This window comes from Borostomias antarcticus (assembly GCF_949987555.1).
Source record: "Borostomias antarcticus genome assembly, chromosome: 6".
NCBI lineage: Eukaryota > Metazoa > Chordata > Actinopteri > Stomiiformes > Stomiidae > Borostomias > Borostomias antarcticus.
The window spans coordinates 19,879,368-19,942,796 of record NC_140239.1 but is presented as its reverse complement, the minus strand read 5'-3'; the positions used below and the strand labels follow the sequence as shown (position 1 = coordinate 19,942,796).

The following is a 63,429-nucleotide window of genomic DNA, read 5'->3' as shown; positions in this document are numbered from 1 at the left end:
GAGAGAGAGAGAGAGAGAGGGAAGGGGGGGGGGAGAGAGACAGAGAGAGAGAGAAAGAACTCAGTGTACTCACTCCACGTTTTAGCGGCTGTCATTAATAATGTACCGGATGCAACCAAGCTTTATATCTGCAGGAAAGTGTATGTGTGTGTGTGTGTGTGTGTGTGTGTGTGTGTGTGTGTGTGTGTGTGTGTGTGTGTGTGTGTGTGTGTGTGGAGGAGAGTTGCTGGTCATTAGGTAATAAGATAAGGACGGGGAAGGGAGGGCAGAGACAGATGCACAGAGACAGAGACAGGGAACATGGATGCTAGACTATAGAACAGACTGGTAGTCTCTTTATAGAACAGACCGGTAGACTATAGAACAGACTGGTAGTCTCTTTATAGAACAGACTGGTAGTCTCTTTATAGAACAGACTGGTAGACTATAGAACAGACTGGTAGTCTCTTTATAGAACAGACTGGTAGACTATAGAACAGACTGGTAGTCTCTTTATAGAACAGACTGGTAGACTATAGAACAGACTGGTAGTCTCTTTATAGAACAGACTGGTAGACTATAGAACAGACTGGTAGTCTCTTTATAGAACAGACTGGAATTCTCTTTATAGAACAGACTGGTAGACTATAGACCAGACTGGTAGTCTCTTTATAGAACAGACTGGTAGACTATAGAACAGACTGGTAGTCTCTTTATAGAACAGACTGATAGACTATAGAACAGACTGGTAGTCTCTTTATAGAACAGACTGGTAGACTATAGAACAGACTGGTAGTCTCTTTATAGAACAGACTGGTAGACTATAGAACAGACTGGTAGTCTCTTTATAGAACAGATTGGTAGTCTCTTTATAGAACAGACTGGTAGTCTCTTTATAGAACAGACTGGTAGACTATAGAACAGACTGGTAGTCTCTTTATAGAACAGACTGGTAGACTATAGAACAGACTGGTAGTCTCTTTATAGAACAGACTGGTAGACTATAGAACAGACTGGTAGACTATAGAACAGACTGGTAGTCTCTTTATAGAACAGACTGGTAGACTATAGAACAGACTGGTGGTCTATTTATAGAACAGACTGGTGGTCTCTATAGAACAGACTGGTAGTCTCTATAGAACAGACTGGTAGTCTCTTTATAGAACAGATTGGTAGACTATAGAACAGACTGGTGGTCTATTTATAGAACAGACTGGTGGTCTCTATAGAACAGACTGGTAGTCTCTTTATAGAACAGACTGGTGGTCTCTTTATAGAACAGACTGGTAGTCTCTTTATAGAACAGATTGGTCGTCTCTTTATAGAACAGACTGGTGGTCTCTTTATAGAACAGACTGGTAGTCTCTTTATAGAACAGACTGGTGGTCTCTATAGAACAGACTGGTGGTCTCTTTATAGAACAGACTGGTGGTCTCTTTATAGAACAGACTGGTAGTCTCTTTATAGAACAGATTGGTAGTCTCTTTATAGAACAGACTGGTAGTCTCTTTATAGAACAGATTGGTGGTCTCTTTATAGAACAGACTGGTAGTCTCTTTATAGAACAGACTGGTGGTCTCTTTATAGAACAGACTGGTAGTCTCTTTATAGAACAGACTGGTAGTCTCTTTATAGAACAGACTGGTAGTCTCTTTATAGAATAGACTGGTAGTATCTTTATAGAACAGACTGGTAGTCTCTTTATAGAATAGACTGGTAGACTATAGAACAGACTGGTGGTCTCTTTACAGAACAGACGGGTAGACCATAGGACAGACTGGTAATCTCTTTATAGAATAGAATGGTAGTCTCTTTATAGAACAGACTAGTAGTGTATTTAAAACAAACTGCTAGTCTCTTTAGAACAGACTCCTCTGTACTGACTGTGGAGCCACTGAGATCCTCCATGAAGGATGCAGTCTCCTTGGTCTTCATATTGCTTTACCCTGCAGGACACCTGTATTGATCTGCCTTGGTAGTTAAAGAACCAAGTGAGCGTGTGCGTGTGTGTGTGATGTCTCTCAACATCTAGCACCCTCAAGGGAATGATGATAAAGATTGACACTAAATAATATCAATCAAAAAAGTCTCATGTTGAGTCCACGTGTGCAGTTCTGACAGCAGGGTTGGAGGGTTATCTAACATCCTGTACAGAGGGGACTTCTGTTGGGACAGTTGGTGAAACATTCTGCCAATCTTCAATCTCTCTCTGTCTCTCTATCCCTCTCTCCCCATCTCTCTCTGACTCTCTCCCTCTCCCTCCCTCTGTCCCTCTCTCTCTCTCTCTCTCTCTCTCTCTCTCCCTCTCACCTCTCTCTCTTTCTCTCATCCTCTCTCTCCCTCTCTCTGCTGTCACACTGCTGATCCTCTCACGTCACAGCTGTGATTTATCACTATGCAGTGTGATACACCCCCCCTCTCTCTCTCTCTCACACACACACACACACACACACACACACACAATAGCCCCCCCCCCCCCACACACACACTCTTGAAAAGAGAAGGGATTGTATAGTCGAGAGAGTCTGTCAGTTTATATTTACCAATTTTTCCATAAGTGTGAGTAATTCAGTTTCTCTCTCTCTTCCTTCCTCCTTCCCTCTCTCTCCCTTCCTTTCTCTCTCCCCCTCCCCCACTCTCCCTCTCTCTCCCTCCCTCCCTCTCTAGGAAGAGCATTGTCAGGATCTGAGGCTAGAACTGGTGTGAACGAGACCCACAGAGAAGCAGGATGACCCTGGCAGGTAAAGAACACAGATGAACATAGATGACTGGAAACACTCCTGACTGTGACTCCTGACTGTGACTCTGTTGGCTGTAATGGCTCAATCCCACTCCACACACACACACACGTGCGCACGCACACACGCACACCAATACCCCTCCACCATGATGTGTCTGTGTTGTTCCTACGCAGCGTACAAGGAGAAGGTGAAAGAGCTCCCCCTGGTGTCTCTCTTCTGCTCTTGCCTCAATCCACAGACCACAGACAAGCCCACATACAAAGCCGAAGGTAAAGCTCTCTCTCTCTCACGCATACACACACACACACACACACACACACACACACACACACACACCGTCTCTCTTCTCCATAAATGAATGGCATCCCTGCTGTGTTGTCTGTAGCGCCGCAGTAATGTGATTGGTCCGTGCTGTGCGTTCAGTGGCAGTGTCACCGTGTGCTCCTCAGACGCCGTAGACCTGGGCTGGTGCGCCATCAAGGACGTGGAGGTGAAGGAGCTCAACAAGCGGGCGTCGGGCCAGGCGTTCGAGGTCATCCTCAAGCCCCCGTCCTTCGACGGCGTTCCCGAGCTCAACGCCGCCCAGCGCCGGGACCCCTCCCTGGAGGACATCCAGAAGAAACTGGAGGCCGCTGAGGAGAGGAGGAAGGTGAGGAGGAGGAGAAGGAGGAGGAGGAGAAGGAGGAGGAGGAGGAGGAGGAGGAGGAGACACAGTTACGCAAGGTTTCAGATGTATGTTTTCAAGCATGTACTCACACTCAGACTTCGACATGCAGGCATACTCAGACAGACACACACACACACACACACACACACACACACACACACACACACACACACACACACACACACACACACACACACTATCCTGTAGCCTACATACTTGGCAGATCACATGGGGAACCATTAAAGGGACCCCAAGGAGTTTATTTTTGGTTACGAAACAGTCTCATTTTAATGTGGGTGAATCTACATTACCCACACTTGTTTATGTGTCCATTTTCGACAAATGTCGTTTCTTCTATGTAGTTTATTATTTTGTGGTCGGGTCGTTCAGAACTTCGTCGGAATGACTAAACGATTTACTGCAGTAGCCTACGCTACTGAATAGAAGTAACGTTACTAGTAACGCCTATGTAATTACCTCGTCGTTGGCCATCAGTCCGTCTTCAAAACACCCGCTGCGTTCCGAATCGCATACTACCCTACTATATAGTATGCCAAAACAGGATGTAGTATGTCCCAATACATAGTATGCCACATGCAGTATGGCAAAAATACCAGGATGTCCTACTACATCCGGTCGTATTTTGCAGTATGCAAGCCAGCAGGCTTTTCTGGCTATTCTGACCCACAATCCTGTGCGCAACGGAAATGTGAGTCACATGTGCGAGTCGTGACAGCTGTAGACGAATGTTGCGTTATGGACAGCGACGATGTGGGCAAATTTCAAGGCGCAATGTTATGACAAGGTAGTATGGCCCAATTGGATGCCTACTGCTTGCAAAGTATGTAGGCCTACTTTCTAAGGGCAGCTGGAGTAGGAAGGCCTACTGGTAGTAAGAAGTAGAAGTATTCGATTCGGAACGCAGCCCCGGTTCAGGTAGCTAAGGTTTACGACGGCGGCTGATGGGAAATGTGGTCTTTTTGGGCGGAAAACACTTCCGCTTCCCGAAACTCTTCGTAGGGCCTTTAATGTTTTCACATCGCCCCCTAGTGTCAGGAGGCGGAGCTGCTGAAGCACCTGGCAGAGAAGAGAGAGCACGAGCGCGAGGTGATCCAGAAGGCCTTCGAGGAGAACAACAACTTCATCAAGAACGCCAAGGAGAAGCTGGAGCAGAAGATGGAGGCCAACAAGGAGAACAGGGAGGCCCTGCTGGCAGCCATGTTGGAACGGCTGCAGGAGAAGGTTCCTTCTGTCTTTATCATTCTCCTTCATTTTCCCATTTCTATTACCTCTCCGGCGTGGGGTGGTGCCCTATTGTCTAGTTTGATAAAATTATAAAACCCCATTCTATCTGTTATCCCAGTTCAGTGTTCTTCAATCTCATTTGATTGCATTTAATATCAAAATCCTAATATAATCTCAAAATCCTAATTTAATATCAAAATAAAATTGCATTCACAAAGATGCATTATATAGTGTTTTACTCTTCCAACTATGTTCTGGAAGTATGTCTATAGTCTTAGCTCTCTAGTGAGGGGTTTAGCATGAATACAATATGAGTGTTTTTGTTTCCCACTGTTCCTGTCTGGGTGTGATTAATGATAACAAAAACAACAACGTTTACATTCGTGCATATGTTGTCTTTTCGCAGGACAAACATGCAGAGGAAGTGAGGAAGAACAAAGAACTGAAAGAGGAGGCCTGTCGGTAGACGAGAAGAAAGACAGAGAGAGAGAGAGAGAGAGCGGGACTGGTTTTTGTGAGTCGTGAAAAAAGAAGATCAAGGCAAAGTGAGAGGAAAAAAAACTTTTAAAAAGGCCTCAAACAGAGGCCTCAAAACAGAGGTCTCAAACAGAAGCACCTGATTGGATGCACCGAATGATGTAACGATTCAAAACAAACAAATCAAACAAACTCTAACCAACTCTTTTTTTGGGGAGGGGGGGTCAAAATATCAAAATAAACTAAAAAGTGATGATTTACAACAAAGAAGAGAAGCTGGGGTTTGTTTGGGTGGCAGCAGAGTGGTAGGGTCATAGGTCAGGGTGTGGCCAGGATGATGCCCTGCTGTGCTACTGTAGTAATTAGACAAAGAATACAGTCCAACGCCCTAAGCACCTCACACACCTCTCAGATACTACACAGACACACACACACACACGCTGACAGTTGCAGACATACACAGTTACAGACATACACACACAGTTACATGTACATACACACACACACACACACCGAATTGCACTTGCTTCACATATTGTACATACCAGGCTTTTCCAGCTTTCTTTCATGTTAGAAGTTAGTAGGAATGCGCTTATGCACGATCACTTATGCTCTGCACTATTTTGAGGGTCAACCAGGAATTTCAATAAACGATCCATAAAAGTCAAATGGAAGACGGTCTGTCTTTTTCTCTACCGTACAGAATGGAATCACTTAAAAATGACAACCGTCATCGAAATATTTCAGATTAAGTCTTTATTAACGTTAGATTATCACTCTTCTAAAAGATCAACACCACATTTCAGTCACATATAGAATCAGAGCACAACATACACAAAACCATCACTTTTAAGCACAAATGAAAAGCACACAGATACAGTAAATACAGTTACAACATTACGGAGCATCTTCGGGGGGGTTACAACAAGACTCAGATTTTGAATTTGAACCAAGAGCAGAGGACGAGAACGCAATTCTGATTTGCTGACATGATGAGCTTTGGCTGTCAATCGAAAGCACCGAGGGTGTGCGTGTGTGTGTGCTCAGTTTCGCTATGTCTCTGTCAAAAGGAATCCTCTGTGTTTTTTTGATGAAAGAGAATGATAAGGTGAGCTACTGTAGAGAAAAGAAGAGAGAGAGAGACAGAGAGAGAGAGAGAGAGAGAGATGAGGCAGACTGTGGGGACCAGGGTCCGTGTTGAGTCACACTGACTGAAATGTGATGTTGTTGTAAATGTTTGCACTGTATTTGGGGGAATGAGGAATTTCTACTTGCTATCTGTGTGTGTTCTGTTCTAAAAGGCTGCATTGTTTCTCTTTGGCATGGTCAGTAAACGCTTCTCTTGAATCAAACTTTCTTCTGGCTCTCACTCTCTGTCCTGTTCAATGTCAGACCTTCAGTCCACTCCATCAAGAGCATGTTTAAATCTGAACTTAACTCTTAAAATCTGATAAAATGTATCAAGATACAATTATCACTGAAACTATGTTTGATTTGATAAACTCACTGTAAATACTGTCCAGCATCAACCAAAGTTAGCAACTGTGTCCGGTATGCATTATTTGAATGTTTATGCAAACAAAAAGTGCATAGTGCTGCGAATTGTATTTGTGGTTTTCAATATAAAACTTGGTGAATAACTTCAGTGTGTGCATCAGTACTTTTAGCACATTTTAACAATACCACAATAATACTGATAACTGTGATAATTTTGGTCACTATAATCGTGATGTGAAATTTTCATACCGTTCCATCTCTAGTCGAAAAAGGTCCTGCACTTCATTCTGCACGTCCTGATTCAGCCAGCCCTCCTGAGATGGTGGGGTGTATCACACAGGTACAGCCCACTGTGATGATCTCACTCTCCAGCCTGAAGAAATACCTGCCCTTCTTCTTCTTCGTTTTCTTCTTCTTCCCCTCCTTCTTCTTCCCCTCCGTCTTCTTTTCCCCCCTTTTCCCCTCCTCCTTTTTCCCCCTCTTCCCGCCCTTGGCGACGGCGTGGTCCGGGTCCATCTGGACCCTGCGCAGCACCAAGACCTGGTAGCGGATGGGTTTGGACCGGAACGTGACGTCCTCCCTTCCGAAGACCGTCTCACAGTGGGAACGGGTACACTGGGCGTGGGACAGCCGCTGGGGGACGCGATCCGGGTCATAGGTGTTTCTGGGGACAGACAGACAGACAGAGAGACAGACAGATAGAGACAGAGGTTGACCATTTTATTATTCACAGAATAAACAGAAAGGACATTCTAAATCCACAGGGTTGAGACTGTGCACCTAACACACACACACACACACACACACACGAACACTTAACATTACTGCGCCAAGCACTGTTATCCAAATCTACACATCATCTAGCCTCACTTGTATGTCCAGGGAGAGAGGGACAGGTTGGAGAGATCAGGACCAAGGTTCTGGGGGGTCTCCCTTACAGGGCCAGGGTCCATGATGAGTCTCCCGACGTAGCGACTCTTCTTCTGCTGGGATCCAGTCATCACAGCGTGCAGCACCAGACCCAGCACCAGCAACACTCTGAAAACCTGGCCAAACGTGTTACTCTAGCATGATTCCAAATCAAATATCACTATTATTGCTTAGCAATGCCTCTTTTATTTTTAGATCAACCATAAATTCAACAGTTATAGGGACTCTTACGTCAATGGCCTAAACCTTGTGCTTTGTAAAAAATAAAAAAATAAAAAGGAAAAATTATATATATATAATCTAACTTTAATATTAATAAAGTTGTATATCCCTAAGACTTCAATAAACAGTGCAGTGTAAAGAAATTCAAATGAGAACTATAGGAAAACTCACCATGACAAAACGTATTTCTCCTCAGCGTGGGACTTGGTAGCGACGGTCAGCGTTGGGTGCAGCTGTGTTCTTCTATGAGGTGTTTATATACAGTCAGAGGTACAGTATCTGGTGTGTTAGGCTGAGAGCATTTCCTGATCTAACGATAAGAATTTTGATCAATAGGTTGATTGGGGATTGAGGTTCTAACAGGTGTTTAATCCTAAACCTGATGTACCTTTTAATGCAACCATCAACTCTAATCTCACAGATTAATCTGGTCGATGTTTGAAGATTTCTTATCTTTTTCATGTCTTTAAGTAATAGGTTACCCCACACTGTCTACCCTGTTATTTTCCATGCACTGCATCTTCTCTTAGGTCTCCTCCACGTCTGCCTGACCTCATTTTGAATTACCATAAACCTAGTGACAGAAGAGGCCATATAGTGTATTCAAGTCATTTCTATCTCTCTCTCACACACACACACACATAAGATCATCATTTGGGTCAACGGCACCTAACCAACACTGACAGTATGTAGCCTTACGTAACCAACCATTTCCTCAGGTAATACAAGTTATGCTCTGCAAAAATATTAATTTAGTTTGATTTGTTTTAGGAGGGAAAAAACAATACAACTAATAAATCAGGATAAGAACAGATTTAAAAGGCACACATCTCAAAATTAATCTAAATTTATTTATATTTCTTTATTTAATCTTTAGTTATAAATCTATACAAGCACAATGACAATAGTCATGACACTACATAATAGAACACAGTCACTGACTCTGAGAGAGAGAGATGTGACAGTCAGCCCACTCTCTCCAGCCGGGGGGAATCTAGGCCAGAGTAACACTTCTGGAAACATCATCATCTTCATCATCATCATCATCATCATGACTCAGCAGCATCAGACTGGAAACTGAAACCATGGACGCCACGATGATCGCCACGATGATAGACTTTTAATTTACAGTTAACCATGAGCAGGAGACTCCAGAAGACCACACTCTGGGAACAGGCATTCACCCTGGCCTGGCCGCTTGGGAGAGGGTTCAGTGCTAACTGTGGAGAGTGAGAGTGAGCCTACATTTACGTAGCGTCTAGTGGAGACCTCCGATCAGGTGACGGTGCATCTCTGTCTCTGCTTTGAGTCGGTCTTGAAGAACCAACATCCCTCAATGAGAAACCTCTGGATGTTTTTCACTACGAGCCCACTTCTCAAGAAACGCTGACAAACCAATCTCACGATGATAGTATGAAACCCACTCATCGTAGCACAGCTAGCACTTCAACACCATCAGGTGACATGTTCCCAGAGTCAGGTGAGCCTGTCCATGTTGAATGAGGAGTGAAACTGCGAGGTGGCAGAGATGCATGGCGAGATAAGGAGATAGGAGGAGGGGGAGAGATCAAAGGCCTACTGTAAACCCTGAGACAGCGCTAGATAATACCGTAAACCCCCGTGAGATGGCGTTAGATAAGATATTTCAGCTGGGAGCGTTGACTGAAGCATAAATGCAGTCTGAAGTCAGAAGTGTCTGATATCATTTTCGTCTCATACACATCATCGTACGAAGCCTAAATTGGCCACCATGTAACTTCCCCACAGTAGTAATTGTAAGTTAGTAAGCTAAGTATAGCAAGTGTTTGCAGTAAGTAGAGAACACTGCAGATCGGATGTTCCGTAATGTTACATGTTCTGCTGTTTCAGTTGCACTGAATTGTGTTCCACTACCGTACAGTACAAACCGCAAGGGAGACTTACGGACTGTGTGGGAGTGAGTAAGTCTGTGACACAGGAAGTGAGAGTCAGACTCGGGCCAGCTACAGATGCTGCTCTGATGCTGCTGCTGATGCTGTTCAACATTGTGGAATTTAATTTTCTGCTGCTCTGCACAATTCCACTTGACAAATTACAATGAAAGCTTATTTGTAAATGGTAAATGGACTGCACTTATATAGCGCTTTTCCACCTTAGTGGCTCTCAAAGCGCTTTACAATGGCCTCTCATTCACCCATTCACACACACATTCACACACCAATGGCAGTAGCTGCCATGCAAGGTGCTAACCTGCTCATTGGGAGCAATTTGGGGTTAGGTGTCTTGCTCAAGGACACTTCGACATGTGGACAGTCGGAGCTGGGATTTGAATCACTGACCAATCGATCACTGAACGACCCGCTCTACCAACTGAGCTACAGCCGCCCCCATTTGTAGACAATGTCGTCGACTACCATCGCCCAGTTGTCGCCCTGCGTGTGTGCTAGAGCAACGGGGACCTCCACTAACCCCAACACCACCAGGAAGGACGAATTCAACTCCTTCAGCCCGGGAGTGAACGCGGATAGACAGTCACTCTCTCAATCGACAGGAGACGTTGCTAGGGTCAACAGCACTGCCAGACACAGAGGTCACAGCAGCGTTCCTGTAGAACTACTGTAGTCGCTGTTCCTAGAAGAAACGGCAATTTTACTGTAGAGCTACAGGAATAACCGCTCCTAGAAGAGACAGTAAAGTTACTGTAGCACCACTGTGCTAGTAGGCATCATTGCTCCGGGAGCCACGGCGACCCCTGCAATACAGAAAGAGCCTGACTGCATTATATTCCACAGGGCTCGGCAGACCCCAGCCGTGTCAAACCCAGCTGCTCATCAATGGCAACAGTGATGCACCACTAGTATATTTTGGACATTTGCTGCCTCAAAGTATAGCTACTCTAATGTCACTGTACATGCTGACGACATGCCTCCATGAGATGGAGGTCTGCGCACTCCGACTGCATTCTAGTTTATTGTTTTAGATAACTACTACTAGGCTACAAATTGATTCATTTTTGTGCTATAAAACTCATCAAGGCAGCATTGTGAATGAAATCTACCCTTCTTCAAAGATACATGGAGTATTTTGTAGCAGCCATCTCTAAAGCCAACTTCTACTTCTCCAGTTCTAGCTTTTTTTTGTTTGTTTTCAGCTTAATTGTCTCTGCCTCCACTATCAGGATCTCAGGAAAATATGATCGAGGTCCTCTCTTCTTATTTTGGAAAGTGTGGTGTCTAACCTCTTCCTCTGGGAGTGTGGCGTTGGCTGTGTGATAGGCTCCTCCTCTTCCTCCTCCTTCAACCCAGAATCTCTCCTGCCTGGCACACTTCTCCTTCTCCACCAGAACCTATGGACCACACTGAACATTCCAGAACTCACACAACAGTCTAGAACTTACAGAACATTCCAGAACTTACAGAACATTCCAGAACTTGCACAACAGTTCAGAACTTACAGTAGAATAGACTTCTGGAATGTCAATCAATCAATGCTTTATTTGTATAGCGCATTTCATACCCAGAGGCAACACAATGCGCTTTACAGAGAACAAGGGAGGTGGGCATACGACCCACCCCTACATATTCCAGAGGGAAGCAAGCAAACAGTATCACCCGGGGGCCAGATAAGTGAGCTGTAAAAATTCTTCCCTGACCCCTCTCAACAAGGCTGTCGAGCAAGCTCCTGGAGTATGTTTGTCTACTGGCTAAGAACATTTATAAAGCAATAAATTACATTAAATTACATTTTCAGAGTAAGAGAGGCTAAAAACATCATAGGAGGTATGGCAAACACTGGTGTATGTCTGTGTGTGCATGAATGTGCCTGGGCCCAGATAGAGGCAGGGGTTGGGGTAGGAATGGGAAACAACCCGGGTTAGGGTGAGGGGAGGGGGATCTGAGCTCAGGACTGGTGTGCGTCTGTGTGTGTGAGTGTGCCTGGGTCCAGGTAGAGGCAGGGGTCGGGGGTAGGAAAAGGATACGGACCCGGGTTAGGGTGAGGGGAAGGGGGACGGGAATGTGCTGTATCAGTTGACTGAGTTGCCAGACCTTTTTGAAGTAGGCGAACTGGACGAGCTCCATGGCCACAACCTTGCTCATGCGGGCCTTGGCAGATATGTGATAATTAAATGCAAAAAGTTGCTTTTTATATAAAAGATGGGGTGCTGCAACTGTAGACACCTTGGAAAAAAAGGCTTTCATCTTTTGAAAACTATCTTCAGTTCAGAGAGTAACAAAATATTATCTGTAGATACAGTAATGTAAGTGAAAAATGAATGGTTCCCGGCAGGGCGGTATACCAGGGTACAGCCCCGAATAGTATACCGACCTGGACCAGGGTTACTTTCTCGCCTGAAACAGTTCCTTGACGGCTTGCTCGTGTTAGTTGCTTTCTCCAAGTGTTCATTTGGTCTAGGTGAGTGATAACATAACGTTACATAACTAACGTTACATAACCATAACTATCTCTTGTGGTGCCAAGAGAGCTGCCGGCCAACAACACACGCTACCGAACAAGTGACAATGCAGCATCTTGAGTATTGGGGCTGCTGGCCTTCGGCACCAGTCCAAAAAAGCCAATATGCATCATTAATAGACAAGTGTCGAACGACACTCGACACGATTTGGCACACCTTTTTAATTTCTATTTGGTGTGCCAAAAACCTGAATTGTGTAAGGTCTTCATCTACAAAGAACACCGTGGATTGGATGTTCCGGCATGTTATGTTTTCCTGTTTCCGTTGCATTGCCAAGTGACCACCTGTTACGGACTGTAATGTATGTGACACAGGAAGTGAGAGTCAGACGCAGGCCAGCTAAAGATGCTCTGTTGCTGTTCAACATTGTGGAATTTATTTTTCTGTTGCTCTGCACAATCAGTTGACAGAATACAATGAAAACATATTTTTTTAACAAAACATATTTACATACAAAAGGTCTTCTAAATCATAAAATAAATGTTTTAAAACATAAAAACAGAATAAAACAAAAGAATGAATTGCTGCACGAGGGCTAGATGAGGATGATCTTGATTTTAAAAGCAACACGGAGAAAGAGAAGAAACTGAAAGGAATTGTTGATGAATAAAACAAAATCACCTTTAGAGCCATCCTCAGTCCATCAACTGATTAATTCTAAATGAGACTTGAAGTAACTGAAGTAAAAACTTAAGACAATCAAGTAACAACCTCTCCTTCTCACACCAGCCTTCCATTCAGACTCATCTTCCTCAGATGAGGAAGATGATGTCGTCGGCCACCATCACCTGGTTGTCGTCCTGCATGCGTGCGAGCGCAGCGCGGACCTCCATGGCGGTGAAGGGCGTCTGGCGGGCCTCATTCACACCTTCCGTCAGGCGATTCATACCCACCGACTGAGCGTGTGCGGAGCGGAACACTTCCAGGAGGGACGACTTGAACTCTTTCAGCCTGGAGGGGGGTGGGGGGGGGGGGACAGTCAGTCACTCTCTCATTAGACAGGAGACGGAGGGACGGAGGACCTCACAGCAGTGTGACTGCAGCACCTGCTCCTAGAAGAGACAGAAGAGACTCCCTAGAAGAGACAGAAGAGACTCCCTAGAAGAGACAGACACCCACCTCTCAGCAGACACCTCTGTCTGTCCGTCCTGACTGGGGGGCACCGCGTCGTCCATAGGCTCCTCCCCCTGCTGCTGGCTGGGTTTGGGGGTGCCCGCCTGAACTGAGGGTGGGAGGGGAACAGAGAGGGGGGGGGTGTAGAGTTAGAGCACTGACAGATAGGCCTGGTACTGGACACTAATGAGGTACTTTCAGAACTGCAGTCTGTGCTGCACCTGTGGTGGGTGACCAGATACTCTCAAGAAATATAGCATAGACATAATCAGCTGTCTGTGTATGTGTGTGTGTGTGTGTGTGTGTCTTACTCTCGGGGACATCTGTCTCTCCAGCGAAGTCATATGGGTCATAGGCCTCACTGCTCTGGGAGCCACGGCGACCCCTGCTGGCCAGAACACAGAACAGCAGCGCACCATCAGACAACAGCACAGTACCCACGGTGACGTGACATTACATTACAGTCATTTAGCAGACGCTTTTATCCAAAGCAACTAACAATAATTGCATTTAACGTAGGAAGAGCCAATGTACTACTACTTGCCAGAACTCACAAGTGCATCTTCTTTCTAAAACAAGTGATTAAGAGCATAATCTAGTGCTGAAGGCAAAGTGCAAGAATCACAATCTAAAGTACAGTGCAATATAATATAATACAATAAGTGCTATGTTGGGAGGATTGTTGTAGTACTGCTTGAAGAGATGAGTTTTGAGCCTGCGACAAAAGATGGGCAGCGACTCTGCTGTCCTGACATCAGTGGGCAGCTCATTCCACCACTGCGGGGCCAGCACAGAGAAGAGCCGTGACCGTGTCGATCGACCGCAGGAGCCTCGGAGTGACGGGGCAACCAGTCGCCCTGAGGTAGCAGAGCGTAGCGGTCGGGAGGGGGTGTAGGGTTTGACCATGGCCTGGAGGTAGGAGGGGGCTGTTCCTTTCATTGCCCTGTAGGTATGCGCCAGAGTTTTAAACTGGATGCGAGCCGATACAGGGAGCCAGTGTAGGGAACGGCCTACGTGACCACAGCAGTCAGAATGGGGACCAGGTTCTTGGTTACTGTCCAGGGAAAGGTGCTTTACCATGTAAAAACTTATGAACATTGCTCGCCATGAATATATTCTCTCGTATGCCAAGTAAAGTTTTGCATCACCCGTTCCTAAAATGGCTGACATGTACAGTAACGTGTGTTTCTCTGGCGTGTGGGCGAGTGTCTGACCTCTTCCTCTGGGAGCGTGGCGTGCGCTGTGTGGTAGGCTCCTCCTCTTCCTCCTCCGACCCAGAATCTCTCTCCTGCCTGGAACGCTTCTTCTCTTTCTCCAGAACCTACGGACCACGCAGAACATTCCAGAACTCACACAACAGTCTAGAACTTACAGAACATTCCAGAACTCGCACTACAACAGTCTAGAACAGCTGTCTCAAATCTTTTTTGCACCACGGACGGTTTTATATTGACAATATTTTCGTGGACCGGCCGTCCAGGGCGGTGGGGGGGGGGGTCATGAGCAGGGCTTAATTTGTGCCGGATCCTGATGGAACAAGATCTAGGACCTCGGAGATTTGGACAGGACCTATTTGATTGGATCCGCCATCTCATTTGTAATGATCAAAATAAATGATTTGTTGATTTGTAATATCTAATGGTATCTGTTCAGTCATTCTTTTATTTCCCACTGAAGTTACTCGTAAATCGCTTGCTTGACTATTCTGAATGCATGACAGACTCACTCAGGTCACGCACGCCCCAAAAAACAGTCAAATATATTTCCTTTCTTCTAACCAGTTGCGGCCCTAAGCGCAGGCAAAACTCATTTCGGCGGTACAGGGTGGCGACAGCACGGGCAGCAAACGCATTGCCAGCATGGATGTATTAAAAGAAAAAGATTGCTAGGAATGAGAAGAGGAATATGATGCAGAGAGCTTGGAATTGGGGAGAGAGGATGGTGGAGATGAGGACGAGTGGGCTACGGAGTTGGTGAGGAGAATTTTAGATGGGGGAATTTAGATGTATGCTGGGCAGTGATTTTATGCTTTTTGGTGTCATTTTGGCATAATGATTCCGTTACTGTAAGCCCCACAGCAAAGCAAGTGGGCATGTGTGCTGTGAAATGATGAGTGGCTATTATGAAAACTAAGTCCCAACCCATAGATTTGCAGTGTTTGCGCGCGCGCGCATTTGATCTTTTCCGTGGGGACGCACCGCAAATGCAGTGGTTGGGGACCGCTGGTCTAGAACTTACAGAACATTCCAGAACTTGCACAACAGTTCAGAACTTGCAGCACATTCTAGAAGTCTTATTTGACTGTATCAGCTGATAAAATACCTTTTTGAAGTAGGCGAACTGGACGAGCTCCACGGCCACCTCAGAGTCCTCCAGCTCCACAACCTTGCTCATGCGGGACTTGGCGTGCGCGGTGGACAGACGGATCAACGTCTCCAGCGAACGGGCTGTCACCGGGGACGTCTGGGGGAGGGATGTGCACAGAGTGAGTCACAACACGGTCCAAGTGTGTGTGGAGAAATGTAAATGAAACTTCAATGCAAAGTTCAAGTTTATTCTAAATGTGCCAAGTGTGTGTGTGTGTGTGTGTGTGTGTGTGTGTTCTGTACCCACCCTGGCGATATCGGAGCCCATCTGTTCCTGACTCCTCAATCTGGAGTACTCTTCTGCGATATGATTGGCTGCCTCCTGGGTCAGCACTGGGTTCACCATCTTGGCGACGTGGATGTACTTCCTCATGAACTCCTTACTGATGACTTTGTCCCTGGAACAAACAACACTTTAGCTAAGCACCGTCGGTGTCAGACAAGTGTGTGTGTGAGTGTGTGTGTATGAGTGAGTATGAGTTTGTGTGTGTGAGTGTGTGTGTGTGTATGAGTGTGAGTATGAGTTTTTGTGTGTGTGTGTGTGTGTGTGTGCGTGTGCGTGAGAGTGTGTGTGTGCGAGTGTGTGTGTGCGAGTGTGTGTGAGAGTGTGTGTGTGTGAGTGTGTGTGTGTGTGTACCTGCGTCTCTTGCCATGCAGCAGGTGGTTGTGTTTCTCGTAGACCTGCAGCTCCTCCTGCTCCTCCTGGACAGCGTCCGGGTCCTCGGTGGCCAAGATGTCTACCGCCCCGCCCATCGGCATGGCTGCAACACACACACACACGCAGTCAGTACAACATGTCTACCGCCCCACCCAGCGCCATTGCTGCCTACACATAGTAGGGCTGGCCCCAACGGTTCATCGGTTGTATTGACAATCGAATCTCCAATTCAGACATTCGAAGCTCAAAAATTTTAAAACCTGAAACTGTCAGTCCAAGACCTGACTACCGCCCCAGCAAATCGTTACAGAAAAGTGTGACAATTCTGTCTCCGCCCCTGCCCTGTTTGCTGCCAACCTTTAATGGCCTTGGATCTAAAATGTAACCTGTTAGCTAGCTAGACACAGTAGATGGTCACCTAGTGATCAGGTTGTCTCTTGCCTCTGACAGCTTGGCTGGATATATTATAACGATAGTGGCCTTTTTGAGATATCCTTTCACTACCCGAGCACGGGAGATGCCTCCAGAGGTTGCAGAGACAAGTGAAAGGATTTTTGTTTGTCCCATAAATTAAACTAAGTTTGGGCTTTTCTATCCTTGTTGTGATAGTGTCTGTGTACGAGCTTGGGATAGACAGCCAGCCAGAAAAAGTTGTGTGTGAGGTGAAGCATTTCCATAGCAGAGGAACATCTGCTATGGAAATGCACAACTTCGTTCAGGCGCACCTACTAACAATTGCAAAAAGCCGCCCCTGGCTGCTAAGACGCGTTCTGTCTGAACAGGGCCTAGGATAGCAATAGCCTCCTACGAGTTCTCCACGCCTTGTTCTCCTGCTGTGTGTGTGTGTGTGTGTGTGTGTGTGTGTGTGTGTGTGTGTGTGTGTGTGTGTGTGTGAGTGAGTACACCTACCAGCTCCGTCCTGCTGGCGCGGGTCTCTGTAGCGGTGCATACGCAGCACGTGGTCAGAGATCACGCGGTCCTGCTCTGCGTCCGTCTGGTCCAGCATGATGAAGAGCAGGTCGAACCGGGACAGCAGAGAGTCCTGCAGACCGATGTTGTCCATGGGGGTCTTATACTGGTCATACTGGGGGGGGCAGAGAGGCAGGAGGGAGGGGGGTTAGTCCATGGGGGTCTTATACTGGTCATACTGGGGGGGGCAGAGAGGCAGGAGGGAGGGGGGTTAGTCCATGGGGGTCTTATACTGGTCATACTGGGGGGGGCAGAGAGGCAGGAGGGAGGGGGGTTAGTCCATGGGGGTCTTATACTGGTCATACTGGGGGGGGCAGAGAGGCAGGAGGGAGGGGGGTTAGTCCATGGGGGTCTTATACTGGTCATACTGGGGGGGGCAGAGAGGCAGGAGGGAGGGGGGTTAGTCCATGGGGGTCTTATACTGGTCATACTGGGGGGGGCAGAGAGGCAGGAGGGAGGGGGGTTAGTCCATGGGGGTCTTATACTGGTCATACTGGGGGGGGCAGAGAGGCAGGAGGGAGGGGGGTTAGTCCATGGGGGTCTTATACTGGTCATACTGGGGGGGGCAGAGAGGCAGGAGGGAGGGGGGTTAGTCCATGGGGGTCTTATACTGGTCATACTGGGGGGGGCAGAGAGGCAGGAGGGAGGGGGGTTAGTCCATGGGGGTCTTATACTGGTCATACTGGGGGGGGCAGAGAGGCAGGAGGGAGGGGGGTTAGTCCATGGGGGTCTTATACTGGTCATACTGGGGGGGGCAGGGAGGCAGGAGGGAGGGGGGTTAGTCCATGGGGGTCTTATACTGGTCATACTGGGGGGGGCAGAGAGGCAGGAGGGAGGGGGGTTAGTCCATGGGGGTCTTATACTGGTCATACTGGGGGGGGCAGAGAGGCAGGAGGGAGGGGGGTTAGTCCATGGGGGTCTTATACTGGTCATACTGGGGGGGGGCAGAGAGGCAGGAGGGAGGGGGGTTAGTCCATGGGGGTCTTATACTGGTCATACTGGGGGGGGCAGAGAGGCAGGAGGGAGGGGGGTTAGTCCATGGGGGTCTTATACTGGTCATACTGGGGGGGGCAGAGAGGCAGGAGGGAGGGGGGTTAGTCCATGGGGGTCTTATACTGGTCATACTGGGGGGGGCAGAGAGGCAGGAGGGAGGGGGGTTAGTCCATGGGGGTCTTATACTGGTCATACTGGGGGGGGCAGAGAGGCAGGAGGGAGGGGGGTTAGTCCATGGGGGTCTTATACTGGTCATACTGGGGGGGGCAGAGAGGCAGGAGGGAGGGGGGTTAGTCCATGGGGGTCTTATACTGGTCATACTGGGGGGGCATAGAGAGGCAGGAGGGAGGGGGGTTAGTCCATGGGGGTCTTATACTGGTCATACTGGGGGGGCATAGAGGGGCAGGAGGGAGGGGGGTTAGTCCATGGGGGTCTTATACTGGTCATACTGGGGGGGGCAGGGAGGCAGGAGGGAGGGGGGTTAGTCCATGGGGGTCTTATACTGGTCATACTGGGGGGGCATAGAGGCAGGAGGGAGGGGGGTTAGTCCATGGGGGTCTTATACTGGTCATACTGGGGGGGGCAGAGAGGCAGGAGGGAGGGGGGTTAGTCCATGGGGGTCTTATACTGGTCATACTGGGGGGGCATAGATGGGCAGGAGGGAGGGGGGTTAGTCCATGGGGGTCTTATACTGGTCATACTGGGAGGGCATAGAGGGGCAGGAGGGAGGGGGGTTAGTCCATGGGGGTCTTATACTGGTCATACTGGGGGGGGCAGAGAGGCAGGAGGGAGGGGGGTTAGTCCATGGGGGTCTTATACTGGTCATACTGGGGGGGGGCAGAGAGGCAGGAGGGAGGGGGGTTAGTCCATGGGGGTCTTATACTGGTCATACTGGGGGGGCATAGAGGGGCAGGAGGGAGGGGGGTTAGTCCATGGGGGTCTTATACTGGTCATACTGGGGGGGGCAGAGAGGCAGGAGGGAGGGGGGTTAGTCCATGGGGGTCTTATACTGGTCATACTGGGGGGGGCAGAGAGGCAGGAGGGAGGGGGGTTAGTCCATGGGGGTCTTATACTGGTCATACTGGGGGGGCATAGATGGGCAGGAGGGAGGGGGGTTAGTCCATGGGGGTCTTATACTGGTCATACTGGGGGGGCATAGAGGGGCAGGAGGGAGGGGGGTTAGTCCATGGGGGTCTTATACTGGTCATACTGGGGGGGGCAGAGAGGCAGGAGGGAGGGGGGTTAGTCCATGGGGGTCTTATACTGGTCATACTGGGGGGGGCAGAGAGGCAGGAGGGAGGGGGGTTAGTCCATGGGGGTCTTATACTGGTCATACTGGGGGGGCATAGATGGGCAGGAGGGAGGGGGGTTAGTCCATGGGGGTCTTATACTGGTCATACTGGGAGGGCATAGAGGGGCAGGAGGGAGGGGGGTTAGTCCATGGGGGTCTTATACTGGTCATACTGGGGGGGCATAGAGGGGCAGGAGGGAGGGGGGTTAGTCCATGGGGGTCTTATACTGGTCATACTGGGGGGGGCAGGGAGGCAGGAGGGAGGGGGGTTAGTCCATGGGGGTCTTATACTGGTCATACTGGGGGGGCCTAGAGGGGCAGGAGGGAGGGGGGTTAGTCCATGGGGGTCTTATACTGGTCATACTGGGGGGGCATAGAGGGGCAGGAGGGAGGGGGGTTAGTCCATGGGGGTCTTATACTGGTCATACTGGGGGTGTCGCTGAGGGGTGTTGCACACCACCGAACTGTCTAATGTCGCAGACTCAAGTCGCGCAAGTGTGATTGCCGTGGATATGCTTGTTTCACTTCCTTGTTTCCTTCCGGTTAGCAGACATTCTGAAATATTTAAAGTGCATTCCTTCGTCCATTTCTCTCATTCATTGCACTCGGTTCATCCTCTGGACAAGATAAATCCAGGGAGAGTCTGCTTGTGCAACAAATTTCTGTTCCTCCTCTCTCTCAGGAAAAAAATATATTCAACAGCTCCTCCTCCTCTATAAGAGAAGCTTCACTAAACCATACACGCGAAGACGACGAGTGATACTTATTTTTTGTCGAGCGACACTTTCCAATAAGAATAAATTAGGCTTGCGGGTTTGATTTGATGACTATTGGAATATTCTGAACAATACTGAGTATGGTTACATCAATAGTGTGTGTCTGTGTGTGTGTGTGTGTGTGTGTGTGTGTGTGTGTGTGTGTGTGTGTGTGTGTGTGTGTGTGTGTGTGTGTGTGTGTGTGTGTGTGTGCGTGTGTGTGTGTGTGTGTGTGAGTGAGACAGAGATGGACCTTACACCCTCCTGTGGATAGGCATACGCTTATGTTCAGGGTCCAAAACTAACTTTTGACTTACCAGCCAACTGGCTGGCAAATGAAAAAAATTACCAGCTAGACAGATTTTTTGCCAGCCACTGGCTAGTTATTAAGAGTTCATTTTGGACCCTGCTTATGTCCATGTGTGAGTGTGTGTTGTCTCTCACCCTGCCATAGACGGGGTTGGCAGCTGCCAGGACGCTGCAGCGAGCGTTGAGCCTGGCGTGGATGCCCGCCTTGGCGATGGTGACCCTACCCTGCTCCATGACCTCGTGGATGGCCGTGCGGTCCATGTCCGACATTTTGTCAAACTCGTCGATGCAGACCACGCCCCTGTCGGCCAGGACCATGGCCCCCGCCTCCAGACGCCGCTCACCTGAGGGAGAAAACACCTGGTTTAGAGGACCTTTAGAGTGGGTGAGTGAGTGCATGCGCTTGTGTGTGTGTGTGTGTGAGCGTGTGTACGGAGTGACCTAGCGGTCTCCTGGTCAGTGGTGACGTGTGTGTGTGTGTGTGTGTGTGTGTGTGTGTGTGTGTGTGTGTGTGTGTGTGTGTGTGTGTGTGTGTGTGTGTGTGCGTGTGTGTGTGCGTGTGTGAGCGTGTGCGTGTGCGCATGTGTACAGAGTGACCTACCGGTCTCCTGGTCAGTGGTGACGTGTGTGTGTGTGTGTATGAGTGTGTGTGTGTGTGTGTGTGTGCGTGCGTGCGCACAGAGTGACCTACCGGTCTCCTGGTCGGTGGTGACGGCGGCGGTGAGCCCGACCCCGGAGGAGCCCCTGCCCGTGGTGGCGATGGCCCTGGGGGCCGTGTGCAGCACGTAGCGCAGCAGCTGGGACTTAGCCACCGACGGGTCGCCTGGGGTGGGGGTCAAAGGTCAGGAGGATACAGCTCAAGAACATTCCAGAAACCATTCATACAAGCAGCTCAAAATCTTGATTTTTGGGGTCCTGCGTCATAGTTTGGTATGCTCTTATATAGAGCAAGGGATTCTTGTTTGTCGTGCTCTCTGAATAGTCCCAGTCTAATAGCAATCATCTAGTGCCAGTCTAACAGAAATCACTGCCATCCTAAAGAGAATCTTCTAAGGCATGGGTTCCCAAACTCCATCAATTTGGGCCTCCCCTCTGTAAACAGTGACACACCTGCACCGCCCCAACCCCCCAAATGTGTCCATTATGCAAGGCAGCGTTAGCAAGCCCATAACGATACACAGCTAAGTTAGCTCGGTGGCACCTGTTGCTAGTTAACGTTATGACGTTTTCGCACAATACATCCATGCCTGTGGGGGGAGGCTCTCTCTGCACTATCCACACATTCAGTAGGCTATACATCTATCCCATTAATTATTTTGATGTTTCATTCATAAAAACCATAGACATTTAAAAAATAAAAAAACATGTTTTTACTTAATTTTTTATAGCTTTTTTCTAACCATCCCTCCGCGCCTCCCCTGAATTTCTTTGGGGCCCCCCAGGGGAGGCCCGCCTCACAGTTTGGGAATGCCTGTTCTAAGGGAAGTAGAGAACAAGTGAGAGATCCCCCAGAATGCCGGTTTTCGGCGCCGTACCTATGAGCAGGACGTTGATGTCTCCACGGATGCGAGAGCCGTTCTCCAGAATCTTCTCCACACCTCCCAGCAGCATGCAGAGGATGGCCTTCTTGATGTACTCATGACCATGGATACTGGGGGCCAGGGAGCGAGCCAGCTGGTCAAACACATCCTGGAGAGAGACACACACACACACACACGAGTTATAAATTGCATCCTGTGTTTACTTACTCCAAAAGCTTATATTCTGTATGATGATGTGTTGTGCTGCAGAGAAGAGGAGGTAACATCAGACTATTGAGATGAACCCATGGTGAAGTCCACCAGGGGGTAACATCACCAGACCTACGCTGACCCCTCACCATGGTTCGTGACTGGCTGAAGAGTTTGATCTTGTTTATGTCATCAGCAGAGAAGGCAGGAGCCACCTCCTTGCTCATCTGCTTGACCTGGCAGGCAATCATGATGGTCCTGAAGACATGAGGGAAGAGAGGGTTGGGATCAACAAGACAACTTAATCAGAAATACAGCAGCTTACATCAAACTACCAAAAGGTGAAAGGGTGGCACAGCTGAATTATAAATAATAATAGGCCCTGTGCACCAGCTCCACTACTTCCTGAAAGTCACTTGGCATCTTTATTTCCTGTCCTATATGATTGGATTAAGTGATTAATCAGGTGTGCGGCAGACCCAGCGCACACCTGATTAATCACTTAATCCAATCATATAGGACAGGAAATAAAGATGCCAAGTGACTTTCAGGAAGTAGTGGAGCTGGTGCACAGAGCCTATTGGCAGTAAGCCAAAAGTGAGATGTATACGACCGCTATAAATAAGTCTGTTTTGCGAGTGCCCACCTGAAGGTACCGGAAGTAAAGCCGTTCTTCTTGCCAGGCAGGCAGCGGTAGGTTCCCACCACCTGGACCCTGTCGCCAGGCTTCACCACGTCCACCAGGTCGTTGTCCAGGATGATGTCCACGGAGCGGGGCAACTGGCCGGCGGGGGCCTTCTCTGGCATCTCCTGCACTGTGAGGGTCTGGTGGTCCTTGTAGACGGACAGGCCGAACTCCGTCTCCAGCGGGTTGTTCTCCTCGTCCTGGGTGGGCGGAGAGAAGGGGCGGAGTTTGGAGGGTTAAGTTTAGGGTCGGCGAGACGAGTGTACTCGCCACAAACTACTTTTTATGTTGGATTAGGGTGCACGGATGGGGGAGGTACCTTGGTGGGGTAGATGGCGCTGGAGGGGAACGCGTCCAGCGAGGTCATGTCGGTGTATTTACGCTCCATGGTCTTCTTAGTGGCAGGACAGTAGTGGACGCTGCGCACCACCTTGGGACGCACCAGAGAGCCTGGGCACAGAGGAGAGGACAGAGCTTCACACACAGGCCGGCTAACCCCTATTAACAGGGGTTACACTGTTCTTCGGCCTGCAAAACAGCACACTTACTTGTGCTGTTGTGACTTACTAACAGATATGGTGCATCCACAGGCTTAGCTTCTCGATATCAAGTGTTCACAATCATATCAAGTAATTATATAACAACAACATTTTTACATCTTGTCTATTGTACTGCCCCTTTGTAAATTTCTGTGCCTACTGTGACTTCTTGTTGTGTTTTGTACCATTGTGTGTATTTGCTGCAACATAAGAATTTCCCTTCGGGAATAAATAAAGTTGACTATCTATCTATCTCTCTATCTAGAATACTCGCAGCTAGACAAGTCTCACCACGTACATTGGTGAAAGAACATATGAACTGAATTAACAGACAGATGAGACAGGGGAACAGTGTAGGACATGGTGCACACAGACAGGTGAGACAGGGGAACAGTGTAGGACATGGTGCACACAGACAGGTGAGACAGGGAAACAGTGTAGGACATGGTGCACACAGACAGGTGAGACAGGGGAACAGTGTCCGACACACTCACACTTGGTGACGATGCCCTCCACACACACCATGCTGCCCAGCAGACGGGAGGTGAGGGTGCGCGGCGAGACGTGCTTGTTGCCGAAGCTGCCCTCCAGGCCCACGAAGAAGTCCTCGTACTGTTTGGCGTAGGTGGCGTCCACAGACGCCACCAGGTCCTTCAGAGCTCGCTGGAAGGCCAACAGCTCTTCAAACGCATTGTTCATCAGCCTGGTACAGGAGACAAGATGCAGGTAGTAGTTAGTACTGTGGACTTAAGTCAAAATACTGATTATTTAACTGTGCATGTGGTTGGGCATTGACTTAAGCTTTGTTGTGTCCCACAAAAAGTCTTACTGTGTTTTCTTGCAGTAAGCTATGTCCTATAAAACACCTTTCTTCAACACCTGAATTAATGGAATTTTAGGTTTATCACAAATCAAAGCTGGACAAGAGAGACGCCGTGGTTATACCTACCAATGACTATGATGCGGGGATATGGTGTTCATACGGTCCAATAGTTAGTTGGTCTTTACTTTGTACAACTATGCATGTGTGTCCAACGACACCGTTACAAACCTGGCAGCGCGGGCTTCATTACGGCGTCTCAGGTCGTTGATGTTGACAATGAGACGGGACTTGTTCTCGCTGATCATGTCCCGCACCTTGCTCTGGTACACTCCCTGGTCTTGCTGTGTATGGAAGAGGTATATGGTCAGTCTGGATAGCTAGTTACCTATCCAACAGCCTCTGCATGTGGCTAGCTTCTTAAGTTAGATCGGTAGCTAGCCTAGCTAGTACTAGCTAAATTATCCATAGACATATTTCTATGCACATATTTCATATTTCAATTTCTATCCATTAACATAGCTTTTATTGTTGACTCAGACACTGTGACAAATACAGTTTAAGAGACCAAATGTATGTTAGATGAGACTTTGATTAGCAAAAACTAGCTATGTTGGGTATCTGAAATCAGTGCCTGCGTAAAGTAGGCCCTACAGTAACGTTACATGTCAAGAGTTCTGCCAACTTCTTTTGTCCCAGCACAGACGCATGGGTATGGAGTCAAAATGAGGCCAGAAAGCATTGTAAACGTAAGTGAAGTATTGTAAACGTAAGTGAGGTATTGTAAACAAAAAAATATGAATTGTAAATGTAAGCGAAGTATTGTAAACGTAAGTGAAGTATTGTAAACAAAAAATATATAAATAATCACTTAATTATTAAAAAATAAAATAAAAATTGCATTTACGATACTTTTTTGCGTTTACAAAACCTTTTCTGCGTTTACAACACTTTTCTGCCTTTACAATACTTTTTCTGCGTTTACAAAACATTTCTTGCGCTGCAAAACATTCTGGCCTCTCTTTGACGTGGGGGCGGGGTTAGATGAGTGGCGTGTCCAGAGAGGAAGAGGCGGGGTTTCGGGATGCCCACCGCCATATATAAATCAAAACCATAGAAGAAGTCCAAAAAACGTTGAGCAGCGCTCATATGGCGGTGGGCATCCCGAAACTCCGCCTCTTCCTCTCTGGACACGCCACTCATCTAACCCCGCCCCCACGTCAAAGAGAGGCCAGAATGTTTTGCAGCGCAAGAAATGTTTTGTAAACGCAGAAAAAGTATTGTAAAGGCAGAAAAGTTTTGTAAATGCAGAAAAGGTTTTGTAAACACAAAAAAGTATTGTAAATGCAATTTTTATTTTATTTTTTAATAATTAAGTAATAATTTATATATTTTTTGTTTACAATACTTCACTTACGTTTACAATACTTCACTTACGTTTACAATACTTCACTTACGTTTACAATTCATATGTTTTTGTTTACAATACTTCACTTACGTTTACAATGCTTTCTGGCCTCATTTTGACTCCATACATGGGCTTCCTCTCTCTCAACACAAGATTACATTTTCAACTTACGTCGTCGTCTAAAAAGTCCAGATAATCTCTCTGGGCCTCCCTCATCGCCAGATCATCCACGACGTCGGTCGCCATTATGTTAAAATAACTTTACGGACTAAAACGTTTGCAATACTTCTACAGATATTGTCGTCCGTTGACCCAGACTGCAACTACCAAGTTTTCGCGCCACTGAGTGAATCGGGGAATCAGAACGAACATCTGATTGGCCCACATGATACACAGTACTTTGCATATTCGGCGGGTAAACTTAGAGAACGCGCGTTTTGTATTACTGAATGGATCACTGTCCCTTGACCGCGTGGGCGAGGGTTTTCCCTTGCCGTGTAAAACCTAAATCGCTGATCGGTTAGCTTACTAACTAAATGATATATCAGCGTCTGTTTCATATTAACGCTAATATATGATTTATCATAGCGAATTACCATAACGCCACAATCATTGGCACACTCCTCACTTGAAGCGAATGTTGATCAGGCGCACGCCGGCATACAAAACACGTTACCCCAACAACTCGCGCGAAAATGTTACAGGGAAGGGGAGAAGGGGAGAAGGGGCGGGTAGAAAAAGACACGATGGAAACGTGCTATTTCAGGGTGGTACTCTAGATAGCGCTCATGGATGTATGATAGCGCTATAAACAATATTTATCAACACAAGTTTCCGGACAACATAACTCAAACGTTCTCTTGTAATACATCCATGAACTCAAAACAATTAGGCTTAGGCTACCTGCAGATTGAGTCAGTATGTTGTGAGTTTACACTGACATAATTTATCAACAGTTGGCTAAATCGATATAAATTAAATACAGGCGCCACTTCAGCGATTATTCACAGTCTATTCTAACACACTGATTACATATCTAGGCCTGTATGGTTTTTATGTGCAAAGGTGAGTACCAGTGTCACTGCTCGGATGATGCCGTAACTGTACCGATTGCTTTCATTGCCGTTTTCTGCAGTTTGTGGCGTTCTCAATTGAGCTGCACGGCTCCGCCCAGTCATCATATAGTCACAGTTCTACATTTTCCACCCCGGAGAAATCCCTCGACTTATTGGACCGGAGACACTACTGCACATCTAACCGTCCGTTATCATGAGCAAATATGCTGGCAGCGACGATGCTTTCTGCGGTTTGTAGTAGCAACAGGTGTGTTGTCGAAACCCACAGACAGGCAGGTGAGATGTTCTCAAACATTCTTACGGGCAATTTTAATTACAGTAAGATAAGTTGAAATTATGTTTCTTATGCAGTATGTAGAAATTGTAGGCTAAATAGTCTGTATATTTGACGATATTTGTTTTAAGGAGATACTAGCCTAATAACTAGCAATTCTAACTAGGTCGGATTTCAAGGGGTGGAATTGTTTTTGCCTCTACGATTCATTGTCACTATGCAGAATTAAACACTAATTTAGGGCCACGTATTTTAAAGGGAAAGTGCGCACCACACATTCAAGCCTATAAAATCACATCAAACACATGACGCCGTTATAGTTCAGGTTAATTGTTGCCATACACCGTTCGGAGAGACCTATCCTTAGGGTGAGTGTTGTCTTGCTGTCGGTCTCCATAGGGTGGCTTGTTTACCTGTAACGCCCTAGGCGCTTGTTGGCATTCCACAGCGGCGTGTCAAAGTCTGGGACCTGCCGTCCCTCTGGGAAAGTCAGGTTAACAGGTATGACTGCGTTGCTTTCTAGTGTAAGACAACACTGTAGTTTTCAGAGTGGAAGGACACCTGCAGTGAAATATACAAAATATGTCTATGATGTTGGTCTACTGGAATTTGTCAGGTTTGTTTTTGTAGAAAATCTATAACATTTCTCTCCTCTCATTCTCACAGCGGCCCAAGTGCCACAGTGTCCTGACGGTTGCCTGACCTGAACATTAGTCCAATCCTTCTTCTCCTCATAATTCCAATTTCTCCTCTGTCAGTTCGTCTCCTCTCTCCGTCCATCACTCCACCTCTCTAGCCCCCCGCCATGTCTGGTGTGACCCTGGGGCGTCCCGGCACCCTGACCCTGAGTGTGAAGCAGCTCACCTGCCCCCCGCTGCTCTCCGACCTCCTCTCCTCCCTCCCCTCCCCCAGCCCCACCGTGCCTGCCTCTGGCGTCCCCCGCCTGTTCCGGGAGCCGCACATCCTGTCCGGCTACCGGCCCGTGGGCCAGGACTGGCGCTGCTACATCCTCAGCCTCTTCCAGTGGCACAACGAGTCCGTCAACGTGTGGAGCCACCTGCTGGCGGGCCCCCTGCTGCTGCTGCGCTTCTGGGCCCACCTGGGGCCCCGGGGCCCGGCTCTGGACCTGACCTCGCTGCCGCTCCACCTCTACCTGCTGTCCTCGCTCGCCTACCTGTGCTGCAGCACGGCAGCCCACCTGCTGCAGTCCCACTCGGAGCTGGCGCACTACTCGCTGTTCTTCCTGGACTACACGGGCGTGGCAGTGTACCAGTACGGCTGCGCGCTGGGCCACTACTTCTACTGCTCCCAGCCGGACTGGAGGGAGAGCGCCGTCGGGGCGTGGTTCCTCCCCAGCGCCGCCCTGCTGGGCTGGCTGTCCTGCGCCGCGTGCTGCTTCGCCAAGTCGCACTATCGCAGGCCGTACCCGCTGCACCGCAAGCTGTGCCAGCTGGTGCCCACCGGACTGGCGTACCTCCTGGACATCAGCCCGGTGGCCCATCGCCTGGTCACCCAGCCCTGGGGAGAGGACCCGGCGTTGCGACTCCATGCCCTCCAGGTGGCGTTCTTCCTCCTGGCCGCCTTCTTCTTCTCCTGCCATGTTCCGGAGCGCTTATTCCCGGGCCACTGTGACATCATGGGCCAGGGTCACCAGATCTTCCACGTGTTCCTGTCTCTGTGCACCCTCTGCCAGCTGGAGGCTATAGTGGCGGACTATGCCGGGCGGAAGGATACGCTGCTTGAGGTGTATGGGGAGAGGCAGCTGTGGTTGGCCTGTGTATCCTTCCTCACCCTGATGCTCTGTAGTGGCCTGACGGCTCTTCTCATGAGGAGACATGTGCAAAGAAGACTGGAGAAAGGACAGGAGTGATGAGGAGGAGAGGAGTGGAGGGAGAGGACTAGGTTTGACTGGTTGGAGGGACTACTGTAGGTAGTTTGAAGAATGACCAAGAAACATTTTCCTATTATTTGTTAGGTATGTATCACAACTCACATTTTTTCATGGTAAATTTAATCAGTGGGTGGTTTGAGCAATTAATTGATTGATTGATTGGACCCACCCCTATTATTTGTGTACTTATTTATGGAAATTATCATTCAAAATTTCAATACAGAAAGCATATTATATATATATATGATAATATAATCATATTATACATATTATTATATATTATATAGGCAAAGACATATGTTCTTAAATACTATAGATTATGTAAATATATTGTCTTATATATAATTATAATGGTGCTAATTCAGTTCAGTCAATATTCCGTGTTTAATATTCAGACATTCATATTCAGACTTAAATGATTTACTTTAATTAATTGACCTCCTCTGTCTGCTGGCTTACTTCCAATTAAGGCTCAAAGTTTGAGACTATTAAAGTTCCAGTGACATATTAAAGTCGCACTGAAACGGACGTTTGAGATCATCTAACTTCCGTAGTTTGGCGTATTTTCGACGCAAACAAGCTATGAGGGTGGACATATGTTTAGAGGAATTTGATTGGAACATTGACAAGTGGACGGGTTTTAAGAACTTCAGACAGATTCGATAGAAGGATAGCGTTGATTGACGGGTGGATGTCGTGAGCTTATTGGCCTAAAATCTAAGGTACCTGTTATCATCATTGCACGTGACCTATCGTTTTCCAGGAAGTAAGAAATTACATACTTTGATATAAGATTACAACAAAAGTGTAATTGTAATTTTTTTGGCATACTTTGTTGAATGGGTGAACACTATGACCAATTATGTGAACCAAAATGGGACAGGATGCTTTTTTCATTTCAGTGCGACTTTAAATCTGGATCAAAGTTTGCCCAGCCTTACCAAGCTGAGGCAGTAGTTGATGGCAAACAATAGAGTTAGTTCTATTAAACAGTGAACACTGTGATTTGGTCATAGAGGGAGGCAGACTGAGCAGAGAACACACTGATTTGGCCGTAGAGGGAGGCAGACAGGACCCGCCAGCTAGCTAATAACCCGATCCGATTATAGAGGAGTGAGTGGGTTTCAGGGGAACAGTAGACAATTGAGAACTAATGAGGGATGTCTGGTGTTGAATCGTGGGCTAATCTGGCTGATACTGTTGGCTTATGAACACAAAAGCCTAATACAAAACAAGTAGCACAGTGCATAGCAGGACAGCTGAGGCACTGATGGCAAGACTGTGAGGACATGAACTCAGAGCAGCGTTGCTGATATCCTGATATACAAATATACAGATCCTGGTACATCTGGGTAGGAATGAAGGCCTGGGGAGGAGCTTTGACCAATCACCTCGGACCTGTGAAGACAGGAACACCCCCTTATCCACATTTTAAAACCCTCTTTCAGCACCCAGCAAACATCACTGCTCCTCCACCTACCAACACCCATCCACCATCACTGCTCCTCCACCTACCAACACCCAGCCAACATCACTGCTCCTCTACCTACCAACACCCAGCCAACATCACTGCTCCTCTACCTACCAACACCCATCCACCATCACTGCTCCTCCACCTACCAACACCCAGCCAACATCACTGCTCCTCCACCTACCAACACCCAGCCACCATCACTGCTCCTCCACCTACCAACACCCAGCCACCATCACTGCTCCTCCACCTACCAACACCCAGCCACCATCACTGCTCCTCCACCTACCAACACCCAGCCAACATCACTGCTCCTCCACCTACCAACACCCAGCCACCATCACTGCTCCTCCACCTACCAACACCCAGCCAACATCACTGCTCCTCCACCTACCAACACCCAGCCACCATCACTGCTCCTCCACCTACCAACACCCAGCCAACATCACTGCTCCTCCACCTACCAACACCCAGCCAACATCACTGCTCCTCCACCTACCAACACCCAGCCAACATCACTGCTCCTCCACCTACCAACACCCAGCCAACATCACTGCTCCTCCACCTACCAACACCCAGCCACCATCACTGCTCCTCCACCTACCAACACCCAGCCAACATCACTGCTCCTCCACCTACCAACACCCAGCCACCATCACTGCTCCTCCACCTACCAACACCCAGCCAACATCACTGCTCCTCCACCTACCAACACCCAGCCACCATCACTGCTCCTCCACCTACCAACACCCAGCCAACATCACTGCTCCTCCACCTACCAACACCCAGCCACCATCACTGCTCCTCCACCTACCAACACCCAGCCAACATCACTGCTCCTCCACCTACCAACACCCAGCCAACATCACTGCTCCTCCACCTACCAACACCCAGCCACCATCACTGCTCCTCCACCTACCAACACCCAGCCACCATCACTGCTCCTCCACCTACCAACACCCAGCCACCATCACTGCTCCTCTACCTACCAACACCCAGCCACCATCACTGCTCCTCCACCTACCAACACCCAGCCACCATCACTGCTCCTCCACCTACCAACACCCAGCCACCATCACTGCTCCTCTACCTACCAACACCCAGCCAACATCACTGCTCCTCTACCTACCAACACCCAGCCACCATCACTGCTCCTCCACCTACCAACACCCAGCCAACATCACTGCTCCTCTACCTACCAACACCCATCCACCATCACTGCTCCTCCACCTACCAACACCCAGCCAACATCACTGCTCCTCCACCTACCAACACCCAGCCAACATCACTGCTCCTCCACCTACCAACACCCAGCCACCATCACTGCTCCTCCACCTACCAACACCCAGCCACCATCACTGCTCCTCTACCTACCAACACCCAGCCAACATCACTGCTCCTCTACCTACCAACACCCAGCCACCATCACTGCTAATACTTGACTTACAGATGCTTTTGATCAATTAATGACGTATTTGCTTTCAGTAGGTGAAAATGAAAAAAAGAGATTACGGGAAATTGAATGTAAAATGTTTGAAAATGATGAACATATGTGTGATATTTTACATTTTAAAGGGGAAAAAGCTGGTATTTTAGTGTATGGATCTTAAACCATGATATGTATTATCTGTGATTTCCTCCAGAGGGATTTGAGTTAGTGGGTGCTTGGCATAAATAAGCTCTGAAGAGTTAAGGTTTCAATGGGGTTTTTTCTACGTGTATTAGTTGAGAGTGCACAGGTGTTAATGTTCCCTAAATCTACTAATTTAGTTAATCCACGTTAGGTATCTAATTTGCTCCTTTCGGTCCTATAGGTAGGCCAACATACAGTACATCGGACGAGCTTTCGCTCTCCGTACACTCTCCATCCTTAATTAAGTCTCTTGGCCTGATCGGCAAAGCAAAGTGTTGCATTGACATTTCAAACGTACTCACAGCTGCACAAAGGTTTCGCAAACATGGATGATGGGTTTTGAAATCTTTCTATTTTATTATTATTTAATCCTTTTAAACAGCCTTAAGATTGGGTTTCTCCTTTTGTCACATGGTGACTTTGTTGGTAGGGGACTTTGCTGACTGCTCCCTCTCACTCACTCTGCCTGATGGTCCCTCTCTAGGTTATACAGGGTCGTTTCTCCTCCGTTTACATGACTTTCGGTTCCCGTTTGCACCTTGCAGTTACACGAACACGGCGTTAGCATTGTGAAAACCTGTGAAGCTTTGAGAATGTTGCGAGGGGTGTTTTCGTTCCCATTTTCCTGCATTCTGCCCTTGGGTAAACATGCAAAGGCAATCTCGTTTTGATAACAATGAAGCACATTCGGCTATTGAACAGTTAAACTACAACACATCATTTTAAAGCCCATAATGTGATTGTAGGATTCATTGTCCTACTCTTGTCTGACCAAAATTCTATTAGCTGAGCAATAAAGCTTGTTAGACAAAAAATATAGACTATAATTTTAAAAAGGCTATAGACTACAAGTTTCCTAATTATGTTATATTTTGAGCAGGATGCTGACAAAAGGGTCTGAAGTCCAGCCCTATCTCTAGAATGCATGTTGTGCAGCATTGTAAGGGCCTGTCTTTATTTCATTTTGTTAGGCTATTCTAATAAATTAGATTATGTTCTGCTATTCTAATCTGTTCTATGTTATTCGTTTATGCATTATAATAGTCAAAACGCAAATCTCCAAAGACAGCAACAGTATTATATAATTTAGACAAAGTGCAATCTCCAAACATACAGAAGACTTTGAAAAGATTTCAAACACTGGGATCATGCAGGTCATTTGCATTAAGGCTAAAAACTTCTGATAATATTAAACATGTTTGATTTTACTGGAACTTCAAGAGAAAAAGCCAACGTTGATGTTGTGTAACCCAGGCTTCATACACAGGCAGAGGGAGTGTGTGAGAGGGTGTGTAACCCAGGCTTCATACACAGGCAGAGGGAGGGAGTGAGAGGGTGTGTAACCCAGGCTTCATACACAGGCAGAGGGGGGGAGTGAGAGGGTGTGTAACCCAGGCTTCATACACAGGCAGAGGGAGTGTGTGAGAGGGTGTGTAACCCAGGCTTCATACACAGGCAGAGGGAGTGTGTGAGAGGGTGTGTAACCCAGGCTTCATACACAGGCAGAGGGAGTGTGTGAGAGGGTGTGTAACCCAGGCTTCATACACAGGCAGAGGGAGTGTGTGAGAGGGTGTGTAACCCAGGCTTCATACACAGGCAGAGGGAGTGTGAGAGGGTGTGTAACCCAGGCTTCATACACAGGCAGAGGGGGGGAGTGAGAGGGTGTGTAACCCAGGCTTCATACACAGGCAGAGGGAGTGTGTGAGAGGGTGTGTAACCCAGGCTTCATACACAGGCAGAGGGAGTGTGTGAGAGGGTGTGTAACCCAGGCTTCATACACAGGCAGAGGGGGGGAGTGAGAGGGTGTGTAACCCAGGCTTCATACACAGGCAGAGGGGGGGAGTGAGAGGGTGTGTAACCCAGGCTTCATACACAGGCAGAGGGAGGGAGTGAGAGGGTGTGTAACCCAGGCTTCATACACAGGCAGAGGGAGTGTGAGAGGGTGTGTAACCCAGGCTTCATACACAGGCAGAGGGGGGGAGTGAGAGGGTGTGTAACCCAGGCTTCATACACAGGCAGAGGGAGTGTGTGAGAGGGTGTGTAACCCAGGCTTCATACACAGGCAGAGGGAGGGAGTGAGAGGGTGTGTAACCCAGGCTTCATACACAGGCAGAGGGGGGGAGTGAGAGGGTGTGTAACCCAGGCTTCATACACAGGCAGAGGGAGGGAGTGAGAGGGTGTGTAACCCAGGCTTCATACACAGGCAGAGGGAGTGTGTGAGAGGGTGTGTAACCCAGGCTTCATACACAGGCAGAGGGAGGGAGTGAGAGGGTGTGTAACCCAGGCTTCATACACAGGCAGAGGGAGTGTGAGAGGGTGTGTAACCCAGGCTTCATACACAGGCAGAGGGAGGGAGTGAGAGGGAGCAGACCAACATGCCGGCTGGTAGCACAGAGCAGCGGTGTCAGATTTCACTTATGAGTGAAAGGAGTTTACTGATGGCCTCATTAATGGCAGATCTCTTTCTGGTTATTAACAGAAGAACAATCTTGGACATGTGACAAAGTAGGGTCTACATACAGCAAACCCAATATTTTATGAGCTAGGCCTACATCACCTTAACATCAATCTCTTACACTTTTATCCCCAAATCTACTGTAAATAATAAAAATGAACACACTCCTATAATTATTGCAATCTGTGGCTGAACCTCGGCCTATATTAATATGTAGGCTAAGCATAGCCTAAACCAGGCCAGACCAGCCTGTCTAAAGGCAGATGGGCTACAGTATTTATGTACTGTAACAGTTGTGCCGCTGTCACCAGTGTAATAGTCATGGGTGTGAATTGGACTGCAGAAATAACCATCAAGGAAAACTGCTGGGTTTGTTCTCATAACTTTAGTACAGGTACAGGTTGAAATTCTTGTCATCAAATTCAAATTTCATTTGTCACATACACAATTACACTGTACTGTATGTGTATGTGTATATGTGTATGTGTATCTCTAGAATAGACTTTAAAATACTATTACTAGTCTATAAATCTCTCCACAGTCACTCACCAGAATATATTTCAGACATGCTTGTTAAGTACATGCCCAACAGACCACTCAGATCCTCAGGTACTGAACTTTTAACAGTTCCAAAAGCCAGGACCAAGAAACACGGAGAGGCAGCTTTTAGTTTCTATGCCCCCAACCTCTGGAACACCCTACCTGAGTACCTAAGAAGGGCCGAAACAACGGAGGTCTTCAAGCAAGATCTCAAGACGTACCTTTTCGGCCTAGCCTACAATCACTAGCCAGGACCTTGAGACACAGAAAGGCAGCCTCAAACCTACCTGTGAATCCTCTGTATACATTGGTATTTATCCTGCTATGCACTGTATGTATATCAAGTAGTGTACAGAAGCTGGTTATCCTAAAACAGGCTTGTTCTGTTCTGATAGCTGTGTTGCTTCAATAGCTCAGTGTGCTACTGACCGTTTTCTGCCTCCCCTAGTGCCTCTCTCTCTCCCTCCTATCCTCTAACCAGGTCCAGTGTCAGCTGTGAAGCTGTGGATATCGTAGTATTTAGTACACACACACACGTACACACAGACACACATCAGTCCACATCCGGCTTAGGCCTGGACCTGATGCTCTTAGCCTTTCTTGCTCTGAAAACTTATTTTAATGTAATTTATTGTTCTTTAAATGTTCTTAGCCATTAGACAAATATATTCCAGGAGCTTGCCCCAGGTTGCCTGTTTCAATATCTGTGTGGTCTGTATGGCGCTATGTGCTACTAACCCTGTTCTGCCTTCCCTCTCCCTAGTACCTCTCTCTCTCTCCCTCCTATCTTCTAACCAGGTCCAGTGGATGCCCCACTGTCACCAGCAGACCTCCCGGAGTCCGATAGATACCCCCCGTGTCTGCTGTGGATGTCGTAGCATGTCCGTAGAATGTTCTCTCTCCTATGATGCTTTTTAGCCTCTCTTACTCTGAAATGTAATTTAATGTAATGTATTGCTTTATAAATGTTCTTAGCCGGTAGACAAACATACTCCTGGAGCCTCGATCGCCTTGTTGAGAGGGGTCAGGGAATAATTTTTACAGCTCACTTATCTGGCCCCCGGGTGATTACTGTTTTTTTGCTTCCCTCTGGAATATGTAGAGAGTGGGTCGTATGCCCACCTCCCTTGTTCTCTGTAAAGCGCATTGTGTTGCCTCTGGGTATGAAATGCGCTATACAAATAAAGCTTTGATTGATTGATTGATTGATATGTACAGTATGTGTATAATTGTGTATGTGGCAAATAAAATTTGAATTAGATTTCCTTACAGTATCAGTACTAATCAATTCCTCATTCCAGTCCTAGGTACGCAGCTAAATATTTAAAGGTTCCCAAACTGGCAATTTTCTGTCCGTAGTCTATCAGTCTATCAGTATCATCCTCATACTTATCCCATCTGATCATGGATGACTGTGACTGTGTCCATGATATAGGCAGTGCAATTAAATAACATTCAAGTATAGAGTTGTGCAGTCAGTTGTTGTCTATTGTATAGGCAAGAGTCAATTGTTATTGTTTAGACAAGGTGTTCAATTGTTCAAGTGTTGTCAGGTGTTGGTTCAAGTGATCAAGTGTACAGTAGTGCAGAGTCAGTTGTTGTCTATTGTATAGGCAAGGTGCTCAAAGTGTTAAGTGATCAGTTGTTGGTCAGGGGGGGTCAGTGATGGCAGGGGAGTGGGTTTGAGAGACTGGTCCAGCAGAACAGAACAGTCGCGGGTGGGGGGGGGGGTACTGTCCAGGCAGAGGTGGTGGTGGCGGGGAAGGAGGGCTGTTGAGCTTGTGGACTGCGTCAGGAAAAAAGCAGGTAAGAACCTCTCCTTCGCGGTCCTGATGCTCAGCCATCTTCCGTCTCCCCGGTGAGATGGTGCGAACAGGTGGTAGCTGGGGTGGCTGGTGTCTTTTGTGATGGAGGTGGCCTTCCTGCAGCAGCGTTGGTTGTAGAGATCCTCGATGGCTAGGAGCTCCACACCGATGATCCTCGGCACGGTCTTCGCCACCCTCTGGATGGCATTCCTGTCATGGGCGGTGGTGTTGCCATACCAGGCTGTGATGCCTCCAGAACACTTTTAATGATGCTGCGGTAGAAGCTCACAAGTGTTTGTGTGCTCATGCCCCATCTCCGCAGGCACCTCAGAAAGTAGAGGCGTTGTTGTGCCTTCTTCAGGACGGCCTCTGTGTTGTGTGTCCAGTTCAGGTCATCAGAGATCTGCATCCCTCTCCACTTCCTCCCTGTTGATGATGATGGGGGCCGGGGGGTGGATTGTTCCTCCTCTCCTGTCCAGGAGAGTCCATCCTGGACAACTTCCCACCCCCTCTATGACAAGCTGTGGCAGATGGATAGCATTGTGCCAGCAGCCATCAAATAGGCCATCTATAACAGTGCCTGAGTGTACCTGAGTGTTGTGTATGTGTGCATTTATGTATGTACTGTATATATGTATATTATTATACTTATTACACATATTTACAGATTGTATGTATGTACTGTATGTATTCTATATTTTATGCATTCTGTGTGTATATAGCTCCTGTACTCTTATTATGTATATTCTTTACTCTGTATAGTCTAATTCACTATTCCAACAGTATCTAGTGACTAATCGATGCACTAGCTAGGGGTTAATCAAGGACTTAGGGACTAGTGGACAGTCAACTAGTCATCTATGAACTAATGCCTAGTCCTCCATGCACTACTGGCTAGTGACCAGTCCATTACTAGTGAATGGTCTACCAGTGGTCTATGTACTGTATAGTGACTAGTCTATCGGTCCTCTATGTATAGTGACCAGTCTACCAGTCCTCTATGTACTAGTGACTAGTCTACCAGTCCTCTATGTACTAGTGACTAGTCTACCAGTACTCTATGTATAGTGACTAGTCTATCAGTCCTCTATGTACTAGTGACTAGTCTATCAGTCCTCTGTGTACTAGTGACTATTCTACCACCTTGGAGATTTATCGATATTTTATTTAAAATGTATGTTAAAATGTTTTTATTTAACCGATTATAGTATAGATTTTTGTGCATGGCTGTAAGACAGCACCTAGGATAGCGTTTGTCCGGTTGTCACTCCCTCCCTCCCTCCCTTACTCCGGTCAATGTTGACCTGCATTTCTCTGTTGGCACCACAAGAGGCAGTAGACCCAGCACACCAAAATAACGAAGGACACCAAAATCAACTTGTCTATCTCCACTGCACAAGTAGAGTAGCGGTGAAAGCATTGGACTCCCACCCAGGAGATCGGGGTTCAAGACCCGATGGGGATGATTTTATGGGACTATACCCCAAACCTCCACACGTTCATCCTTTCACTCCAACCTTTTCCCAGATACCGCACAGATATCGGTCCTCCTTCGGAATCAGAGCGACAATCCGCTGGAGTGTTTCTACTGGGGGGTGTAACAGCTGGAGAATTTGTGCTGGCGAGATGGTAGCGGTCTCCGAGCAGAATTCCACTCGCATTCGCACGCGCTGACGCTCTCCCCTGTCGCTTTTCTGATGGTTAAACTCATGTGGACCGGGATACCATCGGAATTACGCTTGCATAGCACGCCCTCCCCTGTCTCTTTTCCCATGGTGGAACTCGGTTGGGATACCGTCAAAAGTCCGTTTGCAACCGTCACTGGAGGGTATTCTTGAACAACCTAGTCACTGACAACTAGCTCAAAAAGACGCCTCAGGTCAGGTAAATTCTGGTTCAAAATGTAAAACTGTATACAAACATCACATAAAACATGTTTTTAAAAATGTGTATTGAGGGAACATTTGCTACTCAAATGCCACTTCACGTTACGGAAGCTATCTTAGCTAGCTGACACATTTAGGTTAGCTAACTAGCTAGCTAGCGTTAATGTTAGCTAGCTAACGTAACGTTAGCCTAGCCACCAGCTACTGTGTTATAACTCTTTAGTTGTAAGTATTTTATTAGTATAGAGATGGACAACAGTGTGAGGGATAATTATATTTGAACAAGGTGATGAAAGTGTACTAGTTCAATCCCTTAATGGTGAGATTCTACTACAATGTTTTATCATTGCTTAGAAATGTCCGGTAGATTAGGCTAGTGTTAGCCCTATGTTGTTAGCTATATTAGCGTTAGCCCTTTGTTGCTAGCTATGGCTTTGGTAGGGATTTTGATAGCTTCTTCATACTATTATCATGTATTTTCTGGTTATAGGCTATTGGTAGCTACTGTAAGAGTAACTGTTCTTTGTTAGATTTTTATGTTCATTACGTTCTGTTGTCCAAGTATGATTTAGTCCACGCTCTTATTAGTTGGCTACAAACGTGTATTACCGGTGATAGACTGCATTTACCGTTTTCGGCCACAGGAGGGCAGCAATTCAATGAGTATTTGAGTTAGGCTATTTAGTTATTTGTGTAAGTATGTCTGTTAGTTCTATATTATATTTCTTTATTATTTCAGAGACCACACACTCAGTGTCTATTTATGTAAGTGAAAGATAATAATAAGATAATGATAATATATATATATATATATATATATATGTATATATATATATATGTATATATATATATATATATAATGCTTATTAAGGGTTTAAAAAGTAGTAATATTGTCACAATACTGAGGAAAGCTTGCGTACAATGAGCGCAAGTATGCTCTCCTCTCACTTAAGAAACTTGGCTCAGCATCATGATCATGATCACAAGTTTATACACTTTACATATTTTTAAGCAATGGTAGTGTTTACTTTTCATGTCAGTGAGTCTAACAAAATTGATAATGCATGGGTTGTGTCTTTTGTCTTTTCCCACATTGTGATTTGTCATTTGTGTTTGTCACTGGATGTTATAGAAGTTCTGTAAAAAATATGGTTTCCTGGTGGTGCTATGTCAGTTATTGAATTAATGTGCAGTAATTGAACATTTGAAATTATACCTACAGTATAGGTGTCTCAGTAATTACCCATTATATATTAGGCTATACTTTGCATGTATTTACCAGGTAAATGTTTAGTAATTGGGGGACTATGAAAGGAAGGGTTACCAAAAAAAAAGTTAAGTGTAAGTTAATTTAGCAATAGAAGTCCATAAGCCTAGGGCCAATGGGCCTAGGATATAGACAATAAACTACTGGTGGAATGGTGGTGGAGCAATAGCGGGAGCCAAAGGTCCGCTTGCCATTTGATGCAAATGGCCAGGAACCCGCCAGCGGATTCGGCCAAAGGTCCGCCAGCGGATGCTGCCGGAGGTCCGCCAGCTCGTCCATCGGGGACCTGCTGTAGGTCCGCTAGCCTTGTGTTATCTGGGTTTATCCCTTACCTTTGTCCAGAAACAGAAGTTGAACGAATTGCAGCAAAATAGCCAAAGTTACAGGAATCATCAGTGTAACTGCTTTAGCCACTGACCACTACCATTAATGTTATGGAAGCTGCTGCTAGTTGTTGTGAGCTCATGAGCTAACTGGCTATCCCGCTCTTATTGTGCTGGATTAGCATTGGAAGAATTGGAACTGATGTGTCCAGATGACAAGACCTATCTTAATTTCAGACATTATTTAATGTCATTTCAATTCACAGCTATTTCAGTGGCATGACTAGTTTCCGTCCTACCAGTCCTGAACAGAAACAATAGTATAGTGACTAGTCTACCAGTCCACCATGTACAAGTGACTAGACTACCAGTCCTCTATGTATTAGTGGCTAGACCACCAGTCCTCTATGAACTACTGACTAGACTACCAGTCCACTATGTACTAGTGACTAATCTATCAGTCCTCATGTACTAGTGACTAGACTACCAGTCCTCTTATGTACTGAAGGAAAACCATTTTTCACACAATAATAATAATAATAATAATAATAATAATAATAAAGATAATAATAATAATAGTAATAATAGTTATTATTATTATAAAGTTTACTCTATTAATGGTTGGCTTCTATTAGAGTGTATCACTTTGGAATTTAAAAGCATTTGTTTTCCTACTTTAGTACTCACTTTCACTTCAGATAGCAGTAGTAGCAGTACATATGAAGCTATGTTAAATGGCAAAAATTACACTTAGAAGCTAGGAAGGCTAGTGACTAAAAATTCAATTTGAGGTATAGAGAAGACTTTCTGCCACAGTAAGCGCAATCTTTAAGATAGGGCTCAAATTGAAACTTATGAACTAGGGAAGCATCTTGGGCTCAAATTGAAGCTTATGAACTACAGTAGGAAAGCTTTCTATATACAAGCAAGGCATAGATATTCACCATAAAGTGCTGGAAAATAATCATTTTGATGAGACTTTGTCAGGTGGACAGTACTTTTTTGTCTTTTTAGGGATGTTGGAGGTGATATCTTAAAAGAAAGTTGTAGCAAGCCCCAGAATCTTATTATTATCTTAATATTTGCAGAATCTTATTATTATCTTAATATTTGCATTTTCATCATTTCGCCTGGAGCATGTCAAAAAAAGGGGATTTTTGACCCCTGAGACCAAACGGACGAGTTGGGGGCACTCGTTATCAATTGGTGATGGCCCAATATAGGCTAACAAGAAATTGTGAAAAAAAAGGTATAGCGGAAAACATCCTGGCTCTCGACCTATTTAGCATTTATCTCCTCCACTTCTCCCTCCTTCCTCTTCCTGGCCCTGACTCAGTGCTGCACAGCAGCTATTAAAAAATGTATTCACCCAACAACAAATTAAGGGTTTGAAATACAAATTATAAATCATCTTCATACCTTTCCCGGCCAATTAGACTGCAATTATCAAGGGAACCCAACATGTTTAGGGGTCCAATGTATCCACATATCCACAGTAGCCTACAATAGGCTGTGTTTTATTTGAACCCCATCATTCGTTGTTTTCACCTCATAAGTAGTACTACATTTAATAGGAATTTTGTTTGTTTGTTTTTTGGTGTTTTTTTTTTAACCACTGTCAGAAATGTGACTACACAAGTTGGCATGTCAGGTAGATACACATCTAGGACTTGAATCACCCGATGAAGACAGTGGATCTTGATGATCAGAGCATGTGAAAGAGGGCTCTTCCTGCTGTGGAGGAAGGACATCAGAGGCAGTCAGAGGAATGACACAGCACAGCGTAGAAGAGCTCACAGCCAAGAGGACAGGTGTGATCTGAGCTGTCAGCTGCCAACAAATGTAAGTATAACTGTGATTAAAGTTAATCTGAGCCAAGCATATACCATAAACATGTTTATATTCATGATGATCTCTCGCTGATGGTAATGTCTGATGGAATGTACTGAACACTATGTCAATACTGCTTATGCATACAGAACGCCAAAACTCACCTGACTGTATGTGTGCTAGATCATCTGACATCTGACTTTGTCACACTGTCAAAATGAGTGTTTAGCACACTTGAGAGAGAAGGCGAGAGAGGAGAGCGACAAGGATAGAGGTGAGAACAGAGGACGAGAGAAGACGGAGAGAGAGAGCTGAAGAGAGAGAGAGATTGGCTATGGCTCCTGTTGCGGTGGATGTGGCAGACTGGACCCTGCTCTTGTCCTCTTCATTTGAGGTCTGCTCCATCACCCTCCTCTTCCTCTCCATAATCATCACACTCCTCGCCGTGTGCGTCCACTGTCACAGGTGAGCGGCCTGCTCCAGGGCTGGAGAAGGAATGTAGAGTATAGATCTATCTTATTCAAATGCATTGAATTCCTTTTTAGTATTCTCTTCTATTTCATTCCATTGATAGAACAGATCTAGCCAAGCATATTGTTAAATGTTGGCTAAGATAAGATAAGAAACACTTTATTGTCCATTAAATGTAATTTATTTTATTTTATTAACTAATTAATTCATTTAATTTTTATAGAAATTTGTCTTTAGCATTCTGGCAACACATTATAAAAACAGACAATAAAAAACCAAAGTGCATAAAACATTGGCATAAAAAATACATTTATAACAGCAGTGGCTCTGTTTTGCTTTCTGACACCTGTACTCTAATGAATGTTGATGATGAGTTGATGAGTTAAACAGCGTAGATTTGATCTGTTATGTGTTTTTGTTTCATCTTTGGCTCTTGGCCAAATTGAGGGCTGGGTTGGGCTGGGCAAGATAAACACTTCAGTCTGGTAGTTCCAGATCTGCAAGACCATAAACATCAGGCTCTACCCCCAGGACCTGTCAGTCTTCTGCAGGAATGCCCCAGAGCTGTTGACATACATCTCATAGACCACACCTATACACTATTTCTCAAGTTATTGTCATTTCTACAAAGGCTGTCACAGTCTGGCATGTATGTTTAATAGAGCTATGTGCATTAATTTGACTCTACGAGATGAGTATAACAAAATGCCTAATTTCAACTATTCATATCTGTTCTGTTTGTGAACGTTAAGTTGTGAAAATGGTATTTATGTCTGATTGTCCCTATCCTCATCTCTAGACAAACCAATGCCCAGACGGATCCTGCATGGGGACAGGTAGCGATGGCCACATCTCTTTCTCTCTCTCTCTCTCTTTCTCTCTCTCTCTCTCTCACTCACTCTGTCTGTCTGTCCATCTGTCTGTCTGCCTGTCTCCATCTTTCCTAGCATGAAACTCGGATGCTTTATAGGTAGTTCTGTTCTTTTTACTCCAACTCATTGGTGGCCAATGAATAGCCCTTAATGGTGAATGACTGGTAACCAGCAGGAGGGCAGGAGTCATTCTGATAGCTATTATATACAGTTGGCTTGTTAGCAGAGAGCTAGGAGGACTGGGGAGGACCTCGGGGGGCCAGGGGGATCCCCAGTTGGAAGTAGATACTGTCTGCCTGAGGGAACCGGAGGCTGGAGAGGTCGACTTGATCAGCCATGCAATAGGACAGAGCGAACCGATCATAATAGGCCTATATAAGACCTCTAGAAGGTACAGAAAACCTGAGGCAGCACATTTACAGGCACACACACACAGTGTTTATCAGTGTCATTCTATCTTTCTGTTCTACAGACTGACGGACAGGACGCCCAGATGACCAGCAACGGAATTAAAGACTCAGGTGCTGTAACAGTGAGGATGTTACAGATACAAGCCTTTAGCTTGGTGAACAAGGCACATCAAGCACACTTTAGATTTCAACCAACTGTTCATTCCTGTTGCAGACCAAGGTGATGGATCCTTCACACTCTGGAGGGACCACAAGAGCATGCCTGGAATGCCTGCCCTCTGAAAACACTGATCCAACAACAGTGCTGGACAGTGTTGACTTTCGTTGTCTTTTATCTTTGTCATTACATTACATTACATTACAGTCATTTAGCAGACGCTTTTATCCAAAGCGACTAACAATAATTGCATTTAACGTAGGAAGAGCCAATGTACTACTACTTGCCAGAACTCACAAGTGCATCTTCTTTCTAAAACAAACAAGTGACTAAGAGCATAATCTAGTGCTGAAGGCAAAGTGCAAGAATCACAATCTAAAGTACAGTGCAATATAATATAATAAGTGCTTAGGTGGGAGGATTGTTGTAGTACTTCTTGAAGAGATGAGTTTTGAGCCTGCGACGAAAGATGGGCAGCGACTCTGCTGTCCTGACATCAGTGGGCAGCTCATTCCACCACTGTCCTTATTCAGCTCTGCATTGTGTTTTGATTTAAATAAAAGACGGCCCCCAATCTCACACAATACCACACAGTCCAGTGTCCCTTTTCCAGGTGTATTCCAAATGAATCTCTCCAACACGGGATTTGAGTGACAATCAAAAGCTGTTTATTACAGAAGGTTTTTAGCATACAAAAGACGTTGGCACCTAGTCTAATGTTCAGCTGACCTGTCTGTAATGGCTGTCTAACCCAAATCAAAGCATTGGTCTCGTTGCAACGCTCTTATGGTTTGAGTGTCCCCCCCCCCCCCCCCCTCTTCCCCAATCAGACTGGTCTGGACTGGTCTGGTCTCTTCTGTGGCTATGGCCTTGAATCAAGACAACCTACGCCGCCTCGGCAGCCTCTATCTCTAACCACAACAATTGCTGTTGTCCACAGAATGTACCAACCATGGAATGTCATCTTTATCTCATAAGTCTATGGAAGGGAGACACAGTTTCTTACAGAAACTCCGGTCGACAGCCACACTCAGGGGTCAATCATCATAATTAGAAACAGCTAACAGGATCAGATTAAACCAACATTTCTCTGAAAAACAGCCATATTCATCAATCCCCCCTAGATTATACGTGAACACGCAAAATCATAATGATCAAGAGAAATGTTGACTTCCAAAACCTAAACCTGAACAGCCATTATGCAGAAAGAAAAAGAAGCAAACATGGAAACATGTCTAAGATAAAAAAGGTTAATGTCTAAACCATAACATAATAATACCTTCCTCTAGCATGATTACAATTCTAAAGCAAAGCGAAAAATGTATCTATCAGATCACTTCATGTATTGCTGTGTGAATTTCTGCTGTGAAAGGAAAATTACTCCACATTCGAGGGTCCCTGAACCAGAGATAAAAAATAAAAAAAACGCTTTAACAAAATACACTTCACAATACCCCTGTCTCCGTTTTAATGAGTATATCTCAAGTGCAAACTGGAGTTTTATTCACAGTATGACAATGACCCACACCCTCCACAATCACTGGCATCAACGTCCTGTCCCTGACCAGCAAGCTGTGAATGGAGGATGAAAAGGTTATTGTGTGGTGTGAAAGTTCAAATGTCCCGTCTTGGTCGTCGACGTCTCCACCCAGAGTAATGTCTTTCCTGTTGAACTCCGGCACACGTGGCCACCGTGTCCCAAGTCAACCCGGAAGTCCTTCTCCCCAACTCCACCTGTTTGCACAGAAAAACACAAGAAAATTCTGACAGCATTATGCATTCCACTCTCTGATTGTGAGAGCATGTCTCCTCTCTCTCTCTCTCTCTCTCTCTCGGATCATATATAATGGTTATTATTATCTTTTTATAGAAGAGCCACTGTCAACTCCAGACTTGACCTTTTGGAAGGTTCGTTGTAAACTGTCTACGGTCCTAGCACCCACTTCTCTCTAGCCCTTTAGCAGCGCTACAGTCATCCGAACAGTGGGAGCAAATTGGAACATTACTGTGTAATTCCCCAATTTGCTGTCTTCACCCCGAGTGCGCCCCCATCGCTAGACGTATGGATCTTTAGCTTAAGGGCTCTGTTCGAACAACAGCTGCTACGGCTGTCCCTAGTTTTTGGGGTGCTGGACACTATTCTACCATGATGTTTTGAGTCTGGAATGTTTGGCTCTACAAGTTATCCAATTTTATTAAGGTGTGTTTACTTTGAGGCTTACTCAGCTTAATCTGTGTCAGGTGTCGCGACCACCTTACATTGACTAGCTTGGCTCCAATTGGGTTTCCCTACTACCTCAACTGCTGTGTGGGTGATGAACCAGATCTGATAAGGCTCCTCCCACTTCGCATCTAATGTCTCTTCTTTGAAACTTCTTTATCATCACGTACTGGCCTGGGATTAGAGCATGTCCCCCTTCTGGGATCTCGCTCCATGCTGCCAGCACCTGTTTGTGAGCCCTGGCCAGAGCTCAATGCTCATGCAAATGCTCAATTCCTCACAGTAACCACTCAACGCCTCACTAGCGAGATGAACATCTGCTTGCCACAGATGACCTCGAAAGGGCTAAGGCCCGTCTCCCAATTGTGTGTTGCTCGAATGGAGCAAAGCACGAGACTCAAAGCGTCGGGCCAAAGCACACCCTCCTGATGACTTTGTGAGTCTCTCCTTGATGACACGGTTCATTCTTTCAGTCTGAGTCCACTACTCTGAGGATGGTAAGAACAATGGAGTGAATCTGTGTTGCCAGGGAGCAACCGTTGTGGTGCAACCAATTTTTTACCTTGTTGCCACACTGTCTAAGTCCATTTTTGCCCCATTCTCCCTCCATGTCCACACCTCCCCCCCTCCCCTCCTCCCCTCACAGTGATACTATCAATCTGATACGGGGGAGCGGGTTGGACTGAGGACAAATGTGCTTGTATGGTCTCTCTCTGTCTCGAGCTGACTGTTTTGCTGCTTGGTCAGCCAGAATGTTACCTCGACTCTTAGGAGTGTCTCCACGAGTGTGTCTTTTGACATTAATCACATCAAGACCCAGTAGGGGTTATCCTACCTGTCCCACCCACACAGAGGTCGTGAGAGGCACAGATCCCAATTCCAGCAGGAATGGTCTGGTTTTTCTCACCCAAAATAGGCTCCCCCCCCCCTGCACCATGCATGCCTTGTATTTGCTCTCTCATTTGGTGTCGGTTCCCTCTAGACAGCGATGAGGTGTGACGGTAGCCAACCCCCCCTCGCATCAAGGAGGAACACTACATTGGCATCCGTTCAAGGTGGTTGTTACATACAGACCTTCTGGCTTTTGTAACAGGGCGGCCTAGGACGCGGAGCAGTGGCATCTACTAATAATGGGGGAGCCGTGTATGAAGTTGGGACAGCTGTTCTCTCCTCTGTTTACAGTTCTTTCTCCAATGGCCTCTGTGCCCACAAAAATGACGCTCTCGTTTGTTATCCCTAGCTCTGAATGGGATCTGTGGAGCTCTGGCTTTCTCCTCTACTCTCCTGACCTTGGTGGTGATTGCTTTAGTTAGTGTGTCAACGATCAACGGGTGACTGGCCTGAGCCATGTTCACATCACCTACATCGCGTGGATGTTTTACACTAGCCGACCAGCATTCAAGATTGCCCTCTGCACCAACAGTACCACCCCCTGATCGTAGGGGGAGCAAGTTCGAAGCAGCTGGTGGCAGTGCCTCACATTTACGATCCCCCCTCTCCCTCCTGAGCTTGTCAGGGTGCGGAGGGGGCAGAAACTCGGGCTCCACATTTAACCTCTCGTCATTTCAGCCCCGCCCCAGTCAGTGGGGCAGGCGCTCTTTGGTAAGATGAGACAGACCTCGGACCCATCATTGACGGTGTTCTATCTCCTCCTCCAACTCCCCTCCCTAAGCCTACTCTTTCTCTTGCTGATAGTCAAGCGACTGGTTTCCTGTAGTTTGGCTCTGGTGTGGTTGTAGGGGAGGGCCTGAGTCAGGAGCGAGAAGGAACGGTTCCAGCACTCTGCTGGAGCGGATAAGGTTTTGGGTCACACACGGTATGATTTTATCACAGTGACCTAACCAACAACGCTTCCCGAGAATGTATATAACTCTAGGCCCATGCATACATACATACACATCTAGCTTCCATGTGTAACAATAAACATAAATTCCAAAATCATCCCGATCCCACAGGTTTTCTCTCAAAGGCAATTCGGTCCTGTGGCCCGCACAGGTTTACCTTAAAACTAACACATCATCCACCCTATTTCATGTAGATGGAAACCCCAGGATGGAAACCCTGCAGGTCTTCTTTAAGGCATGTTAAAGGCTACATACATATAAAACCATCCCATGTCTTACGTGGATGATTATCTCCTGGTCTCTCACAGGCCCTCGGTTGGGGAATTCTTCTTGTCCCCAGAGGTAACAAATACAATATATAGAGAAGTGGAGCAGTGGCCTACTTCACCAGACAAAACAATGCGCGTACCTTGGCAGATACCTTGGCATTACAAACATAGGACATGTAGCTACATACATTCACCTCCAGCACTGGTTTTGTTGAGAGACTATGTGTGGTATAGTTGAGATTTACTGATTCAATTTTTAGGATCGGAATACCGAACCCACTCACTTAGTTGGGTCTGATTCTCTGTCCGGGGTCGTTCAGGTCACAGCTGCACTGCCAGGCGTCTCCCGTGGCTGTAGCCGTCTGCTTTGGCTGACGACCAGTCTTGGACTTTCTCAGGGTTCGATGTCACGGCACCAATTGTTGACAGCCATATTCATCAACAGGTAGGCCTACACCCAATAACCAATCAGTCTCCAGGCTGTCATCACACTAGAAATGTAATACTTAAAAACATTTAAACCTTTAAGTTGCTCAGGCTTAATCCTCCCTATGGAATGTTTGTTCCTACAGCTAGATGACCCCCTCACCCCTGACCTCAGTATCAGAGTGCCAAAGCCAGTTGTACAATCCCCACCTAAACCCCCACCTGACCCCAGCAACCTCAACAGGACTCATCCCAGACATGCAGTAACGTCAGAGCAGAGCTCATCCTGGTGACACTAATGGATTGCTGGACCACCTACTGTACATGTGTATGAGACAGGGCCTGTCAATCGGGAGAATCATCTTTCTAAGACTTTACATGTCATACAGGAGTTACACATATACAGTTACACACACATGCGCGAGCACACACACATACACAACACACACACGTGAACACAGAAGCAGAGAAACGATGATGAGGGAGCTTGGGTCTGCAGACTTCAAAGTCTTTATTTGTCACACAGCAGTACACACCGTCACACACGTGCAATGGGTGACACAAAGGACCACACACACATGCATCAGGGTCACTGATGAAATGTTCTCTGCTTGTCGTCCTTCCCCAAAGGGCAGAGAGTAGACAGCGTTCACGGGACGCGCCACAGGGACCAACCAAGTGCTCCTGTCCTGTCCGTCTTCGTCAGGGACGAACAGCGTTAGCTATCTGTTCTTCTGCATGCTTTTCATATGGGTTCTTTGGGAGGAAACCTTTGCAAACATGGAGAGAACATGCATACTCTGCACAGAAAGGCCCAGAGATCTTCTTGCTGTGAGGCGACAGTATTACGCCACCTTGCCGCATTCAGCTTCTCATATTTGGCTCGATTTTTACATTAGGCCTACTATCAGTAAAAATACTGCATTAGTGTTGTCTGTTTAGGTCAATGGCCCAAAAACATAGCAACACAATGTCTTAGCATCTCTTCTCAGCATCAGCCTTGTTGTATGAACACACTGCCATGTAAATCCACGTGTCATTCTGAAGACTAATGCTGCATATTATCATCTTGTTAAAATGAGCTTCCATGCACCTGGTTCGAAGCACAGGTTAGGCCAAAGTCATGTGACGTAACAGCATTCCGTCTGGGTCGGGACTGGGCAACCGCCTGTCTGTACGGAGGGGTGCTGAGATTAAAATCCCCCCTGTGTCTGGCAACACAGGACTAATCCAGCTACTCACACGCACTAATATGTCTGGTATACTCCCAAAACAGGTGCTTTCATATGTCTGTTGTTTGCTGTGTGGTATAGGCTACTTGGAATTCATGTCTCTGTTTAACTCCACGTTTTGTTGATTAAAATGCCTATGGTGCTATAGATAGGCCTAGTGGCCAGTGTTTACTGATAAAGCCTGTATCTCCCAAAAAGATGAATCTTAAACACTGATAAACCTATAGTCTATATGACGAGTGGCAATAAAATATATAGCCTATCCACTGTTAGGTTTATTCATGCTTTGTTTTTGTTTATTTTCGAAACCAAGATGGAGAAATTATGACGTTGCAAAGGGACCATTGGCATAATTGAAAACAAAATATCTGCACACATCCAATGGAAACAGAACGGTAGCAAAAATCATTTTTGTCTGCATGTTTCATATTTTTTCCACTGCACATTGTCTGTGCGCTGCGTAAGCACGATCCTGCTCTGGTAACCTCTCACCTAGAGATCATCCTTTGTGCGTCGCGACATTACTGCGCTTGCAGACCGATCTTGCGCTGCAGACTGATATCTTGCGCTGTGCCCAGCTGTCACAGTCGGCATAGCTCCACCACAAGATCTCACGTACACGCCTCTAGTCCATCCATCCCCCCTTTCACTGGAAGGCAGACCCGGCGAACGGTGGGACAGCAGTGGTTAGCGACGCTTCGCTCCTCAAACGGGACGCAAGTCTCCATCGGCCACACGGTAAATGTAGAAACAAGTCTACTCGTTATAATTACAGTAACTGAAAAGGTTTATGAAAACATCAAGTTATCGGAAACATTATTAGCCTGTTCCATCACAGTAGGGGGCATTTCCCTAATCTGGGTTGCCGGGTGGTTATTTCTGTCGCGTTTGACAATATTGTGTCTGCAAATGTCTGATTTCGGGGTTGACTTTGGTGCATTGTATATTTCTGGTATTCAAATTTAGGAATACCTTGGACCGAACTTCACTTTTTGTGTATAGAACTGAAGATAGCTTGTTTATTTCCCTCCCCTCTCGCTCGCTTCGCCGAGACCCGTGTCCTAACACGTTGTCAGAAAGGGGCGTGTTCCTTGACATCAGTTTTCAGCCAATGAGAGCTGCCGTGCCGCCCCCCTTTCTAAGTTGTTTACCAGTGGAAGAGACTCCTCTGCGCTTTGCAATATCGCTCCGTACTCAAATGGCCGCGTTTAAACATTGAAATATCAATACATTATTAAAACTAATAACAATATGTAGGCTATAGCATATTGATTCCATCTAATAGACGCGAAGCAACAATATGGTGCTGGGCATTGTAATTAATTTGACATTGCTGTGTTCACTTTTCTCTCCTGCCTCAACTCCATCCTCTTAGCATCCATCCGTGTCCATGGTGGAGAGAGAGAGCCTTATCCAAGCCGTCTGGGGCTATATGCCTACTACGGCATGTAGGCTAGCTACTGTATTGCAAGACTCAGTTATTAACAGGGATTATAGATAGGTATTCAATTTAATAATCCCTGTAGGAGGACATTTGGTGTTTCAGCAGTGGTAAATTACAGCAAAAGGTTGGAAATGCAGGTTTAGGGTTACATAATATACATAATAGCAACAAGCATAAAAATAACAAGGAATACATATATCCATACATACAGCATGTGTAATATATAGAATATCTATATACATCCAGACTGTATGTCTATTAATACTCATATATACATATATATATATATATATATATATATATATGCATGCATACAGTACATGCACACCTCTATGACACTTGGGAATGCTCAGGCACTGCTACAGAGTCTGATGGCCGGATAGTCTGACATCCTGGGTGGGATGAGTCTGTGGCTGAAGGTGCACCCCATCTGCTACAGCTCGTCATGGAGGGGTTGTCCAGAATAGACTTCAGTTTGTCCCTCCTCCTCCTCTCCACCACTGTCTCCAGGCTTTTTACACTGAGTGATGAAGCCATGCACTATGAAAAGTGCTATTTATAGATCATCTACTTAGAATTAACGAGTGACGTTGTTGTCTCTCGCAGGCTCTCCTATAGGGGGCGCAGGTCTGTGACCTGGATTGGTGAGGTAAGGTGAGGACCACCATGGCAGCTATGGAACACGGGGCGAGGGAGGAGGACGAGGCCTGTCCCTCCCCAGCAGGACCAGCGGGCAGCAGGCAGCCCAGGGACCAGCTACAGGAGAGCCTGGTAGGTTGACGGTAGATTGGACTGTGGCTATGACCAGTCAGACTCACTTGTTGTCTTGGCTGTTCATGAAACCTTCATATGTCGGTATGGTCCCTATGGCCATGTAACCCTGGTATTGGAGCCCTTATAAATTACTTAAACAGTTCTAATCATATAGAACCATTTGTAATAATCGAAGACCTGAGAAAAGGTTCCACCTAGAACCAGAAGATTCTAGATAGAACCCTTTTCAGCTCTGCTGCTAGGAACCCAAAATGTCTGTTTCTGAGCAGAAGAAATGGCTCTGTATGAGTGGACAGATTGAAAAGGAGTGAGTTGAAAAGGAGTGTATCTCACGCTAATATCAGCAAGAAATCACCCTGGTCCTCCCGGTCTCCTCTCCCCAGGTGTATATGCAGTGCTGTGGGCAGGAGGGGGCCCACGGCAAGGTGGACAGCACTGAGTCTCTGGACCACCATCAGGGACCTGTCTTCCTGCCCCAGAGGAGAACAGAGGGGGGCTGGACCAACCCTTCTGCTCGCATGCAGACTACAAATCCCACAATGCCATCATGTCCGGTGCCAGTCAGTGTGAATGCTCCATACAGGTGAGTGTGGACAGGGGAAGACCGCAGGGTGGCGCTTCTATGCATGATGTCCCTCAGATCCTAAATCATGTTGTTGTTGTTGTTGTTGTTGTTGTTCCCCAGTTTCCGGAGCCCAGAGTCAGTGGAGATGGATGAGATCATGGCCGCCATGGTTCTGACCAGCCTGTCCTGCAGTCCTGTGGTCCAGAACACATCCCAGACGGACCCAACCCCTGGGCCAGGTCAGTACCACACACACACACACACACACACACAGATGGTTGGCCCCTGTGGTGGTTGGACAGTGTCTTGATAGTGCCGTCAGAGATGGCTCAGAGACAGCCAGATGGAGCCGGATACTGACCACTCTGTGTGTATGTGTGCGTGTCTGTGTGTGTGTGGTTATGTGTGTGACCTCTCTGTGTGTGTGACCTCAATGTGTCTGTGTCTGTGTGTGTTTTTAGCAGGCTCCTCAGGGGACATGGAGTGTACGGGCGGGGAGCTTTCAGATAGCGGAAGCAGCGGCTACTGGAGCTGGGATCACGGCAGCGTTAGCCCCGCCCCCTCGCCATCCGTCACCGAGATGGACAGCAGCCCCGACGAAGGCCTGCACATGGAACTGGAGCAGTGGGAGGAGCTCAACGACAAGAAGTCGAAGGTGAGAGGTTGTGTGTGTGTGTGTGTGCGTGTGTGTGTGTGAGATGAAGAGAGTTACAGCTGATATTTGTTTCAAGACTTACTAAGCACCCTTCTCTGTCTCTCATCGTCATTCCCTCCATCTTCCCTCGTTCACCCTCTCCTTCTGTCTGTCCTTGCCACGCCTCTGTTTGTCCTCATCACGCCTCTGTCTGTCCTCGCCATGTCTCTGCTCCCTGTGTGTGTGCGTGTGTGTGTGTGTGTGTGTGTGTAAACCCAGAGGTCCTTCAAGGGAGCCTACAGGTGTCTGTGGCCTGGCTGTGGCACGGTGCTCACCTCTTCAGTTGGGATGAAGAGACACGTCCGCGTGCTGCACCTGGGGTGAGTCAGCTGATCAAATCAAATCAAACTTTATTGATATAGCACATCTCATACACAGAGGCAGCACAACTATCATTGGAGGACCCGCTCTACCTCCTGAGCTACAGCCGCCAGTATTGCATTGTGATCTATAGCTGCTGTCTGCTCAGTACTCAATAATAATTAGAGTAAAATACTGAAGTTAATGTCTCTCAAGTTAATGTCTCTCTTCTCTCTCTCTCTCTCTCTCTCTCTCTCTCTCTCTCTCTCTCTCTCTCTCACACACACATTTAGGTGTGGCTCAGAGCACTCTCAGAGGGAGGAGGACTTCTACTATACTAAGATCTCTGGGGAGGTGGCAGTGGACCCCAGCCTCTTGTCCCCAGCCTCAGCACAGATCCAGACCCAGAACCAGGCCCAGACCCCGGCCCCCCATGCCCCTTGGCCTCCCTGTGGCTCCCCTCCTTCCTCCGGTCTGCAGATCCCCCAGGGCCCAAGGCCCAGGTCCAACTCCGGGCCGGTGCAGCCCAGTCCGCTCAGCCAGTCAGCCCCCAGCAGCTTCTGGCAGATCCACACGGAGCACCTCTACCAGGTGGGCGGGGCTACCTTCGTTGGGTTGGGTTACCAGGGGCTTGTGCAGCGGGCTACCCGGGGCTTTAGTGTCAACCATCAGCCAACAACCTTGGAGCTGTGGGTCTCTAGCGCACAGACATGTAGCAGTCTGGGAGCCAGGCCAGTGCGTGTCTGTGTCAGGCCATTTTGTTGCCATTTTGTTGTCTCCTAGCTACCAGGGAGGGTTTACGTGACCTTCACAGCGACTCAGAGTTTACCTCAGAGTAGCCTCAATGCCAGACCCCTGAGAGCTCTTTCGCTGATACACTACGTAAGCTACGCTAACGACGTTACTGCATGCTGCAGGTCTCTCTATGGGTCTGGGGCACTTCATGCAAAAATCTGGTGCTCAAATCCTGTCAATTCATTGCTTTCGCAGGAATCCCTGCATCACCAATCAATAACGACTTCCGCGATCAGGCCTTCCCACCCATAGATATGCCCCGCCCATCTAACCTGGGCTAGCGTCTCCCATTTGCTGCTACGACCTGTCACTCTTTCAATTTTGACCCGTCGATACGCCCTCAGAATACCAACTTGAGCGGCGAAGTGGCACAGACTCTATTATGTAGTATGTGGAGCGCAGCGATTCCACATAATATCTGAGCCTGGAGAGAGACTAACCTCAGAGTTGAAACTAGAAGCGGATGCTCGGTGACAGACTGCCCCCCCGAGGGCCGCTGGACACCCTACTCTCTGCGGCTGGGTTCACCCAGATTAGAGGGTCGGGTGGCGCTCGACTGCTGGGGGAGCAGTACAGCGCTATGAATGGAGGCTCCCGGGGTCCGGATCTGAAAGGGGTGTGCTTTGTGTCCTTTCCTCCAGGCGTGCGCTCCTGTCCAGGTGACCGCGGCCTCACGGAGCCCCGCCTCCCAGTGCTGGACGCCCCCACTCTCTGTATCCAGCCATCAGAACACACAGGTGGGTCGTCCGTCTGACTGCCTGCCTGTCTGCTTGCCTGTCTGCCTGTCTGTCTACCTTGCTGTCTGTTTGTTTGTCTGTCTGGCTGACTGTCTACCTCTCTCTCTGCCTGGCTGCCTGTCTGTCTACCTCTCTGTCTGCCTGTCTGTCTGCCTCTCTGTCTGCCTGGCTGCCTGTCTGTCTACTTCTCTGTCTGCTTGGCTGCCTGTCTGTCTGCCTCTCTGTCTGCCTGGCTGCCTGTCTGTCTACCTCTCTGTCTACCTCTCTCTCTGCCTGGCTGCCTGTCTGTCTGCCTCTCTGTCTGCCTGGCTGCCTGTCTGTCTACCTCTCTGTCTGCCTGTCTGTCTGCCTCTCTGTCTGCCTGGCTGCCTGTCTGTCTACCGCTCTGTCATTTAGCCCTCTGCTAACATGTCTGGCATCCTCTTTCCCGCCTCCCTCCAGATGGTGAGACCTCGCTGCAGGTCCGTCAGCGCGGGGGAACAGTGGCTCCAGCAGAACAGCGCCGCCAACAGGCTCCAGACTGTGACTGCGTCCCCCTCCCGCGGTCACTGCTCCTTCAGGTGCGGTCCAACTCGCCCCTCATCTAACCTTCCCGCTCTCTGTGTCCCCAGCGCCTTATCTCATCACAACCCTCTCTCTTCCTTGTACTTTTTACTAGGGCTGCACGATTATGACAAAAGATAATAATTGCGATTATTTGCTTCAAAATGGTAATTGAGATTAATAATTGTGATTCATATTTAATATATAATATTAATATATAATAACCAAAATGCTCTCGAATCACGGACGTTGATCCCTTTCTTGCTACTAACTCACTGACCCCGTTTTCGCTAATTTTTTCACTACTCAAGGCTGCAGGTACTCTTGTGACACTTGTCTTGCCCTACTGTTATCTGTCTTCTCAGTGAAATTGCTACGCACAGCGCACTCAGCGGGAACGCATGTGATTGGTCAGACAGCAAAAGCACCTGTGATTCATCCGTGTAGTCCTAGCACACTCAATTCAAAGCAAAATTACATCACATTAATTGCGGCCTTTTGCGATTAGTTAATTGCGGAGGTCATAATCGCGATTTCGATTAATTCACGATTAATTGTGCAGCCTACTTTTTACAGCTCACTTTTCTGGCCCCCGGGTGAAACTGCTTTTCTTCTTCCCTCTGGATTATGTAGGGATGGGACCTATGCCCACCCCACCCCCCCATTGCTCTCTGTTAAGCGCATTGTGTTGCCTCTGTGTATGAAATGCACTATACAAATAAAGTTTGATTTGATTTGATCTTCCCCCCTGTCCTTTCTATCAACGCAACATGACGCGTTTGGCGCCATGGCGGTTTTGCTGGACGTTTCTTGATTTATTTCATTTCTCTGATCTGATTTATCTTTCCTCTCTTGTTGCCTGTTTGGAACGGTGACTGACTTCCTCTCGTACTCGTCTTGTCTTGCTGCAGGAAGGGGCGCGGTGAGGCTAAGAAGTGCCGGAAGGTTTACGGAGTGGAGCGCAAGGACCAGTGGTGCACGGCCTGCCGTTGGAAGAAAGCATGCCAGCGCTTCCCTGACTAAACGAATGTGTGTGCGTGTGTGTGTGTCAGAGAGAGAAAGAGGGGGGTGATTGAAAAAGAGAGACTTTATCAAAAAAGAGGATTTACCAGGGCCTGCAAGCCATCAAGACAAAACTATTCTGTTCTGTTCTTTATTTTATACCTCTTTTCTTGATTTTTCTGTCCTTCCCAGGGAATAGATCACATGGTTTCTGTCTGTACCCCGACCTACACACCTGAGATGGTGATAGTTGTTGAGACTGTGATATGGTAGGCCTACAATACTCTTCCCCTTCAAAAGGATCCTTACCTCCTATCATCCACAGTGCAGTAGATCAATCAATCTTCTTCCAAACTCTTCCCTGTGCTCACTACAACAGTTAAGGAGTACTTCTATATTGTTGTGTACTATGGAATACCGTATTTTGTATCTTTTTAGTTTTTTTTATCGTCTTTATCTGTCTATCTGAGGTGGACAGACTATATCAATGTTTGTAATTCACAAGAATAAGCTACATTTAGTCTGACTCAAGTCGACTTTGAGTGAAGTTCCTTTTGTACAGTACTTCCTTCCATCCCCTTGTTTAGAAACAGTGTTCCTCTTGTGTCTGAAAGCTATTTGTCCACCCGATGGGAATACGCCATGTTAGAAGACTGAATTTGTAAAAGCATTGTAATAAAACAAGATAAAAGCAACATTATCTAACAAAAAAAGAACTGAGAATGTTGGACTGAAGAGAGTTTTTTGACATGACACAAGAGAGATAGCAAACTAATTTATTGTACTTTTCTCTATACAGGTTTCACAAAGATTCAATGATAATAGAAATATGATAAGAAATGTACACTATATATTCACAAATTGTTTGTGTACTGATGAGGAACAAACTCAGAAACACCCACACCCACATGCACACATGCACAGACACAAACCACATGACAAGATCACCGCCCACACCTACCTCAGATCACATGAAACATACTGGCAAAAGAATGGTAAAGAAAAAAAAAAAATCTCTTTACTATCAATTACAGTATCTTTACTATTTAGACCATAAGCCTACAACTGCTCCACTTTAATTGGTAAAATTACTTAAAGTAGTAAGTATTAACAAAGCAAGCAAATCATAGTCCATACATTAACTAAAATATATCTATATTGTTTGTAGACAACATGTACCTGGCCTCCCCAATGTCAGGTTCAGACTGAATTTAACCAAACTAAATTGTGACCACTAGAGGGCAGTGTGGTACTGATGCTGCGCTGCAGTAGTAGCCTACCTATCTGTGGGGCAGTCTAGTCTTTCACCTCTGCACTGTGGAAAGAGGCGGGTATAGTGTAGCCTACTATAGATAGATAATCTTAGACTGAAACATGATGTCAAAAACGGTTTTCATCTCCCATTAAACCACTGAGCAATGGTCTCGTGCTTGAAATTTTAACTATAAGTAGCTAAGTGCGTCCATCCTAGCGTAACTGGCTGGCAGTCACTCATTCATTCCAGAGCAGGGGGAAGTGGAATGACATTTGACCTTTTTTTCATCCAAATTGGGCTCACGTGATATTGACACACTTTCAGTCTTCAAAATTACACTTTGATATATGTGGAGCCTACTTGGAGGTGGGGGGGGGGGGGTCAGGGTCATGTGGACGGTCTTGACTCGAGTAAACATTCGTTGTCATTAGTTACTGCTTAAATACAACACTAGAGAGTGCATAAATGGTGTTATTCTTCTGACAGGACTGGCGCTTATGAGGTCACAGTTCAGGCAGCCTTGTCGGTTGCCGTGGCTGCGATCGTGGAGGTTGTGGTCACTGGATGGACGAGGACGAGGTGCGGCAGTAAGACGGGGGGGGCGGGGGGGCTACAGCTGGCTCTGTCTCCTGCTGCCGAGCCTCCCGGACCGGCTGCTCATCTCCAGGTACTGCCTCAGCAGCTGGCCCATCCGTTTCTGGCTGCTCCATTTGCGGGCTGACTTGCGGATGCCGAGGAAGCCGCCGTAGCGCTTCTGCAGGGGCCGCCCCGCGGGGCCGACCAGCTTCCTGTAGCCGTGGTGACCTTTGAGGAAGCCCCCGAAGCGTTTGGTCAGGTCCAGAGGGGTCGCGTCGCCCCCTCCCTGGCTGTCTGCGGTGTCGTCCCTCTTCTCCAGACCCGGGCCCAGGCCCTCTCCGTCCTCGCTCGAGCCCAGCTGGGAAGAGTCATACTGGGGGCTGGGGCGCTCCGGGTCCCCCGCCTGTTGGAAGTGCTCCATGGCGGCTGAGTAGAGCAGATCGGACTCCAGGTCCACGGGGGCCATCATCAGCTCTTCCCCTGTTCTCTTAGCCACAGCGCCCCACTTCGAAGGCAATGAGTACTGCGGCAGCTCTAGAGCGCGCTGACACAGCTCCCAGGTGAGGGAGGGAGACACCTGACCCTCACACTCCAACAGACACACCTGGGGAGGAGCAAGGAGAGACAGGGAGGAGCAGGGAGACATGGAGGAGAGAGAGAGACATGGAGGAGAGAGAGACATGGAGGAGAGAGAGAGACATGGAGGAGAGAGAGACAGGGAGGAGCAGGGAGAGGCAAGGAGGAGGAGGAGAGAGAGACAGGGAGGAGAGAGAGACAGGGAGGAGCAGGAAGAGACAGGGAGGAGAGAGAGAGACAGGGAGGAGAGAGAGAGACAGGGAGGAGCAGGGAGACAGGGAGGAGAGAGAGAGACAGGGAGGAGAGGGACAGACAGGGAGGAGCAGGGAGAGGCAAGGAGGAGGATAGAGAGACAGGGAGGAGCAGGGAGACAGGGAGGAGAGGGAGAGACAGGGAGGAACAGGGAGAGGCAAGGAGGAGGAGAGAGAGACAGGGAGGAGCAGGGAGAGACAGGGAGGAGCAGAGAGAGACAGGGAGGAGCAGGGAGAGACAGGGAGGAGCAGGGAGGTAGGGGTTTAGTTAGTAAGGAGGCTCCATTCATAGATAAACACAGAAACCAGGTAAATACTCAGGTAAAACGGTATTCTGACTGTAACATCGCTATTCCACAATGTCCTTTCTACTGTATTGAGCTGTGTGGCTCTACCAGGGTAACCTGGACACTTGAAAGTCTCTGGCACCAAATGTTCTCCTTTAGATCACTGTCGCCTTGTAGTCTGGAGTTGTGTTTTACATTAAAGAACATCTGCATCAACCCTCAGTCCGTGCCAGTGAAGCCTTGAAGGAGCGCTTATCTGAGTAAAACTGGGTAATTTGTTGGCTTGTGGGCAATCAAGCACATGAACGATAAGATCGCTGTAAGACGTCGGTTTTGATGAGGTAAGAAGCAAATCCCATTTTCCTAGCAGATCCCAGAGAAATTAGATAAATGAAAGATCAACTGAAATTAATTATGTGGAGTAAATGAAGGGCCCTCCAGGGTATTGTCCTCTTCAGATCACTGCAGCTATCTGAAAGAGCTCATGTGCGTGGGTGGAGGGGTGTGCGTGCGTGCGTGTGCGCGTGTGGGAGCGTGCATGCGTGGGGTGTGCGCGGGCGTGAGCGTGGGTGTGTGTGCACGCCTCAAACAAAAGCTGTATTTGAGTGTGTGCCAGCGTGTGGGCGCAACTGAGTTATAAAGGGAACCGTCTGAAGCGAGAGACTGTTTCTCAGCGGACTCCGTCTGGTGTCTGTGGAAAGCTGGGTAATACAATGGGATGCTAATACAATGTGTCAATCACTGTAGCCAGCGCAGGCAGCTGATCTGAGTAGCAGTCAGTTACATTGGTACATTACTATTCTGCACTGGGCCCAGGTGGCTCTGCCCACATCCTCGTTAGCCAAATTAGCGTCATGATTGCTACGCGAACTGAACGTTCCCACTACCTATTTTTACACAATGGGGGAGCGGGGTGACTCAGCCCATTCAAATTTTTCAATCACAACCTCAACGTGTTTCTGGAGTTTTATGCTTAAAGTTGGCAGGGATTCAATGACTTTCAGGTCTGCGTGATCAGCATGGGTCAGGGTTCTTTAGAGTCCAAATAGTATGAATAAGTTATATACACACACACACACACACACACAGACACACACACACACAGACACACACACACACAGACACACACACTCACACACCTACCAGGGTGTTGAAGGCCTGCTGCTGAGGCGGAAAGATGCCGCAGGACAGACATTCCCCCTGACAGTCACTCCTTCCAGGGGGGCACAGAAAGACCAGCAGCAGCAGCAGGCTGCACAGGGGGGTCTTCATAGCTCACTGCACACACACACACACACACCGGCCCTGGGAGAGACTCGCGGGACAGAGGTAGGACAGGGGGTAGACTATCGGAGGTAGGCTGTAGGACGTAGGAGGCAGGACGTAGGAGTTAGGGTGTAGGACGCAGGACAGTCTGCAGGATCCGGGGAGGGGGTGGCAGGAGAGGGAGAGGAGCGGAAAAAAGGTTACATTGGCTGTTGTCAAGGTTGAGAACGGACAGACATGTTGTGGATGTAGTGGGGTCAAAGGAAGAAATGGGTTTACAGACAGATTACACAAGAAGTCTACTCAAGACCAGGCGGTTACATCAGTGTTGATGGCAGTCCAATACGCAGGGCAAAACCAATGTATAAGATGAGGGCTATCACCACGGCTAATACAAATGGACCATTTGCCACTGTAATGGCAATGAAATGGCTCCATTAGTAACGGGAAACCATTAAGAATCTTGTTCTTATTGCTTTCCATTGGCAGAAATGTTTCTACAATGACCATTGTCAAATCTGCTGATTTGTCAGTCACCACCGATGGCTAAAGTAGCCTCATTTAAGTGTCCGAATGATTAGACCAATAGACCATCATTGTCCATATTGTACACTAGCTCCCTGTTGGTACATATTCCATGCCAAGGTCAATAAAGTATTGTCTGTGCTGCCCGTGGCAATATGAATATCACTCTTCGTCTTGAATGACATCAACTGACAACAACAAAGTGATGTCTGTATGTGTCTGTCCATGCAGAAAAATTGAATTTTGAGAATGCACCCTGGGGGGGGCCTCTGCAAATGTTGAGATGACGTTCACAAGACGTGCCTGCATTTCCAATGAACAGCATCTGTTCTCTGTGCCACCTTCTTCTTCTGAGAGTTCCAAAGTAAAGTTCATTAATAAAGCCCATCAAATGCTTTTCATTGAATCTGATCTATTGCTGAGTTCAATGAGTGGAAAAGCACAGATCTGATTCACCTCTGACTCACCTAGCCTATGGTAATTATGGCCTGAGACACACACAGAACTAAGGCCAACCATAGATATGACAGACAAGTCTCTCTCCCATTTCTACGTTTGCCTTCATAAATCAGGGTCTTAGGAATGGGCCTTTATTCCTTTCATCCATTCACAAGATTTGAATATGGTCTGAACTCCTGAGACGAGCTATTCTACTGGACTTCCTGAGTGGTGAATACTATGACCCAAGATCATTAAAACTTCTTTCCTGAATAGCAGCAAGGAGAATGCGTCTGGTTGGGCACTCCTACAGACACTGTGAGCTTCCGGACAGTTTTAGTATCTCTTGCCTGCTAATCACCTGTTTAATATGTTGGAGGTAACGGGATAAGTTGCGTGATGAAGTTAAACGAGCATTAAAGGTTGTTCAATTCTGTAGCTAAGATTGGGATCCAAGGGTTCATGGATCCAACTATTCTCAGAATCCCCAGAATTTACAAGACAGGTGTGGGACCACTGTTTTGGTCAGACCTGGATTGAACAACCGAGGCAGACACCCCCTTTGAGATTGATAAAAAGACGTAATAGAGAAAGAGAGAGACATAGAGAGAGAGTGCGCGTGCGTGTGTGTGTGTGTGTGTGTGTGTGTGTGTGTGTGTGTGTGTTTGTGTGTGTTTGTAATCATCCCTTGGTTCATTCAGACAGTATCTGAAAATACTTATCTGCTTGCTGTTCCTCCAGCTGGATCCAACCATCTGATTACGTCATTGATTATAAACACCAACCTTCATCACTGATTATAAACACCAACCTCCATCACTGATTATAAACACCAGCCTCCATTCTCCCTCATCTTCTACCATTGCTCAATACCCCACACAGAGAGCTCATCCTGATCCTTACAGCATGGATAACACAGCTCCCAATCACTGGCATAAAGCCCTGTCATAGAACCACAGGGGGGGGAAACCGTCAAGGTTAAAGCTGCATGAGATAACTTGTTTTTACAGTTAAATATTCAGGGTTTTCTGCTAAAAGTTTATGAATTGGCCTTAGCAAGAGCCGAAAAATCTTTTTTGTGACATGCATGAGACCCTGGGAATTTATTATTTTATTATAGGATTTCAGTGTACAGGCTAGTAGGCCTACACTGTACTGCTAGTATACTTCTAGTATAGCCTACTGAAGTTTTTATCACGAC

General features: G+C 47.1%; 5 protein-coding genes across 5 annotated transcripts; 3 read left to right on the top strand and 2 right to left on the bottom strand.

Annotated features, from left to right (window-relative positions):
* Positions 1–2,707: 2,707 nt before the first annotated feature.
* stmn4 (stathmin-like 4) lies at positions 2,708–5,098 on the top strand (the record flags this gene model as incomplete). The annotated part of the gene is made up of 5 exons (XM_084440051.1): positions 2,708–2,720; positions 2,894–2,989; positions 3,170–3,369; positions 4,438–4,629; positions 5,039–5,098. 5 exons carry the CDS (start codon positions 2,708–2,710, stop codon positions 5,096–5,098), a joined length of 561 nt encoding a protein of 186 aa, XP_084296177.1.
* A 7,577-nt stretch (positions 5,099–12,675) lies between these two features.
* mcm3 (minichromosome maintenance complex component 3) lies at positions 12,676–26,157 on the bottom strand. Its single transcript, XM_084440364.1, has 17 exons — positions 26,019–26,157; positions 24,671–24,783; positions 24,114–24,322; positions 23,400–23,530; positions 23,042–23,280; positions 22,545–22,653; positions 22,201–22,354; positions 21,357–21,488; positions 20,801–21,009; positions 17,258–17,432; positions 16,328–16,451; positions 15,938–16,088; positions 15,647–15,787; positions 14,539–14,645; positions 13,636–13,709; positions 13,331–13,433; positions 12,676–13,162 (listed from the first exon to the last, which is right to left on the bottom strand). Exons 1-17 carry the CDS (start codon positions 26,091–26,093, stop codon positions 12,964–12,966), a joined length of 2,445 nt encoding a protein of 814 aa, XP_084296490.1. The 5' UTR covers positions 26,094–26,157; the 3' UTR covers positions 12,676–12,963.
* Positions 26,158–28,002: 1,845 nt separating this feature from the next.
* On the top strand, positions 28,003–29,067 carry paqr8 (progestin and adipoQ receptor family member VIII; the record flags this gene model as incomplete). Its single annotated transcript, XM_084440286.1, has 1 exon — positions 28,003–29,067. One exon carries the CDS (start codon positions 28,003–28,005, stop codon positions 29,065–29,067), a length of 1,065 nt encoding a protein of 354 aa, XP_084296412.1.
* Positions 29,068–50,832: 21,765 nt separating this feature from the next.
* znf395b (zinc finger protein 395b) lies at positions 50,833–57,751 on the top strand. The gene is made up of 10 exons (XM_084439311.1): positions 50,833–50,938; positions 52,251–52,415; positions 52,802–53,001; positions 53,104–53,222; positions 53,445–53,638; positions 53,897–53,997; positions 54,271–54,568; positions 55,414–55,509; positions 55,951–56,069; positions 56,964–57,751. The coding sequence occupies exons 2-10, from the start codon at positions 52,311–52,313 to the stop codon at positions 57,073–57,075; spliced, it is 1,344 nt and encodes a 447-aa protein (XP_084295437.1). The 5' UTR covers positions 50,833–50,938; positions 52,251–52,310; the 3' UTR covers positions 57,076–57,751.
* A 1,168-nt stretch (positions 57,752–58,919) lies between these two features.
* Positions 58,920–61,271, bottom strand: pnocb (prepronociceptin b; the record flags this gene model as incomplete). The annotated part of the gene is made up of 2 exons (XM_084440050.1): positions 58,920–59,489; positions 61,143–61,271. 2 exons carry the CDS (start codon positions 61,269–61,271, stop codon positions 58,920–58,922), a joined length of 699 nt encoding a protein of 232 aa, XP_084296176.1.
* Positions 61,272–63,429: the final 2,158 nt, after the last annotated feature.

What these genes read in the sequence shown, in the direction of transcription:
- znf395b (XM_084439311.1), top strand. Translation starts at nt 52,311, where the DNA reads ATGGCAGCTATGGAACACGGGGCGAGGGAGGAGGACGAGGCCTGTCCC. An exon ending in GTCCGCGTGCTGCACCTGGG is followed by an intron (nt 53,998 to 54,270) that starts GTGAGTCAGCTG and finishes ACACACATTTAG; the next exon opens with GTGTGGCTCAGAGCACTCTC. An exon ending in CGCGGTCACTGCTCCTTCAG is followed by an intron (nt 56,070 to 56,963) that starts GTGCGGTCCAAC and finishes GTCTTGCTGCAG; the next exon opens with GAAGGGGCGCGGTGAGGCTA.
- mcm3 (XM_084440364.1), bottom strand. Translation starts at nt 26,093, where the DNA reads ATGGCGACCGACGTCGTGGATGATCTGGCGATGAGGGAGGCCCAGAGA. An exon ending in CACCACCGACCAGGAGACCG is followed by an intron (nt 21,010 to 21,356) that starts GTAGGTCACTCT and finishes TTTCTCCCTCAG; the next exon opens with GTGAGCGGCGTCTGGAGGCG. An exon ending in AGAGACAGATGTCCCCGAGA is followed by an intron (nt 13,434 to 13,635) that starts GTAAGACACACA and finishes TCCCACCCTCAG; the next exon opens with TTCAGGCGGGCACCCCCAAA.